Source organism: Mya arenaria, chromosome 15 (assembly GCF_026914265.1).
Source record: "Mya arenaria isolate MELC-2E11 chromosome 15, ASM2691426v1".
Taxonomy (NCBI): domain Eukaryota; kingdom Metazoa; phylum Mollusca; class Bivalvia; order Myida; family Myidae; genus Mya; species Mya arenaria.
This window is the reverse complement of record NC_069136.1, coordinates 19,743,215-19,805,053: the sequence shown is the minus strand read 5'-3', so window position 1 is coordinate 19,805,053 and position 61,839 is coordinate 19,743,215. Positions and strand designations below refer to the sequence as shown.

The 61,839-nt window shown below is 35.3% G+C and overlaps 2 protein-coding genes and 1 long non-coding RNA gene across 6 annotated transcripts in view; all 3 read right to left on the bottom strand.

Moving 5' to 3' along the window:
- Nucleotides 1–18,392: 18,392 nt before the first annotated feature.
- On the bottom strand, nucleotides 18,393–24,929 carry LOC128220616 (monocarboxylate transporter 12-B-like). Of its 2 annotated transcripts, none has more exons than XM_052929083.1 (6): nucleotides 24,486–24,929; nucleotides 24,105–24,248; nucleotides 21,757–22,719; nucleotides 21,330–21,500; nucleotides 19,446–19,571; nucleotides 18,393–19,077 (listed from the first exon to the last, which is right to left on the bottom strand). In XM_052929083.1, the coding sequence occupies exons 1-6, from the start codon at nucleotides 24,781–24,783 to the stop codon at nucleotides 18,917–18,919; spliced, it is 1,863 nt and encodes a 620-aa protein (XP_052785043.1). In that variant the 5' UTR covers nucleotides 24,784–24,929; the 3' UTR covers nucleotides 18,393–18,916. The 2 variants fall into 2 exon arrangements, with proteins under 2 accessions (XP_052785043.1, XP_052785045.1); XM_052929085.1 differs by having other exon boundaries at nucleotides 21,330–21,431.
- Nucleotides 24,930–29,869: 4,940 nt separating this feature from the next.
- Nucleotides 29,870–31,184, bottom strand: LOC128218767 (uncharacterized). The gene is made up of 2 exons (XR_008258449.1): nucleotides 31,031–31,184; nucleotides 29,870–30,348 (listed from the first exon to the last, which is right to left on the bottom strand). It is a non-coding gene; the product is annotated as an uncharacterized LOC128218767 (long non-coding RNA).
- A 10,133-nt stretch (nucleotides 31,185–41,317) lies between these two features.
- The window catches only part of LOC128220377 (cell death abnormality protein 1-like), a 67,746-nt gene continuing 47,224 nt past the window's right edge, over nucleotides 41,318–61,839 (bottom strand). For 2 of the 3 annotated variants that reach the window (XM_052928749.1, XM_052928750.1), the window contains 5 exons: nucleotides 61,366–61,491; nucleotides 60,035–60,160; nucleotides 56,960–57,082; nucleotides 48,932–48,991; nucleotides 48,018–48,151 (listed from right to left, as the gene is read on the bottom strand). In XM_052928749.1, coding sequence (XP_052784709.1) covers nucleotides 48,956–48,991; nucleotides 56,960–57,082; nucleotides 60,035–60,160; nucleotides 61,366–61,491 — 411 coding nt within the window. In that variant the 3' untranslated portion in view covers nucleotides 48,018–48,151; nucleotides 48,932–48,955. Of the gene's footprint in view, nucleotides 43,319–45,069; nucleotides 45,133–46,707; nucleotides 46,831–48,016; nucleotides 48,152–48,931; nucleotides 48,992–56,959; nucleotides 57,083–60,034; nucleotides 60,161–61,365; nucleotides 61,492–61,839 lie in introns of those variants that run through there. The other variant, XM_052928748.1, reaches the window with a different exon arrangement.

The following is a 61,839-nucleotide window of genomic DNA, read 5'->3' as shown; positions in this document are numbered from 1 at the left end:
AACTTCTACAACTGCTTGGATTTAAAAATAAATTGTCAAAGTAAACAAGTCAGTATTCAGTGTTCTTATCTTACAACTGATAATAGTTAAAGAACCACTCTGGTCTATACCGTCGCGTGTTTAAGATATTGTAGTTCAATGTTCCCATGCAGGCTAGCAGTGTTAGAAGATAATGTTTAAAGGCTGACTGGTATTGTTCGTGTTATTCATGTGACAGGTGAAATTAAGGAGTAAAGTCTCTTAATCATAAGTCTGCGAAAATAAACGTCGTTATCCTTTGGTCAAATGATGTCAGGATTGTCCAATCAGAGAACAGCAATGCAATAAACAGTCAACTGATGCATGCGCAAGGAATGAAAATTTTACTCTATTGAAAAATCTCGGGCAATGCAAATATTGCAGCGTGTGCTGTTATTATTTCACAATTTATATATTATATAAGGGCACATGTTTTCACATGTGTTGGCAATAATGAACTCGAATCGTGCCGATTGAAGCATATTTGTCCGGGTTAATAGATAGTATGCGGTTTGTGAACATTGTGAACAAAAACAAAGTATCTATGCATACGAAGCAGATAAGTAGGTGGATCTTAGCATCACTGTTGTTTAGTGAACAATCGCAGATAGGCACTCGCTCATGTTTTGTACGATCAACTGTTTGTATATGCCAAAATTTAGTGTGGCAAATCATAAGGAGTGTTAAAACTGAGACTTGAAAAGCTAGAACCTGCAGCAAATGTTGATATTAGCTCAAAAATCATCTTTAAGACCAAAAGTTTCATGCTTTGTTCTTGCGTAATTGGTTCATTGACATTATCACGTAATGTTATTAATGTGTGGTCAAGAGGTCAGAATATCAACAAGATGTATCAAAGCTCCAAGGACAAATGTTCAGGATACAACCTTTATTTTCAAGTTTTCTTGGCCTAAACGGCTTGGGTTCGCACACCAATAAAACCAACGTATTGTTTATAAAAATTACTGTATTTTGTTTGTTTTTCGATATCATAGAGTAAAATATAATAAAATAAGTGTCTCCAGATGCATTAACGGGACAACTATTTAAACCAAATACTTCTTAGTTCAAATACAAATTGTTAGTAAATAAAGCAGCATAGATATTTAGGTATTCAAAATGTCACGTGATATGCAAATTTCGTAATGATGTGCGCGCTAAATTTAGATTATACTGAGATCATACTTTTGGTTTTGTTGCATTTTGTAATTGCATTTTATCATTCTGGTCTAAATGTTAATAGAGGCCATTTGGATATACATACACAAATATTAAGTTTACATCACTAAAACTTAATGGGACTTTAAATAACATAATATAGGTTAGCTGTGTGAAGTTAGCTAAACATACGACATTGGACATTGGACATTCAAAATCGAATGTTGTGCTGGCACGACATTGGACATTGGACATTCAAAATCGAATGTTGTGCTGGCACGACATTGGACATTGGACATTCAAAAGTGAAAGTCGTGCTAGCACGACATCGGACATTGGACATTCAAAATCGAATGTTGTGCTGGCACGACATTGGACATTGGACATTCAAAAGTGACAGTCGTGCTAGCACGACATTGGACATTCAAAATCGAATGTTGTGCTGGCACGACATTGGACATTGGACATTCAAATGTGAAAGTCGTGCTAGCACGACATTGGACATTGGACATTCAAAATCGAATGTTGTGCTGGCACGACATTGGACATTGGACATTCAAAAGTGAAAGTCGTGCTAGCACGACATCGGACATTGGACATTCAAAATCGAATGTTGTGCTGGCACGACATTGGACATTGGACATTCAAAAGTGACAGTCGTGCTAGCACGACATTGGACATTCAAAATCGAATGTTGTGCTGGCACGACATTGGACATTGGACATTCAAATGTGAAAGTCGTGCTAGCACGACATTGGACATTGGACATTCAAAATCGAATGTTGTGCTGGCACGACATTGGACATTGGACATTCAAAAATGAAAGTCGCGCTAGCACGACATTGGACATTGGATATTCAATAGTGAAAGTCGTGCTAGCAGGACATTGGAAATTGGACATTCAAAATCGAATGTTGTGCTGGCACGACATTGGACATTGGACATTCAAAAGTGAAAGTCGTGCTAGCATGACATTGGACATTGGACATTCAAAATCGAATGTTGTGCTAGCACGACATTGGACATTGGACATTCATAATCGAATGTTGTGCTGGCACGACATTGGACATTGGACATTCAAAAGTGAAAGTCGTGCTAGCACGACATTGGACATTGGACATTCATAATCGAATGTTATGCTGGCACGACATTGGACATTGGACATTCAAAAGTGAAAGTCGTGCTAGCACGACATTGGACATTGGACACTCAAAATCGAATGTTGTGCTGGCACGACATTGGACATTGGACATTCAAAATCGAATGTTGAGCTGGCACGACATTGGACATTGGACATTCAAAAGTGAAAGTCGTGCTAGCACGACATTGGACATTGGACATTCAAAATCGAATGTTGTGCTGGCACGACATTGGACATTGGACATTCAAAAGTGAAAGTCGTGCTAGCACGACATTGGACATAGGACATTCAAAATCGAATGTTGTGCTGGCACGACATTGGACATTGGACATTCAAAAACGATTGTCGTGCCGGCACGACATTGGACATTGGACATTCATAACCGAATGTTGTGCTGGCACGACATTGGACATTGGACATTCAAAAGTGAAAGTCGTGCTAGCACGACATTGGACATTGGACATTCAAAATCGAATGTTGTGCTGGCACGACATTGGACATTGGACATTCATAACCGAATGTTGTGCTGGCACGACATTGGACATTGGACATTCAAAAGTGAAAGTCGTGCTAGCACGACATTGGACATTGGACATTCAAAATCGAATGTTGTGCTGGCACGACATTGGACATTGGACATTCAAAAATGAAAGTCGTGCTAGCACGACATTGGACATTGGACATTCAAAATCGAATGTTGTGCTGGCACGACATTGGACATTGGACATTCAAAAGTGAAAGTCGTGCTAGCACGACATTGGACATAGGACATTCAAAATCGAATGTTGTGCTGGCACGACATTGGACATTGGACATTCAAAAACGATTGTCGTGCCGGCACGACATTGGACATTGGACATTCATAACCGAATGTTGTGCTGGCACGACATTGGACATTGGACATTCAAAAGTGAAAGTCGTGCTAGCACGACATTGGACATTGGACATTCAAAATCGAATGTTGTGCTGGCACGACATTGGACATTGGACATTCATAACCGAATGTTGTGCTGGCACGACATTGGACATTGGACATTCAAAAACGATTGTCGTGCCGGCACGACATTGGACATTGGACATTCATAACCGAATGTTGTGCTGGCACGACATTGGACATTGGACATTCAAAAGTGAAAGTCGTGCTAGCACGACATTGGACATTGGACATTCAAAATCGAATGTTGTGCTGGCACGACATTGGACATTGGACATTCATAACCGAATGTTGTGCTGGCACGACATTGGACATTGGACATTCAAAAGTGAAAGTCGTGCTAGCACGACATTGGACATTGGACATTCAAAATCGAATGTTGTGCTGGCACGACATTGGACATTGGACATTCAAAAATGAAAGTCGTGTATCAACTTGCAGGAGTCACGATGCACAGAGAGACGCACTATTGTGCAGTACTTCAATCAGAAACCTTTGGAAATGTGTGGTATGACGGGCTGGTCGGACAGCTAGGTCCATTACCACACGACCTGCACACTTGGACACCGTCTCACGCTATTTTTTGTCAAGTGTAGAAGCATTCAAGTTTATTTTTTTTCTCAAGAATCACATGAGGTAGCCTATTAGTATCTTCCATGGCCGAGAGTGTAAGATGGGTTCAGCCCAACCCGAGCGTAGGGTCTTTTGCGGAAACGAGGTTTACCTGTTTCCGCAGAACACCCTGTGCGAGGGTTGGTATGAACCTATCTTACACGAGCGACTATGGTAGATGTGTTTCTCTCTCACCGCAGTTAAACAAAATAATGTAAAAATGTATTTTATCGCTGGAACTATTTTGTGCGTAGTGAAAATAATGTGCGCATAGATAAATGACAATTCCTGGTTGTCATAGATATTCGCGCAGTGATTCAGATTATGTTAATAGTCAAATCGTTCTTTAAATAGTTCTGGATGCAGCAAAGTGAAGGCAATAAAAAAGAGTTCCATACGGGTACTTGTTTATCTTTGCCCGTTGGGAAGATAAGAATTTCACGCATGGACAAATGTTTGAATCTACTGTTCTGAGGTGGCTAAAAAATATATATCCGAAATCTTGGACTGGTGATAAGGCTGCAATTCTAATTTGTCCATTCAAATTATTGTGTTAAATAACGACATTCAACTTGGCTTTTATTTTTTAAAATATGGTTTATAATAACGTATATCTGTCTATTCATAGTGACCAAATATTATTTAGGCATCCATTGGAAGTGGTAAATATTAAGAGAAAAAATATAATGAAACGACAACCAGTATACAAATAATAATTGTTGGACATAGGTCATTTTTACTCATTAATTATCTGTCAGGAGTACCCTTTAAAATAATACCAAAATTATATGGGATCCCCATGCAGCAAAATGTAGCATTATCGCCAATGGTTTATGCATTGACAAGTTTAGCTGTGTGTATGTTGCCTTAAGTCACATCCATTGTTATTGAGAGTTATATTAAAACAATCCTTTCGATTGATATACATACATATTCCCATGTAAATGCAGACACATTCATTAATGTAATATAATTATTCTAAAGCTCTGTAGATAAACACATACTGAAGTGCACATTTGTTGGGTTTATATAATTATTTGCGCTTTGTTTCCTTTCAACCCTTTAACCATTGTCAGTTCTGCCCAAGATGCCATTTCCAATGGCTCTGGTGTCACATTTTACATGTATAAATTGTATATTCTGTAAAACCTATAAGAACTTATGTCGTATGTGATGAAGACGTCATTTTGAATTCTTTAATGTCGATGCGATTGATTATAAAACGCTTTGTGTAATTCTGTCGACTTATAAATATCAAAAAGGTTTATCGAACACAATTATTTCATATAAACTTTACCAAATGAAGACGACGTAGCATGTTCGACTAACTGAGTCGAAAAAAGAACAAGTCGACAGGCAGGAATAGGTTGCTTTATCGACTCATTGAGAATATTTTTTTGTATTTTCGTAAAACCATATAAAAAAGATGTACGGACGATTACATTTATACTTGTAGGAATCATCAATGCATGTCTATATTTTCCATATGTCATTATATACTGTGGATATAATTATCTTCACTTCCTTTATAAATGGTACTAGATGTGTAGCAGTGGTGTGTAAACAATTAAGCTTATTAAAAATATGCCATTTTGAAAGCATTATCACTGTTTGTCTACATATAATCCACGACCATTCATAAGTATATTCATTTGAATCTTTCTCTGCATATGTGACATCTTATATATCTGAATCATGCTTAAGTTTCAAATATTTCGATGGAATCGTCATGACAATGATCTCTTGGTGCTAATAAATTTTATAATGGTTCATTGCTTTGTGATCTCTGACCGTTTTCAAATAATTTCAAGACAATATCTCAAACAAACAAAAAATCCGAATATTGCATGCCATCAAAATTAATTTAAAGTCGGTAAAAAAAAAACATTCATTTATAAAACATGTCATACATTGATTTGAATGTGCTAACTGCTAGCACGACTTTCACTTTTGAATGTCCAATGTCCAATGTCGTGCCAGCACAACATTCGATTTTGAATGTCCAATGTCCAATGTCGTGCTAGCACGACTTTCACTTTTGAATGTTCAATGTCCAATGTCGTGCCAGCACAACATTCGATTTTGAATGTCCAATGTCCAATGTCGTGCCAGCACAACATTCGATTTTGAATGTCCAATGTCCAATGTCGTGCTAGCACGACTTTCACTTTTGAATGTCCAATGTCTAATGTCGTGCCAGCACAACATTCGATTTTGAATGTCCAATGTCTAATGTCGTATGTTTAGCTAACTTCACACAGCTATATAGGTTCCCCTAATGTTATTGTGTTTAACTAATTTGACGTAAATGATCAAAACAAATCAAAACAATAAAGATAATCTATGTACACATTTAGTTATTTTCAATTAAGTAGCGATGTCGTCACGAATTATCCAGTTAAATATCATTAATACTTGTTTTGTTTTGTTTTGATCATTGAGTTAAAATGGGTGAATCATAACATTGCATTTGAATTAAAAATAATAGCAGTTTTCTTTTGCCTAGAATGTACCTATTAATATCTGACATATATGTTTGAAATTGGTCAATATTTTTTTTGTACGGAATCTCTTCATTTACTTTGGCATACACTCAGATCAGATTCGTGGCTGTGTAATTCCTCATTTTGTTTTAGAATCATTGAGACTGTATTTGATTGTTCATTTGATTAGCGGTTATGCACCAGTCAACTGTAACCACGCCCCCCCCCCCCAGGTTCGGGGAATAGCGGGGACTTTGACTTTCGGACCAGCCAACCCCGGCTAAAATCCCAGCCCTGCGGGGACGAACAGATGGTAAAATCCCCGCTAAATGCCCAAGCAACCTAGGGACCCTAGGTAAGGCCCATTCCCCGTTATATTTAAAGCGAAGACAAAACCACCGCTTTCAACCAGCATTGCGGGGTCACCTGAAAGGTGAAAACACGGCCCATTTCCCGGCTATCCCCGGTATACCCCCCGGACCTGGGGGGGGGGGGGGCGTGGTTACAATTGACTGGTGCATTATAGGTTTGTTTCCAAAATAAATCTTAAATTTATAATGAAATGGTCTTAACTTAAGATAGTAAAAGAAAATGACTTTTAGATATAACTTAAAAACGATAAACGCCACTGTTTACTCTTCCGGAGACAACAAGACAGTTCTTATCACCGCGATTGGCTGCAAATAGTCTAGTTTCGATTCGAACCAATGAAATTCGCCGCTGGGAACGTGTACATCCGGTCATAAGTATCGCCAATCGTTCAGTAACATTTTGTTTTGCTTGTTTTAAATGAGCACATTTTACAGCAAGCATTTTGACATGGTGGTGGTGTTAGTAGTTTATACTCCGGGTCCAGGGGTGAGCACATGGAAGGGTCCCAGAGTGACAGTTCGACCACCGCACACCTATCCTGGGCAGACTATCAGGCGGTTAACCAGTACTAGGTGCCTTCACTTCTGCAAGGAACTGACAACTTCTGTACATGCCAGATGCAGTGGTACAGTGCGAATGGTCGTAGAAAGGATTTCATAATCAATCACAACAGAAGTGACATGGTCCGCCCGGGAATCGAAGCCGGGTTGTCCGATTGTCCAACGCTCTACCGATTGAGCTAACCGAGCGGACTCTACATTAAGGTAGATTAAAGACTATATTATATACCGCCCGTGGATTTAACGATTTGAATGACATTTTTAATATATAGACCGCATTTTAATAATGCATTATATAAATAATTAGGCATGGATTTTGTTTGTATATTTTATGGGTAATGTTGATTGATAAACTGTTTGCTAAACATGCATTAATGCTTATATTTGTCGCCATCGTGTACTATATTCGGCAATATTGTTTAATAAATACTATGTTTTGTACGTAATTAAATTACTCAGACATATTTATTAAATAGCAACGGCAGATATAATTAACACTTGAATGTTAACTTGTGAAATAAAATAATAAAAACAAACACAATAAGCATATAACAAATCAATAAAGAAGCATAATTGTATAATAATAATTTATAATCTGATTATAAGTAGGGCTACGTCTGCATCATTATAGTATAAATTCAACGTTATATACCAAAACTTTTTTAACATCTAAACAAATGGTGTAATTCTTTGATCAAATTCATTTCAAATAATTTCAGCTGATATAACAAGAACAATTACAAAAATAAAAATAAAACATACTCGCATGACAGTACAATCCTCGTCGAAATACAAAATCCCCACGATGTAATGTTTCTCAAATATTCCATTGTATGGGACATGATATCGATTTAGCCCTGCACAAGTATTATTTCTTTCTACGCCGACAAAATAGTCTTTATGATAACATCCATCATCTATTATTAAAATAAATGATAATATCCATTTGTCCAAAGATCTGAACAGTGATCTCTTTAAAGCTTTGTTGAAAATAAGTTATTTTACTGACCTTTATGAATGAATACCAATCAGTAACTGGCAGATATTGTTTGAACATAATTTTTCAATCAACCCTAAATTGATTCAATTTCCCAAAAGCGTTTCTAACGATTAAAGGGAAAATATGGCACATTCTGCCTCAGTTTTAAATTGCTAGTAACAAAGATGAGGTTTTATCATTGAATCAAGCATTTTCTTCGCGTTTCACACGTACAGTCGAACCCCGTTGGCTCGAACTCGCTTGGCTCGATTTCTTTGTTGGCTCGTATTGGATTTAAAAGACCGTTTTCTTTATACTGATTTTAAGCATTCCTGCTTAGCTAGATTTTCCCGAGGTTCAAGGTTATATCGCTGGTCCCTAGGAGTTCGAGCCAACGGGATTCGACTGTAAAAAATGCATCTATGACTTACCGGTGTGTTCTCATTTCCCTAACCGCTAAGTTTTCCTACATATTTTGAGTTGGGGTTGGTATTGTTTGTTGTCAGATAAAGTTGGTGTGAGATAGTTAGCAAAAATTACTGTACTGTGCTGCAAAGTTGTGTTATTTAATTTCATAAATCAACATGCACCACCACTGCCGCTCTAAAGGCAATTTCAGAGGGCAGGTCGATGGCACTCACAGACTTCCACAGATATATTCCCATCAATCTTGTCAACGTCCACAATCTGTATTAAATACAGTGATTTAAACTTTCTGGATCTGGCTGTTTTCCGCTGTGACTCCTTTTAACTTAGTCGACATAAACGATGAATATTTAAAATCTTGTTTAATGGAAATTGTGATTCAGCATTGTAATCAGTTATTGTATTATTCTACCAGGCTACTCAATTACTCTTCATGTCCGTCTAGTGTAAAGATTCATCGGTTATAAAATACTTAAACGAAAGGCAAGACTGCGTGCAGGCAATTCTGATCTCGGCCTAAAAATACGCTGAATTTATCTGGCAGGGCTACTGGGAATGTCCCTTGATTATAAACAAGTAAAATATGAAGTAGAATATGTTTTAACTTTTTGCTAAACGGAATAGTTCCCCAACGCTACCTGTTTGTGTGTGTGTTTGTGTGTGTGTGTGTGGGGGGGTCTCCATGCACGGCCTCTTTCTGGCATATCGTAAGGTATTTTGGCGGGCGTTCCGGTATCCCATTACGGCCCTTAGATAAGATACTGTCTGGTGAATGGTGATTCTCAGTTTTAATGTGTTTGTGACATTGTAATCGGCCGAGTACTTTGAGAACATTCGCTATCTGTGACATTCGTGACTTTGTGAGCATTCCTGATAGGGAATGACATGTATAACCAAGTAACGTCCCCCTCTCCAGCTGTCTTAAAAACATGCATTCTTCACACACAAATTAAGATAAATAATATGCATATATATTAGACATGCAAACGGATTTTCAAATATTCGATCGAACGTTTGGTATTCGAATTTCAAAGTCGGTATTTGAATGTTCGGTGTTTTGGTTGAATAAATAAAATAATAAACATTTGCCTACATCTGTGTTATTATGTTTAAAATTCGTTTGTCTTTCTTTTACAACCATTTGTCCCTAATATAAGAGGCATAAGAGGCGTGAAGTGATGACAATACGGCCATATACTAGTATGCATTATATTTTTTGTAGCGAATTAATGTGTGTTGTTTTTTTAACGTTACGAGAAGATATTGTGATGTTAAGTCTATATTATATATACATACTCTGTTGCAACATATTTTAGCGTCTACATAACTAATTTAAAGTCGTTGATTTAAATCATATATCTAGGGCCTTTAACAGTCCGTCGAAAGTTTTCTAATAGGCACGATGTATCGTAATCCTCATCTCACAGTTGAAATCTGGGATAGAGTGAACATTTGCATAGAAAAGGCACACGATTTATGTAAGAATATAGTTATTTTTGGCGATATAAACGAAGACCAGCTTAACCAATCAAATCGTAAATTTCGATATAGTATGACAATTAATAATTTGCGAAATGTTAAAAACACCCCAACTAGGTATCCTTATCATAAATTGTACACCACGCTCAACGCGGACCATGATAGACCCAATTGCCGTTTCACAGCACATAAACGTACTAAATTCTGGTGTATTTGAAACTCCTCAACATATAAGTGATCATTATTGTGTTCATGCTTATATCAAAAGCAGTTTTTTTGTCAAGCTCTACCATAATGAGAAAGGTATGGAACTACATAAATAATAACAAAATTGATCGAACTAATTAGAAATACCAATTGGAACCGCTTAAATGAAGGAGATATCGACCAAGCGACCAATATTTTTACAAGAAAATTTATCGAGGTAACCGAAAAGTGTATCCCTACTTACTATTCATCTATTCGCTATTCTGATAAGCCATGGTATAAGCTCTGAAATTAGAAAATCATCTAACAAACGCGACAAACTAAAAATCAAAGTGACACGATCTGGCAATTTGTGTGATTGGATTGAATATAAAAAAAGTAAGAAATAAAGTATCAAATATGACTAAACATGCAAAGGGACTATTTTTTAGTAACCTAGAGGACAAAATAATTGAGCTTAATTCATCCAATACTCGGCTATATTGGAAAACTGTTCGAATGCTTGTGAAACAGAACAGCAACAAGAGCAATGCAATAACTCCATTGCAAAATTTTGATAATTCTTACTCTTTTACTGATACAGAGAAGGCGAATTCCCTGAATGACTATTTCGTTTCAATTTCGAGTATCGACGATGATAATGTACCTTTACCAGACTTAAACATGAAGACAAATAGTGAACTAAGCCACATTAACATAATTGAAACCGAAGTAAAAGACATCCTTGATAATCTTGATATTAATAAAGCTAGTGGACCTGACGAAATTAGTCATAAAATGCTAAAGAATACCTCATCTTCCGTTTTTATTCCACTCTGTATTCTTTTAAATAGATCGACTCGAGAATGTATATATCCTACAAAATGGAAACTCGCAAATGTAATGCCATTGCATAAAAAGAGTGATCGGACATCCTTGTCCAACTATTGACCGATATCTTTGATAAGTTGTGTTGGAAAGGTTGTGGAACCCATTATTTTCAAACACATTTACAATTATATGCATCAGAACAATCTTATTTATAAGCACCAGTCGGGTTTTATCCCCGGACACTCAACTGTTCACCAACTAATAGATTTATATTACCAAATCTGTAAATCTTTCAACGACAAACAATCTACACGTATTGGATTTTGCGATATATCGAAGGCTTTTTACAGGGTTTGGCACAGAGGCATTGTTTTTAAACTCAGATAATATGGAATTTCAGGCTATGTTCTAAGATGGCTGTCACATTATCTTCTGAATAGGTCTCAAAGATTGTTCATAGGTACATCCTTCTCGAATTTTAAGCCTGTCACAGCTGGGGTCCCACAAGGCTCTGTTCTAGGTCCACTTCTCTTTCTTCTTTACATGAACGATATATCTGATACCCCTGAGAGCACAACTGGACTTTTTGCGGATGACAGCTGTCTCGCCGTTTCATCTTCTAACACAGTTGACATAGAAACTACAATTAATACCGATCTACAGAAAATCTCCGACTGGTCTAGACAATGGCTGGTACTATTCAACCCTTTAAAAACAGAAGCTATGCTTTGTTCACTTAATAACCAGCAATGACCATCTCTCTACGCCGCTAATACTTTGTGATCATCACAAACATTTAGGAGTGACGTTGAGTCCTTATGGTACATGGCACTATCATATAGATTCAATCGTTAGTTCTGCCCGGAAAATTCTTGGTTCTATGCAAGCCCTAAAATATAAACTTCATCATAAAACTCTTCATCAAATTTATATATCATACTTAAGAACAATTCTAGAGTACGCCTCAGTCGTCTGGGATAGTTGTACAATTTATGATTAGGATACCTTGGAAAAACTGCAATACGAAGCAGCAAGAATTGTTACTGGTCTCACACGTTCAGTTTCAATCGCTAGATTAATTAAGGAAATCGGCTGGATTTCATTGTCGGATAGAAGAAAAATGCAAAAGTTAATTTTAGTTTACAAACATATCCACGGTGAACTGCCGTCGTATCAATCAGCACACTTTCCAAAAACAGTCAATGATTCTAATCCTTATAATCTGAGAAACAATGAAAATTTTAATACAATGAACAGACGCCTAGAAATATATAATCGTTCAACGATACCGTCATCCTTGTCATTGTGGAATTCACTAGATATAGAAACAAGACACTCACCAACTGTCTCTATGTTTAAGCGTCAATTACAAGATCAATTTAAACAACCCCCCATCCCATCTTATTATACTTGTGGCGACAACGGTTCGAACCCGTCTCCGAATCGATTTTTTTTGGATTTTTTTTAACAATTATGATATCAAAGAGTAAAACATATTATTAAATAAGTGTCCTGAGATTTGTTAAAGAAAAAAACTTTTTTGGTGCCGATCTGGTGTACAGTCCCTTTAAAATGTAGACTTTAATCAAAGATAACTTTTCTTTTACTACACCATTTTGAATAAAACAAAGGGCAGTCGATGTCGCTTAAAAAGCCCCACTTTCGTTTTATTACCGAAGTCTGATAATGTGATTAGTTTCATCAAACACTTCGACAAACCTGTTTCCAAAATAGTGTTTTGACAGTGCTCAGACGGCCGTATTGTAAAACGTTTTGTCGAAGTGTTTTAAGAAACTAAACTCTGATCAAAGACCGAAGGCGGGGCTCCGTAGACTGCTCTTGGTTTCATTTAAAATGGTGAAGAAGGGTGATGTAATATTTGCTTCAAGTTTTCATTCAAAGCAAAATATTGACTTCCGATATAGCATGTATGACCCAATTTATCACGTGGTATACACACACTGATCACGTCTAGCGATACATAAAAATGGAAAAATGTACAATTACAAAGAATTGAGTTAAAACTGTAATATATAAATATTTAGTACAAATGAGATCTGATCCAGCAAAAACTGAACGAATTACTTTAAGAGGCTCTTTTGTTGTATTTATCGGTTTTTGTGAATCATTCTGGTTCAAACGACACGACCAGTCTGTTATTTTGAGACAATGAAACAATGGACAACCCCAGTAGCTTAAATTTAACCAATATCTTCTGAAAAGGAACACATTGATATGCAACGTTTAACAGAATTATCATATTTGTTTGAATGAGACAACAATTGAATTGCAAATGTGTTATAATTTTTACATTTTACTTCTACTCATTTTGCATATACCTGATTAAAATTATACTAATTCAAAAATGAAATTGTGTGTTACACCACAACCAACCAACGAACCAACAAACAAACCAGCCAACCAACCAACTGTGAAATATGACATAGAGTTTCTGATACCACACCCCAGTGATATATTAACTTGATAGGTGTACGTACTAAGATTGCATTGTCCGTCAGGTACTTGCATAACCTGTCTAGTGCGGAGTGGTATATAGGTATATAAAAGGCGGGTTGACTGCTAGCCAGGGACTAATTTCTTTTATAATATTAATAGTATTAACGATTATAGTGTTTTGACGGGTGTTACATGTATCTCTAAGCCTTAAGAGTATTATTGCACATATAATCATGATTCCCAAGAGAAAAGGTTATTTAAAAATTTGCGAAATTGAATTTCCACGCGATCTACTTGCAGCGTAGTTAAATGTGAAGATTTCTGACACTGTAAACCGTCAATATATACATCCGAGGTTGTTTTCTAAGGAAAATGGCCGAGTTGTTCCGAATAGACACTCCGATTAGTCAAACAATAACAATGACTCAACATCTATCAAAGCATAACAGGCATTCAAAGAGACGCAGAAAGTCACAAACATATGACACGTAAAATTAAATATATTAAATGATAAATGTTGAGGTTATCGCCGTAGAACGGTCAATAAAATAGAATTTCACTGGGGTACGGGTTGCTCGAAGTTTAATTTGACTGCCAGGCTTATCTTCGTTATTGACGAATACGATTGTCCATTTCACTATACTATAATTGGAAGATGCATATGGTCGTAAATTCAATCGATACAGCGTAATAAAATGTCAATCTAATGTTTATCACTTTAATAAATTAAACAATAATCTGAACAGTAGGAAAATATACGCAAGACACTTCTAGTTTGCTTATTTGGGCTCGATGAGATACAACAAGATAGTTTTTTGTCATTTTATCCACCTTGATTTCACAGTTAGGTCTGAACGGACTACCCGTGTCGGTTAACCTCCAAGACTACTGTAAACATCTTATTCAGAGATTACAAATAACAGAAATCAGGTAAAGAATTTTTTGATTGCATTTACTTTTTAAACGTTTCGGCATATTAATCCATGCCGTATAAAAACGTCATGTTAGCATAGAGTTGTCATGCATGTTTTTTCTTTTCTTATTATCACATAAATTGAATCATCGCTCAAGCTGAACGGCTTGAGCGATGATTCACTTTATGTGATAATAAGAAAAAAAAACTTGTCAAAACACCCGCCCATCAATTCACTCACCCACCACTCAATACCAACTCACAACCCAACCCACCCCCAATACTTATTCGGTGTATTCCATTAGCTGTAGAATAAAACTGGCATCATAGCAAAATATTATATTCAGATTCAACTAGATTCGCCTAAACGTTTATACAAGTGTGTTATTCTATTATGCCTATCAACTACAATTTTAAGAGAATGTGAACACAATTGTAGTTTAGAAAAAACTATTTCAATTCAGATCACAGCTTAAAAGAGAGTATAACAAATTATTTGCAAATGTACATATTTTAACCAGCCCTATATGGAAATAATAATCATTAGAATGTTCAGAAGTGTATGACTTACACGCGCAAGGCTAGATATTGTTTGAACTTACACACAAAAACATACATGTACAGAGGAAAATGTTCCAGCTTACCAAGAAGTTGGAGTATGAACACCAATATACGTCTGCAAAATCTGAATTATATGTTAATTAATACTCTAAAGGATAAATGTTCTTCCATCTTACCGTGATACAATGCTACTTGGTATATTTAGCTTGATTCACTTCTAGAACAGTGCATGAAGAAGGGAGAAACACGCACTGAATTAATTATGGATTGTATATCTGAGTGTCCTCCCCTGTAGTATCTTATTTAGAATTATTATGCAATACAGTTACAATTAGCTCAACACCAGACCTTTAAGTAGTTTTTCAGTTTATGGGAGTTTTCCCATTCATCCGTGTGTATATGTATGTTTAACTGTAAATATACGCAAAATAACATACTCGTACATGAACTTATTTTGTAAATAAAACATTATTTCAGGTATGTTTCAGAGATTTTCATTGAAATTTGGTACTTTCGAGTATGATTTTCAACTCCACATGGACTCAGTTGATTATTTGTGATCTATTACAAAAGCCTAGAAACGTCATTGGAAAGGAGGTACATGCTTGCATACAAAAAGTATATTCACATACCCGTCATTCGTCTACACAAATTGGAGAATTAAAAGTTGAAACGTGAACTCAAAATGTTTTCTTTTCAGCTCTTGTGTTTGATGGTGGAATGTGCATAACTTTGCAGCCTTTTTTGTTATGCTAATTTTTGTTAGCACCTTTTTACAAATAAAATTGGTTTACGTTATGGTCACAGAAAACAGTGTATTTATTATATTCCCACTTCACACACAGGTGGGGATTATTTAGGAATCGCTCGCGTTATCACGTCTGTCGGTACGATAGTCGGTCCCTCCGTCCCGTTTTTGTCGATTCTATATCTTTCTTATTCATGTCCTGATTTTTTGGCAGAAGTGGACGCCATAGTATGAGGATGTGTCGCGCTCAGTGCCCCTAACTTCAAAATCAAGGTCACAGCAACCTTCTAAACTAAGAATGTGTCCGTCAGTCTGTCTCGTTTTTGTCAAGTCCGTATTTTGATGGTCGGATTTGGAAAACAAAATGCTTGGCAGAAGTTACCAGCATAGTATGAGAAAGTGTCGCCATTAAAACCCTTCCTTTGATGCCAAGGTCACAGCAACCGTCTGAACTTAGTATTCTTTGCTATAAAAGCCTTACTGATACGCTGTATTAGGCACTGATAATGCTTAATGACGGCTGCACATGAGCTTGTTTGGGCTTAAATGGGCATTGTGGTTGCCATTATTCGGTCAATGTAGCACTGAGTAGGCTTTAACTAGAGCTACACATGCGTTTGTTTGGCTCTGAATGTGCTTTATTGTAGGCATAATGAAAATAATAGAGAGCTGGACTGGCTTACGTTAAGACCCTCTGAAGTTTGTTTATCAATGAATATCCTTGACTGTATCCACAAAAGGAATCGTCAGACCCTGGAAGGGTTCGTGTTGAAGCCTTCTGTGGTTAAGAATACCGATTGTTATGCTGTAAAAGCTGTTGTATGTTTGACACTGGATAAACTTCATTGCAGTAGAATTTAATTGACTTGATTTCTTTACACTAAATGGTCTCAAGTACTAGTATTACAAAACTATTGTCAGTTGGGCACCCAATATATAGAGCTTTATAGAGGCCCTTTATTGTTTGTGTGGCCCACAACGTTTATTGGACACACAGTGGACTTGAGAACATTCTGTCTGTGGTGACTGTTTGGCAGATTTTGGTTGATGTTAGCCATAATGAGGTTGAATGAGCTCTGGCTTAACTTTTTAGAGCCCGTCTGGGGCTTGTTTGATCATGAGTCGGCTTGTCTGTGACCACAATAAGGATGCCGAGGGCCGCTGGAGACCTTTTTTGTCTACAATACACAATTTGAAATTGTGTCCTAATGGGGTTTGAGGAGATCAGTGGACTTATAGAAACACGGTTTGGCTTTCTAAATACTGTTTCGACCTGGGTAAATACATGTATGTTTATTGGGTTGTTGGGTACAATAATATAAACACATTAGGTTGGAAAAACACTAAATGGACTTAAAAGGTGTTGACCTACATTTTCAAATGCGCGGTATTGTATGTCCGTATGAAGTACATTATCATACAGTTATATCATCTAATCATTATGATATGTTGCGTTTTATATTTTAAGTATGCAAATTTGCACCTGTGGTATTTTTGGAAGCGTTTATAAGGTAATTGATAACATTGACTTTTTTAATAAAATGCCATTAGTTTGTGTTGAAAGTACATTATACATAATGATGAAGCTAATTTTATTCACGTAAGACATTTATTACAACTCTTATTAACTAAGCGATATTATGTTGCAGTAACTTAGGAGAAATAAAAATGGTATCCTGTCAGCAATCATTTAAACTGCAAGTCTTCACGATTTTTTTTCATTCGTAAAATAATAAAAATCAAGAATGTGTTAACTTCAAAAGTATCAGCTGAAATAAGAGTGGAATAGCTTTTCTTAATAATTAAATGTATTTGAATTTTTAGCAATCCATGTTTATAGCATATGGGTCTCAAAGAAAGTACAAATAGATAAATTAACTTATAAAGAAGAAAAGAATATTGAAAAAATGGGGTACTTTTCATACTCTGGCCTTGAAATGATCAGTCCATGTTCCTTGACGTGTTCAATGTTGTATGTAAATTTTAATAGTCTAATAAAAAAGAAATGCAATAAAATTAATTTTTCCACAGAAAGATTCAAAGTATACTAAATCGGTTCGGACATGTTCTGAACGACAAAAACAAGTGAAAATACGATGTACAGCTCAGTTCTCAGAAACATTATGACAGAGGTGTTAATAAACACTGACCCTGGTTTATCGAAATGATAAGTTTGGAGGGCAAAAACTCTGGACTGATTTTATGAGACTATAGTAGATCACACAGTAAATCTTTTAACATCCATCAATAATTTAATATTTTTGCGCTTTCTGATGTTAAATACACGGTTACAATTTTGTTATCAGAAATTATATTTTTCCATAAATGCATTATTGTGTAAGTAGTTAAAGGTGTGTTTGTCAAAATTAATGTTTGTTATATATGTGTATGTATTGATTTTGAATAAGAGTGTCACTTTAACACAGAAAATGTTCTTATTTCCACGAATATACATATTTGGAATACCTCACACTACTTATGGCAAGAGCACATGCACAAAGAGGTGCGATATGAAATTATGACGAATTCCATAGGACATTTTCTTTTTTTATTTTACAATGATTGTGAAACAAGTTATAACAACATTATATTGATCACTCTCGTTGGCACGATGCGACGCGCTGGAGGAATCCCACTTGTCCGGCTTAAAGACCACAAACCATAGGATGCGATCAAGTGTCGCTTTGCATGATTTTCCCTAACGATAAAACATTTCTAAATATTGTTTTCAGCACTATTGTCATGATTCACTTTAAAAAGAAGGATATTTAAGATATGTATCAAGTTAAAATTGTCCCGAGTCAGTAATTGAGCCCCTCGTTCGATGCCGCAATATGTACCGAATACTTTTCTTTGCTTACTCGATCTTGAACAAATAATATTATCATACGCTTTTGAAAGTCTTACTTTAAACGAGCTTGGGACTTTGCGCACCTAAAAAAGAGTTTCTGTCTGCCACTTACATCCGGTGTGAGGGCTGAATACACATTTAAACCTTCTGAAAGACCGCCTTCCAAAATATAGTGTTATAGCCCCAAACAACATTCAATCAAGCATTTCAATCTTTCTCAGTACTGTCATCGAATGATTCATTTTTGTCAACACGCTGACAGGATCCTGTGCACAGAACGAAAAAGTTTATAACTCCAGCAACAAGAAAGATAACTCCTGTCGCTAGGAAACTACTTTGATAAGAGCCCGTCGCATCGAAGATCAAACCTGAAAAATATAATCAAATGTCCAACAATTGTGTATGTAATCCGCAATAAAACATTTTTCACTATGTATTTCATGCTTATCAAGTATCTAAAACTAAGCGCTTTGGAACTTGGATGAAAGTGTCGAAGTTGGCTGCTGCCTAAATTACATCGCATTTCTAAAGCCAACCAAAGGTACATATTTCCTGTGGCCCGCTATATTTTTCGTTATTTCGGTTCATATTTGTGTATTTAACTGAAGTGTTACATTTGTTTAGAACTAAGTCATGGAAATAGAGACTTAGTTGGCCCGGGCTGATATTTGAAGTTTTGAACCAAAAATACAATCAACCACTATATATAGCACGAAACTATTGATAACCACTATACCTGCCATTGGGGCCCCAATAAAAGAGGCAACTCCGTACCACAACATGCATGAGCCCAGGAGCTCGGCGATATACTCTTCTCCGAAATATTCAAAGAAAACAATAGGCTGAACAGTGTACACGGCTCCTGAAAATGATTTGCTTGAAAGGGACTTGTTCACATTTTTTTCACGATTTGTTTTAACTTTGATTAAATTGCTTGACATCACTTTCTTGTACGGACAAACACAAAACAGCAACTTAATATTACAATTTTTTACAATAATTGTATTTTCAAGCCTTAAATTTCTAATTTTTTTACAAAAATGCATGAAAAATTTTCCGTTCACATTTTAATACACCTATAAACAATGCAGTTCTAGCTTCTCCGACGTCAGTACCTGGAAGCTGCTTATTTACATACAATATATAACGAAGAATATAAATTACCTCGAAGGTATTATTACCATAGCATTATTATAAATGATTATTGCATTTGCAGATATTATGTGATGCAAATAGTGTCTCAAATAACTGGTACATATTGTATTTTCCGACTGAACAAATCGTGACATAATCCATATTTTTACGATGCCTAAATATTTGTGTGTGTTATCATTGCAGTTCCAGTTTTATTCCGTAAGGTTAATGGCTACTTGATTAGTAATAATTCCTTACCAAACAAAAACCTGTTTTCACTCACTATATAAGTAACACGTTTAAATTAACCATCAGTTATTGGGAACTTTTTGTAGATGAATGTAGCAATATTAAAGATGCTTACTCCTAAATAAGATTTATCACAATTAATACTATTGTTTGAATATTATAAAAAAGATGAATAAATGTCGAAAAAAAATCTTATGAAGGATAACCGAGTTTAATTTGAACAAAATGTGCATTAAACACGGTATTTCTACCTTAAGAGACTATCGTAAACCACAGTAAATCTTTTAGCATTCATCAGTCATTTAATAACCATGCGTTTTCAGCTATATAATACTCGGTTACAAACTTGTTACCAGTATTTAATATTGCCCCTAAATAAATTAGTAGTAAAAGGTTGATCAGTTAAATTTCGGTTTGATATACATGTGTATGAAATAAGAGTGTCACTTTAAAAGCATCATTTATTAGTCGGGCCAAATGCATCATTGCAATATTACATCACGTTCGCTTGTTTATATACAGTGTCGTATTATATTTCCTTGGTTTTATGAATGACTTACGATTAATATAATATAACCTAGACACATAACATTCCTTTGGATGTGGATATTGATTGTAATGATTCAATGGAAGAAACAGGGACGAGCCCATACCCCAAACAGCGGTTACTTCCCTTTGCTAAACAGTAATTACTGCCCACATGAATATCACGTGATGATGATCAAGCCACGTGATGCCATTTAAAAAAAATCATTACATGAACAAACGGCTGTTTTTAATTTAAAACAACGTACGGTTATGATAGTTATAGAAATGAAATATATATGTTTATATAAATGAATAGATAGTAAATTACGTTTTAAAAATAATTTCTAACCCCAAGTTTCTACAAGGATAAAGCTCAGCTTCTGATTTTGTTTTCGTATGATTTGTGTAATAATAACATTATAATGCTGTTGTGTTTTTTTAATTAAAAGAGACATAATCTAAATGATAATTACAAAAATAATGTAATTTCAATATAGAAAAAAATGCAAAAATTGGCTTCTTTTGGACATTTAGGCAAGCTTATATTTGTAGGTGGTGGCAGAGCTCTTCTCAGGAAGTCAAGGGAGAACACTGCGTAGAAGATCTGGACAAGCCCATTAGCAAACACGTATAAGGAACGAAGACGCTGTTAACGAGCATAGACATACGTTTGCATTATTTTTACAAGGTGCCAACGATTGTTTCTTACCAAAGAATATGCCGTAGAAAGCTGCGTAAATGACTAGCGGTACGAACGAGGTCATAAATGCTGCTATTGTTGTTGTAACTCCGATCACAAGGAAGCATACACCTAGGAGTGTAAGAGAGTGGACACAGTTCATATCGCACAACCATCCCCCTGCAACTCTGCCTAAAACCCCTGCAATCAATTGTTAAACATATACAATTTTGACCAATACTTATGTTATCGTTCTTTTTACATTGTTTTATTTTTTTATCTCTTTTAAATGCAATTGATAGGAAAATTCACGTTGACCTAATACTCAGAATATATATGCAAGGAAATAGCAGAATTGTGCGTACATTTCGAGACAGTAAAAAAGAAATGATGCGTCTTTTATCTTTCTACATAGCAACAAAACGCCTGCATTGCAGTAAATTCATAGAATACATACCTCCTATGCCAATGACAGAGAGAGGCCATGCACTTTGAGCGGGGGTACTGCCTACGGACAGGGCAAAGTCTGGCAGCATACTGAACGGAACAAACGACCCTGTGCCAGCGACTAAACAGACTGCCATCATAATCATAAAATTAAGGTTTTTCATAAGAACCTTTGGAAACATAGCTTCAATAAATGGGTAGGTGAATTTATCATTGTCTTTTGTGACGTTTTCTATTGCCTTCTCGTTATGGTTTAGAAAAATGCTGTGCTGCTGTGTCAATGGATGCGAAACATTTAAACTTGATGTTCGACTGCGCGTGCGTTTTTCGAATATGTATTCAAACGATGCATTACTTCCTAGTATACTTTGGCTTAGAATTGGCATATTAATACTTCTGAAAGACCCTTGACCAAGGCTACGATGAGAACCTTGATTATTGAGGCCGGGGTTAACGCTTCTGTATGATCCATGAGATGTATGCTTGTATGCATTCAATTGCTCCATGCGTAACTCCGCAAATGTTCTTGTTGGAAGTGGACTGCCTTTCACACTACGACCTGGAAGCATTTTGTTTTTCAAAAATGTTGATATGGAGTCTTTACCATTTATTTCGACGGTACATATTGATCCGTTTCTAGCCGTATGGTCACTTAAAATACTGCCGTTATCATTGCCGACGTCTTGAACTGCTACTAGCTCAAGATCAACTCTATCTGCGTCAAATATATCATCTAGTTTCCTTGGGACTAGGAGCATTGCACATAAACAACAATTAAGGGCCATTCCAGACATTATAAGCATTGATCCTCTCCATGCGTATGTATCAAGCAAGTATCTGACAAGTGGTACAAACACAAATGTTCCTACTCCAGCACCACAAAGGCCAATCCCCATGGCCATTGCTCGTTTCCGGAAGAAGTAGCGACCTACTGCCACTGTTCCAGATAAGAAAACCAGACCGAATCCAAAACCTGGAAACAAAAAAAATAATAGAACATATTGTATTTGACTTGGTCTTGATGTGCAATTGTCTACCATCAAAGGTTATCATTACGTCTTGATATTAAGTATGTGGACTGTATGTGGTGTTTGTAATTGTGTATGTGGTGTTATATGTGTTGGTCTGTAGTGCACGGTCGTTTTGGCTATTAAACAGGGGTTATCTGTTAATTTTCGCTTACTGGGCATTCCCTATAGTTTCCATTATATTATTGAGGTGTTTTCCATATCGCGTTTAATTTTGAATACTCTTTCTGCATTAAAGTGCAAGCTGTTTTATTGCTCTATTGTATCGCCTATCATCATTTTAGATCCTGTCGTTTACAAGTATGCTTTCACGTAAGCATCATTTTAAATAGTCGTCCGCCCCACCCTCTTAACCTACTAATTCCATTGCAGCTAGCTTGAGAGGGTTGACACAATGCGTACAGGAATTATGGAAAAGTTTGACATATCAGATTTGAAAATGTGATTGATAACTAATGAATAGTTGGAATACCATTTCAAAGGATGGAACATTTCTCAAGCAAATTCAGTCCAAATAATATGACATATGTATTAATATGTATTAAGTTTAGGATTAGAAAGGTCTATTGGTACATGTGTCCGTCTTTATCCCAAGAACATGTGGGTTTGATCTCGACGAAGGGATTTTAAAATGGCCGCCCAAACAAAATAAAAACTGAAATAACTTCATCTGTGATGTGTTGTTGGTCAATTATTTTACATATTGGTAGTCAGCAAATACTACCGCATTTAAAGGCGTTCACCAGGCATCATATTTCACCATATTTGCAATGGTTCTATTCAATGACCAACTTATCGTAGCACCGGATATGTTAAGCGGCATTCCTCCTTAAGAACTTAGAATGTATAATAACAGAATTGTAATTATAAGGAAATAAACAAATGAACCCTGTTAAGAAGCACAAGGAAATGGCCCAAACAATACAAACCTATAAACATCACATACGAAAATACAACCAACACACGCTTGAAAGCAGCTTTACAGAAACATGATAGGATTACCGCCTTCGACGGTCGGTGAAACAAGCGTTTACTGGAGCACGGGTCTGCCGTGGGCTTATACAAATTTGGAAGGCCATAATCACAAACTTGTCCCACCCGTTATCAACAATTACAAAATTATTATTATAAACCTCATCAGAGCTAGCATCAACTTGATAACAATGAAAAATGAATTAAACAAATGACGTTTTAACAGATAAAATAATTTCTAAGTACTCAAGTACCTGAGACCAACATCACATGCAAACGAATTAAATAAGTCACATTTGATTATCCCGATGACATTAATACAAAGAAAACTACATTTTGAAGTATAATTAAGCTTTACCTGTACAAACACCATAGGAGAAGTAAAGAAAGTAGACGCTTGGTGCAAAGAAACTTGCAGCGTATCCAATCGTTGCGATTAGTCCACCAATGAAAGCACTTATTCGGAATCCAAACTTGTTGACAATAAATGCAAAAAGCGGTCCTGTAATATATCAATGATGTTTTTGATTGAATTATCATGCTTCAAGCAGAGTATATAAATATATTTCGGTTTCGTCTTTTTTTTAAAGATTAGTTAAAAAGGACAATTTTAGACATGCATTTTTCATTTTTTATTTTTTTTGGAAATGAAAATATCCAAATAATGTCCTTCCGATTTGCAAGCATTAATACGGTAAGGAAAAACAGTTTTTATAAAGGATTTCATACTACGTTGTACCTGCTAAATTATAGACACCAATCATTAGAGATCCAATCATTGCTGTTTCGCCTTTTCCAGTTTCGAACTCGCTCACAAATTCCACGAAATAGATACCGTAGGAGAATCTGCAACCGTCCACAAGCACTTCAATGAAAAAGAAGGCCAACACAATTACCCAGCCATAACCACCGTCTTTGTTCGAATTGTTTTGGTCTACTTCCTTTGCTAAAGCACTTATATCATCACCATCTGCAAAATCCCTGTTTTCCTTTGACATATCTGAATCTTCCACATTTGTTTCATTATTTTTCTCCATTTCCCTTAATTCTAGTTTTGCTATGACCAATCAATATGGGTTCCGATGAATCGTGTGACAAGGTGGTATCCGGCAGTCATTTTAACTGCAAGTATGATTACCTTTTGAATAACGTGATCCACTCAACATCTCCTCTGAAATATATAGTTCACTGTTTAAAACGTAATTAGTAATAGAACGTTATATTTATTGAACGCACTTAATAATGCTACGCTGAAATGTATGAACGTATGTATAAAATTCGGTTCACATTACAAACGCTTTATGCTTAACTTACGAAACAAGTAAATAAGGTCGAGATTATATCACTTGTATGATCATATCTATTAGGTTGTTAACTCATGCCACATTATAAAGGGACAGTTTAATTCAAAAGCCAAATGTATTGTCCTGAAATGAGATCAGCAAATAAGCAGAAGGTATATAGTTTATACAGCAGAACTATAGGTCTTGAAAAGAGATAGCGAATTAAGCAGACGGTAAATAGTAAAAATAGCAGAACTCTATGGCTCGGAATACGCTCGGAAAATAAGCAGAAGTCATTTGATGCATCAAGCAGAACTCTTTGTCTTTAAAGAGATCGGGAAAAAGTAGAGGGAGCAGTATTTAAAGGGAGATTGAGAAATACGCAGACGGAACATGGTAAAAACAGCAGAACTCTGTATATTCAAATACGATCGGGAAATTAGCAGTACGCATAAGACGTGCTGTATTCAGCTACTAAGAAATGTTTAATTAATTATATATTCAAATACGATCGGGAAATTAGAAGTACGCATAAGACGTGCTGTATTCAGCTACTAAGAAATGTTTAATTAATGGTTAATCAAGACACGGAATCACTTACAATTCTAGTTATACATGTGAGAGGTACCCGCGAAATGTAATATAACCAACTTTAAGCAGTCTTTCTCACGTCGCCCTTTAAATGACATAGTTAAAGGACACCTTGTTCGCTCCAAACTCATGATGGGATCATGAATACCTCGGTTGCTAACGAATCCTGATAGACCTTAGATGCTCCTTTGGATACCTGAGTACACCACATCACTTACGAGTTTAAAACGTTTAAACGGGCTTGATCGACAATGCTAGTTAGCGTTTTAAAAATCTTAACAGAATTTTATTTGATAGTGTATTTTTGCAGATTAAACTTTGAGTTGTTTTTATCCAATATGGTTTTGAAGTGTCACATTATCAAATGAAACTCAAAAAATTGTTTGAATTTAAAAGTAAAAGGTCGAACTAAATGGCTGGGATTCAGTGTGCTAATCTTACAACTGATAATAGTTAAAGAATCGCCTTGGTAAAAACAACATCGCATGTTTAAGATCATCGAGTTTAACGCATACATGTAGGCTGTTAGAAAATATTCAGGGATTGAATGGTATATTTCGTGTTATTTACGTGACAGGTGAAATCAAGGAGAAAAGTTTCTTATCGGCATTGAGAGTCCATGAAAGTAAACGTCGTTTACCATTGGTCGAATGATATCAGGCTAGTCCAATCAGAGTATGGCAATGGAGTTGACAGTCAACTAACGCATGAACAATGAATGAACATGTTATTCTATTGGAAATATTAGGGCAATGCAACTATTATTGTGTGTGTAGTTATATATAGGCACATGTTTTCGCATGTGTTGTCAGTAATGTGCTTGAATCAGGTTTGTCCGTGTTAATAGCCATTATGCGATTTGTGAACGTTGTGACCAAACACAATATCAATGTATACATCGTTATCGGTTTTGTTAAGTAACATTATACAGGCTTCCCAAAGAAATTATGATTTGCTTCGCTGTAACAGCTGTTTCTAGTAATGGGTAAGACTTCAGCAGTTTTTAAGGGACGCTATAAAGCTTGGAGCAAAATGTAATGTTATTTCGTTTCACTCATGTGACTTTAATGATTAAAACAAAACAAAAAGAATATTATATATGTGCAAATTATTTTAATTAAAAGCAACGTGGCCACAAATTCTCCAGTTAAAAAAGCACCGTAATTTCACTAATCATATTTTTTTTATTTGTACACAATTTTATATGCTTTTTTGCTTTGTTTTCATCATTGAATTCAAATGAGTGAATTATAAAAACGCATTTGAGTTTAAAAAAAAATGAAATTTTTGCATAAACTTTTATTGTACCCCTGTAATATGTGACATACATCTTTATTATACCTCAATTCTATAGAACATATAGTAAAAACGCCAGGGCAATATTTTCGACTATCACCCCGCACTATCACCCTCTGACGTCATGAAATTGAAAATATGCAACAAATACGCCGCCATGTTGGATTTGTATGTGAAAAATTATGATTAATATAAAACTGGCATTGTAACCTTAAAATGCACTAATTATAAAACCTCACTTCTATAGAACATATGAAATTGGCAATACGGTACGAATACGGGATTTACTGATAGTATTTTACTTAAAGTCTGTATCACCTGAGCGCTTTGTTTACCAGCCGACAATTCTTGCCAAAATGGCAGCAAGATTCGCAGTTGTCAGTGAAAATGGTATTTTTAGTCTTTAAAATACTACAGTGTTTGGTATAATAAAATAGATATTGACTGCCTTATTATATCTTATTCGCCTCGGTCGACAGTATTTACCTCAGGTTGACAATATGCACTGTCACCCTCAAGGCAGTCAATATTTATATAATAATTCACGAACGCTGTCGCATTGTAATAATTGTTAATCCGAAATATCGCTATTTCGAGAATTTTCATCTGAGTCCCCGAATTTCAGATTAACGATGTTTAAATGTATATGTTTGCAATTGGTCACCCTTTGTAATAAATTTATTCTTACGGGAGCCCATGTGTTTCACTTGTTAAAATCTCTAATTCAAGTAATTCGTGGCTATTTAATACCTCATTCTGTTGAGATTCTTTGAGAGAATATTTATTTTCTAATTTGGTGCTTTTTTCGCTATGATTTGAACGTACGGATTTGTTCCCAATATATATCCTCAAATCTAACACCAAAGTGTCTGCTTTAAGATAGTAAAAACCGAGAGTATGGCTTTAAGACATAACTTAAAATCGGCATCGGTCCCTGTTTATTCGTCTGGAGATAACAAGTTATCGCCATTCTCGACTTTCCAATAGACCATAATCCTTTGCGGCATGGTGACTTCCGGTTTATTTCCGGGTTATGTCGAAGTACAATAACAGCGATAAATACGGACAAATTATCATTCCAGGTTTGTTATAATTTATTTATTTTTATTAGATTTGTCATTTTAATGAGTTTATATTACATTATTGTGATATTATTTGAATGTCATGAGCTATAAATCGCTTGACTGTTTACTTGGACAGTTAGTTCTGGTGGGTGGGGTAGATGGTTCAGAAAAGACTGCAGTTACTATTCTTATTGGAGTATTATAAACAACAAATTCTCATCTATTCTGAAACATTTGTTTTGAAAATTAACACAAATAATACATTAGTCTGTTTTACTATCTGACAGTCACAATCTAATGAGGAATCTGTATGTACATTACCAGGTATAACTAATATAGTCTTATGAATGAACATAAATAAATCATCATCAATATAAATTAGGATATTTATACTGCTGTGTGTATTTTATTACTATGTAATAAACATTTTACTTAGAGTAATTATGTCATGCTGTCACCTGTGTAGTCTTCTGAATGATTTGTTATTTTCAAATATTATGATGGCCACCGGACTAGTCGCATACCCCCAGGCCTGGAATTAAATCGGGTTCCAGATTGTCTTAAAACTCATTCATAAATAAGTCTGAGAGTAACTTACTTTTTTATAAAAATATGCTTTTTATGTTCCATTCCTTTCTTTACAGATATGATTCAAATATGCTGATGTTACCTTCTGAGATCATTACTTTCAATGAAGAACATCACTACAATTGGTTGGGCTGCTAGATTGGTAGCAACGTGATGGACAGCTAGTACCTGACATGCTATTGTTGCTTTGGCATCTATTGCTTACTGGGCCGCTATATTGGATGGACCATACGTGTTGGTTGAACAATTATAAATGGTTGGACTGGAAGTGTTGGTTGGACCACCAGTGTTGTTTGGACTGCTTGTTGGACAGAATGTGTGATAGACATCTAGTGTTATTTGAATCACTGTTGGGTCATATTGGTTTGATTCCCATTGCTAGTACTTGTTGGATCTCTTTTGTTGGTTGAACTGTTGTTTTTTGACTGTTATTATTGATATTCATACATGTATAATATGTTAAGTGCTTAGTATTCAACACTTATTATTATTATTGTTATCATAAGAAATATTATTATTCAAAAATCATATAAATATATAAAATTAAATACTTGTTTATGTCCTTGTACTTTAGTTATGTTTTACCTTTAAAACTGCAATCTTACAGATTAACTGATTTTGATATCATTGCCTTTAATTCAGTCAGTCATATAAGATGATTCACAAAATAACAGATCTCAGTTGTTTGAAACACTGTCAAAAGACTCCATTTTCTTAAAGCGTTAGAAACGCTTTTTAACCATAAATATATCCATTTTCAAACAAAGATACGTACAAATGTTATCTGATCTTCTATCAGCAATCTTTTATCACTGGTTTTCAGACATTTTTTTGTCAAAATGGTCAGTCTGAGAATGCAGCTTTAAACTTGAGCACTGTATTTACAATGATGAACAATTTTAGTTATGAAAATTAAAATACATAGGAGCAGATGTATTGAATCATTCAAGTCTTGAAATATTATGTATGATCTTGCTGGACATGAGCCTATGGTTTCTGGAAATTTGCATGTGTACCAAGTTTCATTTAAATCTCAAGGCTGTTTGAATTTGGGCCAAGAAAATATTCGGCCTACAGTACTGCGCTAACGACACCTAGGCTTATTGACTATATCAATACTAAAGTAACGTGATAGGAAAAAGCTCGAACCAAGGGCTGCCAGAAAAAGCACGGTGCTCCTACAAACTAAGTTGACCTGGTGGCTAGTTATTGCCCACAAACGTTAACTCGATTTTATGTCTTTTTAATATTAACCATGGGAGTTTACACAGTCATTGGAATAAAAAGATCATAGACAATCATATTAATAACAACGGTATTTTTTACAATTTAATAATAACATTAAACATGATATAATTCAATAACAATAAATTGTCCTTGGTATGCAATAATCCCTTTAAAGGTTCATTTGCCAAAGGTTAAAAAACCACATCTTGCTTCTTTTTGAAAAATCTCTTGTTCGACTGTTATCGGCTATAAAGTGTTGTTTCACATCCTGTGTCATAATTTTAAGTTCTAAATGTCTACTTTTTGTACCAAACATTTAAATTTATGTCACTTGTGTGCATTTCTTTAGTCCTTGTAGTCAAGGAAAGTTTTCATTCATATTGACACACTTCATTTATTTTATCTCTGTTCTTGAACCGATTCCGTCTCTTGTGTTTTGCACAATTTTTTTCTTGTAAAACTGATATAGCAGGTGCTATCAGATCAGTGGTATCAACTGCCTACTCCTGTTGAGCATCAGCTTGGCGGAATCAAACATCCAGAATGGACATCTCTGAAATAAAATAGTTTTATCATCATCCAACTTAGCCAGAAAAAATTAAAATATAAAAGACTCTTAACTGTTAAAGCTGCACTCTCACAGATATACCGTTTTGACAACTTTTTTTATTTGTTGTCTTGGAAAGAGGCAATTTCTGCGTAAATATCTGCAAACCAGTGATATAAGCCTGCTGACAAAAAAAATCGGATCACCGATTTTCATATCTCCATTTAAAAATTATTATTTTATGGCTAATTTTAAAAGCGTTACTAACGGTTTAAGAAAAATGCATTAAAAATTATTTTATTTACTTAAAAATGAAAATCTGCGATCCCATGTTTTGTCAGCAGTCTTATATCACTGGTTTTCTTGCACGTTTGCATAAATTGGCAGTCGAAGACAAAAAAAAACAGTTGTCAAAATGTTTAATCTGTGAGAGTGCAGCTTTAATATCAGTCAGATATTTAAATAGTTACAATTTACTAGTACAATATTAATAAGCTGTTATTTTAAGACCTGCATATTTGTTTGCATACAGCACAGCAGTCAGTATTTAAATGCCCTTCTTAATCACATTTAAGCTTCATTTACTTGACTGTTTTGAAGTTGCAGATTTTAACAATTTCACACTAATTGCAACATATCATTCATTTAATTTAATAACAAACTCAACAAACCACAATTGAATGCATACTTTATAACAACCAATATGTATTTGAAGTCTTTGAGAACTACTATGAAAGTCTTTATTATATTTGTTATTTTACCCCACCCACTTAAATGTGTATTGAAGTTGGGTATAAACGTCAAAAACTTCATTGACATTTACAAAAAACGGTAGATATTTATAGAAGAATGTATAACCTGATGTTCCTAACATGTTTTACTCACCTATCGATCTATTTTACCAAGTATGCTCTTCCTTTCACTCGTATCGATAACTAGGAAATTGAATGCGGAAATAAACCGGAAGTCATCTTTGTCGCAAAGCATTATGGGCTTCTGGAATAAGGCGAATTAATGGATACGAAAACCGCCGCTATAGAAACGTATACATCCGGGCATGAGTATAACGTGCCGTTTAGTAACAATCGATTTGGGTTGTTGAAAGTGACAGTCTTAGTCAAAATCAATACAAACGCATGTATAACAAACACATTTTTTGAGTGAATAACCTTTCACAACTTACTTTATATTGCATTTATGGAAAATATTAATCACTGATAACAATATTGTAACTGTGTATTTAATATTTGTAAGCGCAAAAAATTAAATGATTGGTGAATGCTAAAAGATTAACTGTGATCTTCTATCGCGTCATAAGGTAAAAATACCGTGTTGTCTGCACCTTTTCAAAATAAACACGTTATCCTTCATGAGCACCATTGTGTTCCACATGTATTTATCCTTTTTAGTAAGTTAAAATAATTGTTTTAATTGTGGTAAAAGACTTATTTAGGGGTAAGAGTCCACCTTTAAAATAAACTGTCATAACATGTCAGCATTCTGACATTAGATACTAGACTATATTGGATACCAACCAGCGATTTAAAGATTTGAATGATATTTTTCAAAATATATACCTAATATGCATGCAATATATCAATTACCATGCATGTATTTTGCTTGTATATTTTTTGTACTTTTGATTGATAAACCATTTATTATACATGCATGCATGTTTCTATTTGTTGGATTCTTTTTAATAGATGTTCTGTTCTGTTCTGTTTTGTTCGTGATTTAATGAACTTAGCAATAACTCGGCACAATTATGAAATCGCAACGACAGATATAACTAACACTAGATTGTTTACTTGTGAAATTAAAAAAACAAAACAAAAAAAAAACAAGTATATAAAGCAATACAATTGGAACATAAAATTACTTTGTCTTAACAATTAGACAATGAAATAACAACGCCAATTTTAATCAACACCAAAACGTCAACTTGTAAAATAAAAAGGTAAAAAAGTAAAACCATTATAACACAAGTGTATAGTACAATTTGAAATCTGACAAGTTTAAAGCTTTTGGACTACATTTACTTCTTACTATAGATTCAACGTTATTTGCCAAAACACAATTAAAACCTAAACCAATGGTTTATCTACTGAAGTCAAATTAATGTTCAAACAATATCAACATATATCTAAAGTAATAGTACAAGAAAACGAAAGAAAACATACCCGCATGCAGTACAATCCCCATCAAAAGACAAAACTCCCAACAATGTGAGGTTTCTCCAATATTCCATTGTTTGCGGAAGTGATATCGATTTAGCAAAGCACATTTAGGCCAGAGTTTTTATATCTTTAGATTAACGGGAGCGCCGTACCTAAATATTGCAAAACCCAAATAAAAATAAAATTAATTTTCGTAGTTTTATTTTTTCCGACGAACGTTGCTCCAATGTTAAGAAAAAAAACGGGCATAGCTGGAATTTGAAGGATATTTTTCAGGACTAATTCTAAAATCAGTTCTTAGACCTGGTTTTTTGAAACATATAACACTTGTAAAATTTATCTTAATGCTCCCAAATTTTCTTTGGTGAAGTACATAAATGTAGATTTTGACTGTCTGTGTATCCGTAAGCCCTGTCAAACTTTGAAGTGAAGAGGAAGAGGAATTTCCATCAGGGCTTCTACTTCTTTGGTTATATTTTCAGTCATTAAAAGGATCTTTTAATTATGCTTTTGAAACTTTTATGGTGATCTATCACCCTTTTTCAGCCTATGAAATAGCTGACACAAGTAAGGTGTGTTTTGTCTTCATGATATAAGAAGATTTAAAAAATCAAAAAAATCGGAGAAAATCCGTTTTATTTTTATTTATTTCTCCTTTGGGACATTTTATGCATTTTATTTTTATTTTAATTTCCTTCTCCTTACCCAACTTTTTGAAAAAATCTCCCGTAAATCTAAAGATAAAAATCTCTGGCCTAAGTATCGCTTCCTTCGCTGACAAAATAGTCTTTTATGATGTCCAAATTTATAGGAACTCGTTAGCAGACGTTAGCGCCGATTTATTTGTAAGCTTTGTTGAAATCGAGCTATTTAACTGACGTTTATTAATAATTACAGAACAACAAATGACTGATATTAGTTTCTACATAATTTTGCAAATACCCTGAAATGATTAAATTTTACCATAACCGTTACTAGCTAACGCTTAACGGCAAAATAGATCATTTTTTTAATAGTTCTTATTAACAATTAAGCTATTTTTTGAATTTTTGGTGTCGTTTTATCGTGGTAAATTTGGCATTTTTCCGGGTTTCAAACGTAATTCATTGATTTGATGTCTGATCTTCTATAACTTGAACGAGATCCTTTAACAGACAGATTGTGTTACATTTATCGTTTTTTGTGACACACTGGTACAAACACAGGAGCCTAAATTTAACCAACATCTTGCTAAATGACACATATTGACGATATTTAATATGACAAAGACAATACTAGTTGTTCTAAAGACAAACATTTAGAGACTATGTGAGAACATATAATGAACAGGTTGTAAAATGGAATATATTTGTGTGGTTTATCTCCTACACATTCTTACGTGTGAAACCTTTTTTTTAAATTATTCTAAAATAATTTTGGATCACCAGTTTAAAAAATGAGATTATTGGACTTAGCGGGCATCCTATAAACAAGGGTACCACGAGCGTGTCCAGGGGATGGGGCGCCCCCCTCCCCCCAAAACAACACGCCCAAATTGCACCATTTCGGACTAGATATTGAGAGTTAAGACCAGTGAATATTATAGGCAGTGTACCCACAAACCAGCCCCCCCCCCAACCCCCAACACATATACGAAATAGATTTCCGTTAGAGGGAGGGGCGCACGTCAAAAGTTTGCGTCATTTTGTTACACCCCATCTAACGAAAAATCTTGGATCCGCCCCTGGGTAAGCCAACATATCTATAATCGTACGATCACAAAATCCAATCACGTTCAAATCGTGTGTCAAAAGTCAAATGAAAAATTGCACAAACATACACTAACGTTTTTGAAAGCTCAATACAAAAGACCGAAAGTGGTGGTCATGTTACCCCTTTTTACTTGATATCATATTTCCCGAAAAAAATGTCCATTCGATAAAATTACGATCCATGAATAAACTCTTGGTATAATGATCAGAACAATCCTGAATCGTAAACGCGTGAAATATGAAAATTAATTATGAATTAATTAATGCACCTTTTTCGTACACAATTCCTAATTTCACAATTAAGGATTGCAAGGAACGAAATCAACACCGGCATTTCGTACGTGTTAAATATGAGTTTGATGCTATATTTGTCCCGAGATAAAACTGTAAAACATATAGTTCCTTAAAGGGACTGTACACCAGATTGGCACCAAAAAAGTTTTTTTTCTGTAACGAATCTCAGAAAAAATAACTAAAAGAATGTGTTACGCTTTGATATCATAATTGTTAAACAGTACCAAAATGTAAAAACAAAATGTGTCGGAGACCGGGTTCGAGCCCGTGTCACCAAAATTGCAGTCCAGTGTTGTATCCAATGTGCTACGAAGGCTTACACCAAACGAGTGGTATATTTAAGCTATATACCTAACTTGGTATTATCATGTGATAACATCGACTATCCAATCACGCATTAGGAATGAATTCTACTAGGTAAACATACCCAGTAATCTGTTTTAATTGAAATATACGAAATAACTGCTAAACCTAAATAGATTGTAAACTAAGTGGTTCTTCAGTTAGTAAGTTTCAATGCATTGTATACATTAATACCAAGTTTATATCAGTTTTCGACAATTTTCTTTTCTTCATGCAAACTGATCATCTGGTGCACAGTTGCTTTAAATGCTTTCAAATTTACAATGCCTGTGTGTGATATGAATGTATTTATCGCAGCAGTTTAATTAAGTATTAAAACTGAAAGGTCTTCACGTCTTTGGTTCATACGAATTTTTTGTCAAAATGCTTTCCAAAAGGTATAATGTAAATACTCATGTTTTGAATAAAGTAAATAACAAAACAAAATATGATTATAGTGGAATGTATGGCGAAGTTCAGCCTTAGTTTATTTTCAACTGATTTTACCCCGGACTTTTCACACTGTAGTTGAACAATTATAACATAGTACCCAATTTCTCATTATTGATGTTAATGAACGTTAATTTACCATTTCTTACAACATTTTAATTGTGGCAGACAGTCTTGTTGGTGGATTATCAGCTACGGAGTGTTGGGCATAAAATAGAAACGTTATTGATGTATCTGTATCTTCTTTATCTTTACGGTGTAGGACATTTTGAGGTTTCTACACCGGGATCGGTGCTATAATAAATTGGAGGGCAGAATTGAAGCCCTCATCTGTCTCTGCGTTGACCACGCTTTCTTCCAGTTTAGTCCACCCTCTTAAGTATTTAAAGAAGGCTTGAATGTTTCAGTTGCTCGGATTTTAAATGTATTGTTTGGAAGCCCCTAGAGTTGTTTATAACTTTGTGTTGGATGAAATTTGATGTTCTACAATCACTAAATGATTTAGCCTTAATATGCCCCTTTTTCTATGCTGGTGGCGATACTCTGTCGTTGGTAGTGCTGGCACTAGACCATCGACCACACTGTAGAGGAATACCAGCCGTGTTGCTATCCGACGTTCTTGGAGGCTTATTCTTCTTCGCAGGTCTTATAAAGTCCCGTCTAACAGGATTCAGCTAAGCTCACTATTTTTGTTCTTCAATAATTTGCATAAATTTTACCTCTTTAAGAGTTTTTATACTTTTGAAAGGAGTTGTGTTTATGATAATCTCAATTAATCATTTTTCATTTATAAAAAACTTCAATTTCAGTATGTATTTTATCTGATATAAATGAGCTACTTTTGCCTGTTAAGCTTAAAACGCTTTGAGAAAATGGGGGCCTGCCAAGGGGCCGTTTCAATACAGATCCTAGTCGATTTTAGTCGTAAATTGGAATAATCCATAGTTTCCCTTTTTCGCTGCCTATTTGTGTGTATTACATTTAGCCAATTTTGAAAATAAACATAAAGTTAAGGAAATAAATAAACACGATGCATTGCTGTTTAAAACGACTATACAGATTTAAGCTAATTGAAGTTACGATTGAAACCCCTTACTGAAACAGACACCAGTAATGGTTCTTGCCTCTTGTCGTTGAACACGTTCTAGTGTGTTGATGTATACTTGTCCTAGTACGGGTATACCACGTGATAAATTTCGTCATAAATGCTACGTCGGAAGGCAATATTTGCTTCGAATGAAGGCTTTATAATTAAACAAAGATAACTTCACCATTTTAAATAAAACATAGCGCAGTCTACGCCGCTTACGGAGCCCCGCTTTGGGTCTTTTACCGGATTTTGATTGAGAGTTTACTTTCTTATAACACTTCGATAAACCTTTTCACAAAACGATCGTCTGACGGACCACTGTCAAAACGTTATTTTGGAAACAGGTTTGTCGACGTGTTTGATGAAAATAATCACCTTCTCAAACTCCGGAAAAAACGAAGGCGGGGCTCTTTAAGCGGCATAGACGGTCCTTCGTTCTATTTAAAATGGTGTAGTAAAAAAGTTATATTTGATTTAAGTCTTAATTTTAAGCAAAATGTTGCTTTCCGACGTAGCATATATGACGTAATTTATCACGTGTTATACACACACTGTGTCTATATAAAGGCTCATAAATGATTCAACCGTAATATCGGTAGAGCGTTGGACTCTGAATCGAACAACCCGGGTTCGATTCCCGGGCGGACTAGGTCACTTCTGTTGTGATTGGTTGCGAAATCCTTTCTAAGATCATTCGCACTGTACCACTGCATCTGGCATGTACAGAAGTAGTCAGTTCCTTGTAGAGGTGAAGGCACCTAGTACTGGTTAACCGCCTGATAGTCTGCCCAGGATAGATGTGCGGTGGTCGAACTGTCACTCTGGGACCCTTCAATGTTCTCACCCCGGGACCCGGAGTATTAACTACTAATACCACCTCAACCGTAATCTTTAGGATTCACTTTGGGATGTGACGGGGTCAAGCCATAATGCAGCCATTATAGGGCGCGGACAGACCTTTATAAACTCAACAACACCGAACAACAATCAACCGTAATCAAGATTTGACCAAACCAGTGCCAGGTACCCTGTCTTTCGACATTAAGCTGGGCAGTGGCGAAGATACCTACGTAGGAAAGCCATAGTGGAGTTTGATTTCTTACAAAATTTGTTAATGTGCTGTGTCCATATCAGATCTTCAGATAAAGTACTTGCATAATGTTTCACTGATCGGTGTTCTCAGTCTATGTTTAAACAGTTACAATTTATTCCAAGAGTTTTTTTCAGTCACCACATTGCAATTACCTTCCTCGTTGAAGGCTGTCGTCTGTAGCATCATGGAAAACTTGTCTTGTGGCAATATTTAGAACGCTAATTAATTATTTTTCGCTTCAAATGTCACCATAAAACAGTTTTCACACACCTTTCAAGAAATAATGCTTCACACTCCTTAGAACTATTTAAAGACCGATTTAACTATTAACATAATCTGAATCACTGCGCGCATATCCGTGACAACCACGACTTATCGTATGTCCATACACAATTATTTTCACTCAGCACAAAAGAGTTCCAGCAAAAAATACATTTTTATTTAATATTGTTTAACTTAGGTGGGAGAAAAAGTATTTACTATAGCCGCTCTTGTAAGATAGGTTCATCTTAACCATCGCGCATGATGTTCTGCGGAAACTCCGTAAACCTCGTTTCCGCAATACACCCTACGCTCCGGTTAGGATGAACCTATGGTACACTCTCGGCCATGGAAGATCTCGGTAGATTACCAACGCCAACTTTGGATCTTTGAATTTCCTCTGTTCCGAAGGCTGATCTTGTGCAAGGGACTAACTCTGTGGAGGACTCCTCTGTGTTTTGTCTGTGGTGTTGTGTGTCTTTTTTCTGAGGTATTTTATGAGTGATCTTTTGTGTATGGTGTTTTAAGTATGGTAATTTTATATGGCATGTCTGTGGTGTTCTTTGTGTGATATGTATGTGGTGTTTTGTGTATAGTATGTCCTCGATGTTTTGTGGTTGCTGTTTTGTATGTGTTATGTCTGTAGTGTTTTGTATGGATATATCCGTAATGTTTTGTATGTGATATGTGTTTTTGTATGTTGTGTCTGTGATGTTTTATGTGTGGTATGCCTGTGGTGTTTATGGTGGGTATGTCTGTGGTATTTTGTGGTATATGTGTGGTGTTTTGTGTGTGGTACTTAGTGTGTGGTGTTTTGTGTGTGGCATGTCTTAGGTGTTTTGTGTTTGGAGTTTTGTGATTGGAATTTCTGAGGTGTTATGTGTTTGGTGTTTTGTATGTAGGGTTTTTATGCGGTGTTTTGTGTGTTGTGTATCTAATGAGTGTGCTGTGTGGTATGTCTGTAGTGTTTTCCTGTGATCTTTTGTGTTCGGTGTTTTGTTTTTGGTGTTTTTTTATATACGAGCGTATGTGTTGTTTTGTGTGCCTTGTTTGGTGTTGGGTATTTCTGTGGTGTTTTGTGGGTGGTATGTCTGTTGTGTCCTTTGTGTGGTATTTCTGTGGTGGTCTGTCTGTGGTGTGCCTGTGGTGTTTTGTGTATGCTGTTTTGTGTATAGTGTGTTGTGTATGTCATGTATGTCGTGTTGTGTGTGTTGTGTGCGTGGTATGTATGTGGTGTTTTGTTTGTGTATGGTGCTTGAGTGTGGTGTTTTGTGTATGGTGTTTCGTCTGTGGTATGTCTAAGATGTAATATATGTAATAAAGCTGTGTTGCTTTGTGTGTGTGTTATGTTTGTTTTGTTTTGTTCATTCTGTTTCTTTGTTGAATTCTGTTTGGATTCACCCTGTGACTTCAAAAATGCTTATCAATAATTGTTTGGGTGATTGGCCTCTTCTCTCCAGTTTTAAAGGCCTAGTTAAAGGATGTTTGGCATGCATAACAATCCCCTGCTGTGTATCTCCTGCTAATGCACTAATGTCACAGTAGGAACCAATTTCTTTTTTATTTCTTTATTGGCTAAGAGTCATTTAGGGTCCATTTCTATAATAAAACCTCATCAATACGCAGACATTGTGTACAATACATACTTTTCGTTGTTGTTTTTGTGTTATAGATTTTGTGGGGGGGGGGGGGGGAGTTGTAAAAGGACTTAAGGACTTAACTAGGCCTTTAAGAACGCTTGCAGATGCGATATTGTCGGCAATTGATTGTTGTTCACTTTTGAAACGAAATAAATATTTTACCGTTATTTAGAATATAAAAGTTCTCATTTCCATTCTTAGAGTTCACTATATTTACCGATTTGAGTTCAAATACAATGTTTTGGCCAGTAATTAAAGTGACGCAGAAATAAATTTTTAACAGACTTTTATTAAGTTGCTTTTATAAATCCTGTTAATAATTGTAATAATTTTAAATCCTTATTGTAAAGTGTTCCCTAAGTTGCTGTGTGAACATTATCGCCGGCAAGCCTTGAGACCTTTATTTTAATTACACTTTATATATTGGGGAAAAAAACATGACAAAATATCGTGTATATGTTTATGCATGATACAGGAGAGACAAGCCTTCTTCCATTTAAATCGCTTGTTACAATGCGATAAACTTCAATACACCAATGCTGTTAGTTGTCTCCGCAGGCGAGTGGTCTAACTGCCTCTTTTAAAACTGTTTCTTGATCAGGCGGACCGATTTCAACTCGAGTTTCGCCTGAGCACATTTTCTACGAAATGAAATTAGTCTCTGTAACTGTGCCTCAGTGAGAGTCAGGTCTCCGGAGAGGTTTCTTTGCAGGACCAATGGAAATGACGCATGTTTTTTCATAGGCAAATGGCTAGGTAAAATTCAGCATCTTTGTTAAACGGCAAAGTGGTTATCTTTTAATTTTTAGTGCTCTGGAAGTTTAACAAATATAATTGTGATATGCAGTATGTATACCAAGATTTGAAACAACTATTTAAGCTGTTTTTGTTTTATTCAAATATTTGAGCATACTCAGATATTTCAAATTCAAAGTTAAAGTTAAGAACGATGTCGTTAAAAATATACCACCGCGCACACTATTCGATGCATATGGGCAACAAATGCAGTGAAAACAATAAAAAGAAAATCAAATTGATCAAGGATGTTCAGCTTGTCTTTAAAATCGCAAAACATTCAGCTTTAAACCCGATAATAGTTAATGAAGCCAATAGTCTGATATACACACTTGACTATCAATCCAGGGGTCGCAGGTTCAATTCCCCACCACACCATTAAAATATAGTAACCGTCTTCCAAGAGGGGCGCTGTTGTCCCGAGCGATAGTGCTATACAGTGATACACGTTAAAGAACCAGGGTAGGTCTGACCAAGGTTACATTCTGCCTGTCTTATACGCTCAAAAAATAGAACTAAAATGACTAACAAACACCCTTATCGGTGACCTCGCCGAATGGGGACGACCTGAGTGCGAGTATAAAAAAGCTTACACACACACACATACCGAACTTTACGACCACCAAAATGTAAATCGGACAACTCGGGTTCGATTCCCGGGCGGACCAGGTCACTTCTGTTGTGACTGGTTATGAAATCCTTTCTAAGACCATCCACACTGTACCACTGTCCCTGGCATGTACAGAAGTTGTCAGTTACTTGCAGGGGTGAAGGCACCTAGTACTGGTTAACCGCCTGATAGTCTGCCCAGGATAGGTGTGCGGTGGCTGGACTGTCACTCTGGGACCCTTCAATGTGCTTACGTCGGGACCCAGAGTATAAACTGCAAACACCACCACCACCCAAATTTAAAGCCTTCCCGCATGCAGATGAAAGACCAGTTTCACACTTTGTTGCATTACTTTCATGACATGTCGCGTGCCTGGATTAATGTATGTCGGGATTACAGCTCAGACTGTGTGGGCGTGTCGGTACCGACACGGTAAGGCCCTCGGGGTGATGCTGGTTAAAATGCAACTGACTACAGATCGTGAATTTTATTACATCTTAAAGCACATTCATTCAAAAGCAAGAACAAAAGTATGGAATATATGTATGAAGATTACAATTTGAAGGCATTAAGTTCAAAGCTTAAAGAAATTAAAAGTTCTCAATGTCATATACATGCAAAAAGTTTTAAATTTTAGATATGCATTTCAAAGCTTGAATCATATACATAAATATACCAATTTAAAATAAACCTTTCAGAAAACTGGACAGAAACTACTTTTAACAAAATATTTTTAACTGCTGACTCTGCATGGAAAACTTTCTATCGAAACTATTTTTTAAATCATTGTTTGTCAAGTTTACAATTTTGCAATATACTCTACATTAAAATAAAAGTTTAAAGGCCTAGTTTAAGGAATGTTTGGTATTATGATCCCCTGCTGTGCATCTCCTGCTATTTGTACTGGTGTCACAGTAGGGGCCAATTTCCTGTGTATTCGTGTATTGCCTCAGGTCTATTTAGGGACCATTTTTATGATAAAACATCCAAAACTGCACAGCAGGATACTCAGATCGGAGATCTGATAGAACAATTAGGCAATAAGATTAAGATCATTAATAAAGGATGTGTACAAATATATGAATATATGTTTTTGTTTTTGTTTTTTTTGGTGTGTGTTTTTTTGTTGTTGTTTTTTTGGGGGGAGGGTAACTTATAGAAGGCTTTAACTAAACCTTTATAAATCTTGTATTTCTATACACATTTCAAAAGCTAAAAGAATACAAAAAAGAAGTATATACATACTGCAAAAGGATAAGGATTACGATTTCATTTACACTGCATTAAACAGTAAACAAATTTTGCATCTTCCATTGTTTAGCTGTAGACAAATTAATTTTTAGACTTACTTGGATTTAAAAAACTGTTATATAGCCCATGTACCGAAACGTTTTAGTGCTAATTTATGACCCCGACCGGAAGAAAATTTGACAAAACAAACTGCTAAATAATGGAAGTGAACTGTTTTCATACATTCAAGTAACACCGCCTACAAACTCATAAGTCCATTCGAAAGTCCATTCGAAATTACATTCAGAGCTCCTCGGTCATTTTTCTCGAAAACAAGCTCGGATGTATATGGACGGTTTAAATACTCAGAAATCGGTATGTTTAAGTCCGCTATAAGTAAATCGCGTAGTAATTTAATTTAGCAGTTAAACTTAATGACTTCACTCTTGGGAATTTTAATTGTGTTTAGAATAATACACTTGACTGGGCAATCAATTTAAACTTATATCAATAAATACAACTCTAAAACACTACATTTTATTCATGATATAATTCACAAAATTTACAAACTGATGTACCGGAATGCATCCGATTTTTTTTTCGAGAAATAAAACGTCCGAGGAGCTCCGAGAGACGAAATTAATTTTATGTTTAACTTCGAACAAATACTCATTTGAAAACGTTTTAATATATTTCAACAACTTGTCTTTAATTATAAAAAACACGCTTAATTAGCTTTACAAAAGACAATAGCCGAATCATGTTGTTATTTAACTAGCACGAGATGTATGTAATAGATAATAGTATCTAACATAATCAATATACACTGTTACACAAGTTATTTTCATTTTATTTTTTTTTTGGCTCAAAATGACACTGAGAGGTAAATTCTAAAATAGAATCTATTTTTATTTAACACAGAAGAACAAAGACGAAAATATTAGTAAAACATTATTTTATGACAAGTTAACTGAAATGGAATGAAAGTCAGGATACAGGTAAAGTAGGTCAGCGTTCATCGGCTAAATGTTTTAAGGTGTACTTCCACATTTTTTATCGTAGTTTTGACAGGTATTGTCACAAATACACTCCTCATCAACGGTCTTATAACATTCAACTTCATCACAACGGCATACTTTCTCGTTGCAGTTTGAATCATCGCTGCACGATGGATTATTTTTGCACACGAGTCCCAGTGGTCTATTACAGGAAGGCGTTGACCTGCACGTGTCACCGAATCCAACTGAAAGTTCAAAATAAAGCCTTTAAATGCCTAATTTAAGGAAAGTTTGGCATGATACTCCCCTGCTGTGCATCTCCTGTTATTGCACTGGTGTCACAGTAGGGGCCTATTTTCTGTGTATTCGTTTAATGGCTCGGGGCCATTTAGGGTCCATTTGTTTACTAAAAATACTACAAAACTGTACCGCAGGATACTCAGATTGGAGTCAATTAGGCAATAAGATTAAGATCAATTAACAGAGGTCGTGTACAAATACGTTTTTTTTTTTGTTGTTGTTGTTTTTTTTGTTTTTTTTTGGGGGGGGGGTCACTTATAGAAGGCTTAAATTTTCGACAGTTTGTCAAACATTAAAGTAATTTCTTCGTGAATAAGTAACTTAAGGAAGAGGAACGCAGCGAAGCGATCATGGTTTTCTATTCACGCAGAAATGACTTAATGAATTCTAACCGACTAAGTGTTTGCCCCTCCCACATGGTATCAGCTTTAAAATTAATCATGCTCCTGTCAAAAAGATATGTAAATCACTGCAAGATATTGTGACGTCATTTCAATCAGCGTTGACTCTTACATCGAGCTTTGCAGATGCAAACAGTAGGCGTGTTATATGCGCATGCGCAGTTACAGCAATTTCCTTATTCATGAAAAGTTGTCTTCAACAATAAATAACGAATCTTCACAATAAGAAACAGAACATTTTAAAAATCTAGCGCCCCTGATTGGCTGATTGTAAGGCAAAAACTAATGACAAATAGGGGACCACACGTGAGTAGCCACCAATGGCCACGAATGTGAGATTTCTTTTAATAATAAATTCTAATGTGCCATTGTACAGCGCTAAATACATCACACGTGGCTAAAAGGCGAGGCTTTTTTCAAAGTTATTTCATATATATATATGACGAAATTACATTCTTTTTGGATAGTTATTGCACTATTTATATATACAAATAAATAAAATACAAAATATATAATGAGATCATCTTATAATGGCGACGTCATTTATGATATCATATACAGTTATTTACTCATAAGTTGTGAATTATGCTGTCACATTGACCAAATAAATATTATTGACAAGGCGAGAGCCAAAGTCAATAATGATTTTGCGGTCAATATGAACTGCATATTTTACAGCTTAAAGGTAAATAACTGTTTTATTACATGATATAGAATGGTACATTATGACGTCATATGATGAACTGTTTCCGGTCAATAAATAATTATGAACGGTATATTTATAAATAATGCAAGAAAGACATTTAGTAGTTGGTTATTATTTGAATTTCAATTGAAGCTGTTAGGCAAATAGTGGTGTGTGTTTTTTGAAACCAACATAAGATGGGGTTACTTAAAGCTGCACTCTCACAGATTCACCATTTTAACAACTTTTTTATGTTCTGTCTTGGAGAGAGCATTTTTTTGCATAAATATCTGTAAACCAATGATAATTATAAGATTGCTGACAGAAAGTCATATCAGTGATTTTCATATTTTCCGTTCGAAAATTAATGTTTTATGGTTTAAACCGTTACTAACGGTTCAAGAAAAATGCAAAAAACATCAATTTTTGAACTTTAATATAAACATCTGCGATCTTAGTTTTTTTGTCAGCAGTTTTATATAACTGGTTTGCATGGATTTTCGCAAAAATTGGCTTGTTCCAAGAAAAAAAAGGTTGTCAAAACGTTTAATCTGCGAGAGTGCAGCTATAACAAGGGAAGAACATGTTTGAAATTAAAAATAAAACTTACGGAAACCACACTCAAGTTGCCCGTTGTTTTCGACACAAACTTCGTCACCAGAACATTCAGGACCTGCAAAGTAAGAATAGTTATAAACATGGCCTTATACCTATCCATTTATTTGTATTAATAATACAAACCGGGGCCACCTTATCAACGATCGAGCGATAACATATCGTAAACAAAAAATAGATTACTAAGGCCTAAAAAAAATATGTATGTTTCGGGTAACCCGACCCTACCTATAAAAATGCGCCGACCCTAACTATTTTTTTCCGTTTCTGAGCCAAAAAAATAATTTAGTCAGAATTATTGTTTATATGATAAAACAAAGTCAGGCAATGACAGTAATGTAGGAAAGACTGCCATGTGCAAGAAAACACTCTGAACTTACGACAGATTGTGAAATCAATAATAAAAAAATCAAAAAAAATCCAGACCTACCCTACCTTGAAATTTTGGGAGGTTACCCTAAACAAACAATTTTTTTGGCCTATGTTTAATACGTGAAAACTTCCATATAAATACTTTGCCTAATCTGAACAATAAAGGTCTCGTTTTCGAAACCTATATGAATAAATATAGCTTTGAGAAAGTTATGGTACGGCGTGATTGCCCCTATGTACTGTTATAAGACTTCCTCAAGTCAATGCATACTTTGATAAGATTTACCATTTACGTTTTTACCCGTTTCGAGATTGGTGGGATTAGTGTGAGGATGGCACAAAAATGATTACCTCCCCCCCCCCCCCCCCCCCCCCGTAATTTAAGTTCTGACTATTAGGCGTGCCCCTGTAGTTGTATTCATATTAATACTATCGTTATCGTTACCCATTTTAAGGAGGGGAGAGTTAGAACTCCAATTAAATCATATGGTCTCGTAAACAGTACATTAATGAGTAGTATTTACTACGAAGTCACAAATGTAGGTCAATATTACAAAATATGTGTATGCATTGTTATGGTGGCATATTTCTGCCACCAGATAACCATATAACTAACTAGTCAATTGAGAGGTTAACTAGTTACGTAACTAGTTAACCTCTTAATTAACTGGTTAGATATGTGGTTATCTGGTGGCAGAAGTATGCCACCATACATTGTCTAGGTTAAGAATGTCAAGTCATATGTTGAACATGAAACCGGTAGATGCAAAAACTCAACGCAAGCCATCCCCACTCCGGAACAAGGAGTGTCTTTTAGTATATGATAAATAAATGTTCTGCAAACCTTATATTTTTACAAACTTTGTCACGACCCTTCTTTTATTTTTGAGACCGTTACCATAAACTACCGAATATGTTTAAGTTTTAGTTGATTATTGAGTCTCATCTGTTGTTAATAAAAAAAATGGCTATGTACATTTGTATGTGTATAAAGCGTTTGCATTACGAGAAATGCATATGTATTATTAGTCGAAAACATATCCTCTGTTTCCTGTTTAATAGAAAACATCCTGTCTTGCGACTTATGACTTATATGTTGGCAATGTATTTTTATAATGTGTATACTCATAGACATATTGTCTGATGTATTAAAAGTAATAAACTGTAACCCGATTTTTAAAGTAGCTGCCACTATCTGATTGATATTCAGCAATAATAAGTGAAACACTGTCAAAAAAATAATGAAAATCCTGCAACTTACAACATTGTCCGTTCTTTGAGCCATATTGACAGTAGCAATCACCCGCGTTTGCTGTGGTGAAGTCATCAGTGGCCGTGCAAGTCGGCTCTGTACAGCAAATCTCACCAGTCCCGCATTCAGGACCTTTATAGAATGAGAATTGCAAATATCGATATAAATATTCATATATCATAAATGTGCTGTTAGATTCATCAATTATCAGTTACCAAAATGTAAAGATTGTATCAGTCGAACCCCGTTGGCTCGAACTCGTTTGGCTCGCATTCCTCGTTGGCTCGAACAAGATGTAACGGGTCGATTTCTTAGAACTGAGGGTAATCAATCCCGCTTGGCTCAAATGTTCCGAGGCTCGAGGGATTTTCGCCGGTCCCTGGGAGCTCGACCCAACGGGTATCGACTGTATAATAATCCTATCTCAACTACCTGGGATATACTTTTTACGCTTAAAGGTTCATTGTATGATAAAATACAAAATCCCGCGTAACGAAAGGGTTGACTAATGCATTCGATTATTTAACATTCCTGAAATAATTACCATGAATAATATTTGGTTAATGATATTTTAAGTTCAAAGTGACATTTAGAATAATCGGATAACGGTTGCTTGGAGTTTACGACATATATATACATATTATATATATATTACATATATATATATATATTAACCATTATAACTATCTACGGCAATAAAAATTGATCTTAAAGCTGCACTCTCACAGATTCACCGATTTGACAACTTCTTCATTTTTTGTCTTAGAATCAGCTGGTTTTGGCATCAGTGCTTCAGTTTAGTAATATATGATAACTTATAAAAGATCAGATCTTTACTGTTTGGAAAACGGCCGAAATACTCATTTTTCTTAAAGCGCTAGTAACGCCTTAAGCTTAAAAAAATCAATTTTCGAGCGAAACCATGAGTGAAAAAATGCGATTTGATAGGTTGTCAGCAGTCATATATCACTGGTTTCCGGACATTTACGCAAAAATTGGCTCATTCCAAAACCAAAAAAATAAAACAAAAGTTGTCAAAACGGCCAATTTGTGAGAGTGCAGCTTTAACGGTAAATACAAGAGAAAATGCGTACTAACATGCCTTTTTTGATAGTCAATCAGATCATATCAATTGTTCCAACAAAATTCCAACAAAATCAACAAGATAAAAAGATCTCTCAAATCGGCAAAAACCTATTGGATCATCAAGCAGTTTATTTTATTGAATCTACTTAAAAATCGTTCAAGATATCAAAATGAATACAAAATTTAATAAAATGCATAAACGGTAAAAGGCATGCATCCATATTACACTTACAGCAGCTTCCAGCCCCTCCTCCGTATCGGCAATAACATTCATTGATCGACACTGCGACACCATTAGGTCCCGGGCTACAGCCTGCATCAATCTCACAACACTCGGAGTTGGACGTTAATGTTTCGCAGTCAGGACCTTAGGTATAAGCCAATTAAAACAAAATTAGACACTGTACAATTATGTTTGGAAGCGCATCGTTAACATTGCCATATCTTATAACTTTTAATCGCCATTTTATCCAAACTGGACGTTAAAGTGTTATAATACACATGTAACTATAAATAGTAACATTTTACTGAAGAAATTTGTTCCCGCAATAATGATTATCGTCTCCGTCCGTGAGATTCTTACGGGGCGTCAGGGCGATTATGGCATAATTGTCCGACGAAGATGAGAACGTGCACACTGACGTGATTTTATCGAAAATAAAAATGGTAGGCAAACATTTAAACATTAAAAGCTTTAAATGGATTAAAATGAAACTATCGGTGCAAGAAAAGTAAAATTAATTTTACCAATTATGACACCTTCCGTGGTTCAGTAATGAGTACTACCCAAAACCGTACCGGATGTTTACATTCGGTAAAGGTCATAAAATAGTATGGCAAGGAAATGATTTGTTGAAACGTTTTGTTTTACTTTTTTCGCTGAGAAACGTTATTATTCCAGCTAAAGGGCAATTATTCCTTCCACTGGGGCAATTATCAACCAAACGCCATGGCCAACCATTTATTATTCTATAAATAGTTGAGTTGGAAGCCAATCGGATCACCCCTGAAAGCTTAATGATCACGTTAATGTCTTCCAATTATTTTTCTTCGTAAGTACTCAAACATAAATATCCATATTTATACCGTTATTTATTATATTCTCTTTTGTTGTAGTTAAATCAAACTCAATGTATCTTTAACTTACAGTTTACGCATGTAAGGGTGCCACCTACGTCACTGCATTTACCATCGGGGCAATATGGGCCTGAAACACAAAAACGTTTAGCTGTCAGAACACCCAGAATGCACTAGATTGCAAAATATTGCAAGGGCGTATGACCCCGGACCACATCTGCACAATAATGAATCCACATGGATAGAGAGCTTGCAACGCCCTCGGCTGTTGGAAGAAAATTCGACATTTAAACACGATATTAATTTTGTAACCCTATATCCTATCTAGATATCTACAAAAAAGTGTTTAATAGTATTAAAGGCCTTGTTTAAGCCTTCTATAAGTGACCCCCCCCCCCCAACCCCTCCCCCAAAAAAAAGAAAAAGAAAAAAAAAAATAATAAATAAATAAAAATTCGGGGTATAGTACACAACCTCTGTGTATTGATCTTAATCTACTTGCCTTGATCTATTATCAAATCTCCAATCTGAGAACCCTGCAGGGCAGTTTTGGAGGTTTCATTATAATATTGGACCATAAATGGCACTAAGCCAATAAACCAATAGACAAATGTACAGGAAATTGTCCACTACTGTGACACCAGTGCAATTAGCAGAAGATGCAAAGCAGGGGATTATCATGCCAAACATTACTTAAACTAGACCTTTAAGTGATCAGATCGGGCTTTTGCTAGACACAGAACAAAATGTTTGAAAGGTTGCTTTAAAGTGGCGTTGTTATTTCTCATACAGCTTCGTACAGACCTTCAGTTATGGATATCAACATTGCTGTTACTTCCTTCAGACCGTCAGTTATGGAGACAGGCTGTCAACACCACTGTGTAACTTCTTATTTCCTACCTACATTTAATTATGGAGACACCACTGTGACGTTTTATTTCCTAAAGGGCTTCAGTTATGGAGACAAACCATCAACATTGTTGTGACTTCCTGTTGCATTCAGACCTTCAATTATAGATCCAAACTATCAACACCGATTTATAACGTCTTTCCTATAGACCTTCAAGTATTTGTCCAAACTATTAACATCGTTCATGGCGGCCTTCAGTTATAGAGACAAACACTTAACATTGTTGTTACTTCTTATTTTCCTCAAACCTTCAGTTATGGAAAAAAACTGTCAACACTGTTGTTACTTCTTATTTATCTCAGGCCTTCAGTTATGGAGGCAAACTATCAACATTGTTGTTACTTCTTATTTTCCTCAGGCCTTCAGCTATGGAGACAGACTATCAACATTGTTGTTACTTCTTATTTATCTCAGGCCTTCAGTTATGGAGACAAACTATCAACATTGTTGTTACTTCTTATTTTCCTCAGGCCTTCAGTTATGGAGACAAACTATCAACATTGTTGTTACTTCTTATTTATCTCAGGCCTTCAGTTATGGAGGCAAACAATCAACATTGTTGTTACTTCTTATTTATCTCAGGCCTTCAGTTATGGAGGCAAACTATCAACATTGTTGTTACTTCTTATTTATCTCAGGCCTTCAGTCATGGAGGCAAACTATCAACATTGTTGTTACTTCTTATTTATCTCAGGCCTTCAGTTATGGAGACAAACTATCAACATTGTTGTTACTTCTTATTTATCTCAGGCCTTCAGTTATGGAGGCAAACTATCAACACTGTTGTTACTTCTTATTTATCTCAGGCCTTCAGTTATGGAGACAAACTATCAACATTGTTGTTACTTTTTATTTTCCTCAGAACTTCAGTTATGGAGACAAACTATCAACATTGTTGTTACTTCTTATTTATCTCAGGCCTTCAGTTATGGAGACAAACTATCAACATTGTTGTTATTTCTTATTTATCTCAGGCCTTCAGTTATGGAGGCAAACTATCAACTTTGTTGTTACTTCTTATTTTCCTCAGGCCTTCAGTTATGGAGACAAACTATCAACTTTGTTGTTACTTTTTATTTATCTCAGGCCTTCAGTTATGGAGACAAACTATCAACACTGTTGTTACTTCTTATTTTCCTCAGGCCTTCAGTTATGGAGACAAACTATCAACATTGTTGTTACTTCTTATTTATCTCAGGCCTTCAGTTATGGAGGCAAACTATCAACATTGTTGTTACTTCTTATTTTCCTCAGAACTTCAGTTATGGAGACAAACTATCAACATTGTTGTTACTTCTTATTTTCCGTAGGCCTTTAGTTATGGAGGCAAACTATCAACATTGTTGTTACTTTTTATTTTCCTCAGGCCTTCAGTTATGGAGACAAACTATCAACACTGTTGTTACTTCTTATTTTCCTCAGGCCTTCAGCTATGGAGACAGACTATCAACATTGTTGTTACTTCTTATTTATCTCAGGCCTTCAGTTATGGAGACAAACTATCAACATTGTTGTTACTTCTTATTTTCCTCAGGCCTTCAGTTATGGAGACAAACTATCAACATTGTTGTTACTTCTTATTTATCTCAGGCCTTCAGTTATGGAGGCAAACAATCAACATTGTTGTTACTTCTTATTTATCTCAGGCCTTCAGTTATGGAGGCAAACTATCAACATTGTTGTTACTTCTTATTTATCTCAGGCCTTCAGTCATGGAGGCAAACTATCAACATTGTTGTTACTTCTTATTTATCTCAGGCCTTCAGTTATGGAGACAAACTATCAACATTGTTGTTACTTCTTATTTATCTCAGGCCTTCAGTTATGGAGGCAAACTATCAACACTGTTGTTACTTCTTATTTATCTCAGGCCTTCAGTTATGGAGACAAACTATCAACATTGTTGTTACTTTTTATTTTCCTCAGAACTTCAGTTATGGAGACAAACTATCAACTTTGTTGTTACTTCTTATTTTCCTCAGGCCTTCAGTTATGGAGACAAACTATCAACATTGTTGTTATTTCTTATTTATCTCAGGCCTTCAGTTATGGAGGCAAACTATCAACTTTGTTGTTACTTCTTATTTTCCTCAGGCCTTCAGTTATGGAGACAAACTATCAACTTTGTTGTTACTTTTTATTTATCTCAGGCCTTCAGTTATGGAGACAAACTATCAATACTGTTGTTACTTCTTATTTTCCTCAGGCCTTCAGTTATGGAGACAAACTATCAACATTGTTGTTACTTCTTATTTATCTCAGGCCTTCAGTTATGGAGGCAAACTATCAACATTGTTGTTACTTCTTATTTTCCTCAGAACTTCAGTTATGGAGACAAACTATCAACATTGTTGTTACTTCTTATTTTCCGTAGGCCTTTAGTTATGGAGGCAAACTATCAACATTGTTGTTACTTTTTATTTTCCTCAGGCCTTCAGTTATGGAGACAAACTATCAACACTGTTGTTACTTCTTATTTTCCTCAGGCCTTCAGTTATGGAGACAAACTATCAACATTGTTGTTACTTCTTATTTTCCTCAGGCCTTCAGTTATGGAGACAAACTATCAACATTGTTGTAACTTTTTTTTTTCCTCAGGCCTTCAGTTATGGAGACAAACTATCAACTTTGTTGTTACTTTTTATTTATCTCAGGCCTTCAGTTATGGAGACAAACTATCAACACTGTTGTTACTTCTTATTTTCCTCAGGCCTTCAGTTATGGAGACAAACTATCAACACTGTTGTTACTTCTTATTTTCCTCAGGCCTTCAGTTATGGAGACAAACTATAAACTTTGTTGTTACTTTTTATTTTCCTCAGGCCTTCAGTTATGGAGGCAAACTATCAACACTGTTGTTACTTCTTATTTATCTCAGGCCTTCAGTCATGGAGGCAAACTATCAACATTGTTGTTACTTCTTATTTATCTCAGGCCTTCAGTTATGGAGACAAACTATCAACACTGTTGTTACTTCTTATTTTCCTCAGGCCTTCAGTTATGGAGACAAACTATCAACATTGTTGTTACTTCTTATTTATCTCAGGCCTTCAGTTATGGAGGCAAACTATCAACATTGTTGTTACTTCTTATTTTCCTCAGAACTTCAGTTATGGAGACAAACTATCAACATTGTTGTTACTTCTTATTTATCTCAGGCCTTCAGTTATGGAGACAAACTATCAACATTGTTGTTACTTCTTATTTATCTCAGGCCTTCAGTTATGGAGGCAAACTATCAACATTGTTGTTACTTCTTATTTATCTCAGGTTTGTTACTTTTTATTTATCTCAGGCCTTCAGTTATGGAGACAAACTATCAACATTGTTGTTACTTCTTATTTATCTCAGGCCTTCAGTCATGGAGGCAAACTATCAATATTGTTGTTACTTCTTATTTATCTCAGGCCTTCAGTTATGGAGGCAAACTATCAACATTGTTGTTACTTCTTATTTATCTCAGGCCTTCAGTCATGGAGGCAAACTATCAACATTGTTGTTACTTCTTATTTATCTCAGGCCTTCCGTTATGGAGGCAAACTATCAACAGGGTTGTTACTTCTTATTTATCTCAGGCCTTCAGTTATGGAGGCAAACTATCAACACTGTTGTTACTTCTTATTTATCTCAGGCCTTCAGTCATGGAGGCAAACTATCAACATTGTTGTTACTTCTTATTTATCTCAGGCCTTCAGTTATGGAGACAAACTATCAACATTGTTGTTACTTCTTATTTATCTCAGGCCTTCAGTTATGGAGACAAACTATCAACATTGTTGTTACTTCTTATTTATCTCAGGCCTTCAGTTATGGAGGCAAACTATCAACACTGTTGTTACTTCTTATTTATCTCAGGCCTTCAGTTATGGAGACAAACTATCAACACTGTTGTTACTTCTTAATTATCTCAGGCCTTCAGTTATGGAGACAAACTATCAACATTGTTGTTACTTCTTATTTATCTCAGGCCTTCAGTTATGGAGGCAAACTATCAACACTGTTGTTACTTCTTATTTATCTCAGGCCTTCAGTTATGGAGACAAACTATCAACATTGTTGTTACTTCTTATTTATCTCAGGCCTTCAGTTATGGAGACAAACTATCAACATTGTTGTTACTTCTTATTTATCTCAGGCCTTCAGTTATGGAGGCAAACTATCAACACTGTTGTTACTTCTTATTTATCTCAGGCCTTCAGTTATGGAGACAAACTATCAACACTGTTGTTACTTCTTATTTTCCTCAGGCCTTCAGTTATGGAGACAAACTATCAACATTGTTGTTACTTCTTATTTATCTCAAGCCTTCAGTTATGGAGACAAACTATCAACATTGTTGTTACTTCTTATTTATCTCAGGCCTTCAGTTATGGAGACAAACTATCAACACTGTTGTTACTTCTTATTAATCTCAGGCCTTCAGTTATGGAGACAAACTATCAACATTGTTGTTACTTCTTATCTATCTCAAGCCTTCAGTTATGGAGGCAAACTATCAACATTGTTGTTACTTCTTATTTATCTCAGGCCTTCAGTTATGGAGACAAACTATCAACATTGTTGTTACTTCTTATTTTTCTCAAGCCTTCAGTTATGGAGGCAAACTATCAACATTGTTGTTACTTCTTATTTTCCCCAAGCCTTCAGTTATGGAGACAAACTATCAACATTGTTGTTACTTCTTATTTTCCTCAGGCCTTCAGTTATGGAGACAAACTATCAACATTGTTGTTACTTCTTATTTTCCTCAGGCCTTCAGTTATGGAGACAAACTATCAACTTTGTTGTTACTTCTTATTTATCTCAGGCCTTCAGTTATGGAGACAAACTATCAACACTGTTGTTACTTCTTATTTTCCTCAGGCCTTCAGTTATGGAGACAAACTATCAACACTGTTGTTACTTCTTATTTTCCTCAGGCCTTCAGTTATGGAGACAAACTATCAACACTGTTGTTACTTCTTATTTATCTCAGGCCTTCAGTTATGGAGGCAAACTATCAACATTGTTGTTACTTCTTATTTATCTCAGGCCTTCAGTTATGGAGGCAAACTATCAACATTGTTGTTACTTCTTATTTATCTCAGGCCTTCAGTTATGGAGGCAAACTATCAACATTGTTGTTACTTCTTATTTATCTCAGGCCTTCAGTTATGGAGGCAAACTATCAACATTGTTGTTACTTCTTATTTATCTCAGGCCTTCAGTTATGGAGACAAACTATCAACATTGTTGTTACTTCTTATTTATCTCAGGCCTTCAGTTATGGAGGCAAACTATCAACATTGTTGTTACTTCTTATTTATCTCAAGCCTTCAGTTATGGAGGCAAACTATCAACATTGTTGTTACTTCTTATTTATCTCAAGCCTTCAGTTATGGAGGCAAACTATCAACATTGTTGTTACTTCTTATTTTCCTCAAGCCTTCAGTTATGGAGACAAACTATCAACATTGTTGTTACTTCTTATTTTCTTCAGGCCTTCAGTTATGGAGACAAACTATCAACACTGTTGTTACTTCTTATTTATCTCAGGCCTTCAGTTATGGAGACAAACTATCAACAATGTTGTTACTTCTTATTTTCCTCAGGCCTTCAGTTATGGAGACAAACTATCAACAATGTTGTTACTTTTTATTTATCTCAGGCCTTCAGTTATGGAGACAAACTATCAACTTTGTTGTTACTTCTTATTTATCTCAGGCCTTCAGTTATGGAGACAAACTATCAACACTGTTGTTACTTCTTATTTATCTCAGGCATTCAGTTATGGAGACAAACTCTGACACGGTGAATATTTGAAGTTCTGACTATAAGTCGTGTCCCTGTAGTTGTATTCATATTAATGCTATCGTTATCTTTACCCATTTTAAGGAGGAGAGAGTCAGAACTCCAATTAAATCATGGTTTCGTAAACAGTACATGAATGAGTAGAATTTAGTACGAAGTCACAAACATAGGTCAATATTATAAATATATGTATGCATTGTTATGGTGGCATATTTCTGCCACCAGATAACCATATAACTAATTAGTTAATTAAGAGGTTAACTAGTTACGTAACTAGTTAACCTCTTAATTAACTAGTTAGATATATGGTTATCTGGTGGCAGAAGTATGCTACCATACATTGTCTAGGTTAAGAATGTCAAGTCATATGTTGAGCATGAAACCGGTAGATGCAAAAACTCAACGCAACCCCCTTCAGTGTGTGTATACCACGTGATAGATTACGTCATCAATGCGACGTCGGAAGGCAATTTTTTGCTTCAAATGAAGACTTTAAACAAAGTTAACTATACCTATTTATTTATCGATTTGAATGAAACATAGCGCTGGCTTATGCGCTTACGGTGCGCCAGCATTGGTCTTTTACTTGAGTTTGATTGAGAATTTATTTCCTTAGAACTCTTCGGCAAACCTATTCACAATACGGCCGTTTGATGGAGCACACATTATTTTAGAAACAGGTTTGTCGAAGTGTTTAATGAACTTAGTCATCTTATTTAACTCCTGAAATAAAAGGTAGACGGGGCTCCTTAAGCGGCATATTCTGCCCATTGCTTCATTTAAAATTGTGTAGTAAAAGAAAAGTCTTTGTTTTAAGTCTTTATTTTAAGCAAAATATTGCCTTCCGACGTAGGATGTATAACATTATTTATCACGTGATATATACACACTGCCCCATAATGAAAGAAATGTCTTTAAGAATTGTTTATGTGTTTAAGGCAACCTGAGATACCTAGCATCCCCACTCCGGAATATTTTTCGAGAAATTATGTGCCAAAAAAATGATACAAACTTTGTCACGACCCTTCTTTTATTTTTGAGACCGTTACCATAAACGACCGAATATGTTTATTGAGTTGATTATTGAGTCTCATTTGTTGTAAATAGAAAATTGGCTATGTACATTTGTATGTGTATAAAGCGTTTGCATTACGAGAAATGCATATGTATTATTAGTCGAAAACATATCCTCTGTTTCCTGTTTAATAGAAAAACATCATGTCTTGCGACTTATGATTTATTTGTTGGCAATGTACCTTTATAATGTGTATACTCATAGACATATTGTCTGATGTATTAATAGAACCCGATTTTTAAAGTAGCTGCCACGTTCTGATTGAAACTCAGCAATAATTAGTGGAACATTGTCAAAATAGTAATAAAAATCCTGCAACTTACAACATTTTCCGTTCTTTGAGCCATATTGACAGTAGCAATCACCCGCGTTTGCTGTGGTGACGTCATCAGTGGCCGTGCAAGTCGCCTCTCTACAGCAAATCTCACCAGTCCCACATGAAGGACCTTAGAATAAAGAGAATTGCAAATATCGATATAAAGCTTCATATATCCATAATATGCTGTTCTATTCATCGTTTATCAGTTACCAAAATGTAAAGAGTGTATTCAGTGTGTGTATACCACGTGATAAATTGCGTCATAAATGCTACGTCGGAAGGCAATATTTTACTTCGAATGGAGACTTTAAACAAAGATAACTTTCCTATTTCTTGATTATTTTAAATGAAAAAAAAACATAGGGCCGTCTACGCCGCTTACGGAGTCCCGCCTTCGCTCTTTCACCCGAGTTTCATTGAGAGTGTAATTTCTAAGACATTTCGACAAACCTTTTTACATCATACGGCCGTCTGACGAAGCACTGTCAAAACATTATTTTGGAAACAAATCAAGTGTTTGATGAAGCTAATCACCTTATCAAACTCCGGTAATACAACGAAGGCGGGGCTCTTTAAGCTGCATTGACTGCCGTTTGTTTCATTTAATATGATGTAGTAAAAGAAAAGTTATCTTTGATTTAAGTCTTCATTTTAGACAAGATGTTGCCTTCTGACGTAGCATATATGACGTAATTTATCACGTGTTATACATATACTGGTATTGGAGTTTGTAAAGTATAATATTCCTATCTCAACTATCAGGTATATACGTTTACACGCTTAACGGTACTCTCATTTCGACAAACCTTTTTTACATCATACGGCCGTCTGACAAAGCACTGTCAAAACATTATTTTGGAAGAAAATTCGCCGAAGTGCTTGATGAAGCTAATCACCTTATCAAACTCCGGTAATACAACGAAGGCGGGGCTCTTTAAGCGGCATAGACTGCCGTTTGTTTCATTTGAAATGATGAAGTAAAAGAAAAGTTATCTTTCATTTAAGTTTTAGACAATATTTTGCCTTTTGACGTAGCATATATGACGTAATTTATCACGTGGTATACACATACTGGTATTGGGGTTTATAATGTATAATAATCCTATATCAATTACCAGGTATATACGTTTATACGCTTAAAGGTACTTTGTATTATATAATACAAAATTCCGCGTACCGAAAGAGTTGAATAATATATTCGATAATTTAAAATTCCCGAAATAATAACCATGAAGAATATTTGGTTAATAATATTTAATGTTTCAAGTGACATTTTGAAAAAGCGGATGACGGTTGCTTGGAGTGTATGACATATTACATATATTTTATAATAATTATAACTATTAACGGTCATCATATCATAAATGTGCCGTCAGATTCATCATTGATCAGTTACAACAATTAATTTAAACTTAGATCAATAAATACAACTCTAAAAAACTACACTTAATTACTGATACCCTGATGTACCGGCATACCCCGAGGTTGATTTTGATAAAAATGGCCGAGGAGCTACGAATGACATTAATGCTGCTCGTATACAGATGCTTTATCAATGAGATAAAACACTTTTTTAAGCTTCGATGACAGTTGTCCGAAACTGAATAACCGTTTGACCTTTCCATTCATTGCAAGACTGGCGTAATAATCCATAGTCTATATATGGTTTAAAAGAGTATCACGCAGACCGTTCAAGATAAATGTACGTATTGAAACTGATGACTGCCAGTCACTAAAAACAATAATGTAGAATGTTAATTGAATGCTTGACATTCTTCTATAAGAAGTTACTTGTCAAACAAATATAGGTTCTATTCTAAATTCTAAACGAACCAGTCCAGTAGGTGATCAGCACTATACTTATGACAATGAACACGTCATTGATATCACTAACATAAAATCAGTTCAAAATAACTGATCATTTCTGAAGTACATTATTGCAAGTATGCAAAATAACTGATATTTAATGTACACTTTTTTCAAATAGAACGCATTCCTTTAAAACACAGTCTTAAATATAATTTTATATAGTATCTTACCACTAAAATAATTTTAAACACGCTTATAATTGTACTTATGGTTACTGGGTTCCACCTTCAGTTCATATTGTATTTTTACACTGACAACAGTTTGAGCGATTATGCAATTAAAACCACTCAAAGTAGCGGTTATGGCTACTCCCGCTCCCCTCCCCTTCAGTTCATATTGTATTTTTACACTAACAACAGTTCGAGGGATTACGCATTTGAAACCACTCAAAGTAACGGTTAAGGCTACCCCTCCCCCCACCCATCCAGCTCCACCCCCTCCTCTTCAGTTCAAATTGTATTTTTACACTAACAACAGTTCGGGCGATTGCGCATTTAAAACCGCTCAAAGTAACGGTTATGGCTACTCCCCTCACCTCCCTTTAGGTTCATATTGTATGTTCTGGCGTGAACTAAAACTTATGGCTAATAAGCTTACACTTTATATTTTATGTTTATTTGAAGTACACAACAATTTTAATAAAATGCATATTAGTTCAAATATACAGTTTATAAGAAAGTAAAACATCGAACAATAGTCATGACGAAACTCAGAGATCAACATATTTGAAATATTTTCGTATGCATTGATTACCGTTTAACAATGAAAAGCTACCTAGACTCATTTTATATGAAACACTTACAGCTACCAGGCATTCCGTTTAGTTTCCATGTATGTTTGTACTTACAACAGTTCGGCATTTTGACCTTTAAAACAGCTCAAATTAACGCTCATGGCTACTGGGCTCATTTATGTAGCTTCTATTGAATATATACACTTACAACAGTATCGCCATTTCACATTTAAACCACCTCATAGTAGCACTTATAATTACTAGGCTCCTCCTTAAGTTTTTATTATTTACTAATGTTTAAAACAGATTGGCCATTTCGCTTTTAAACCAGCTCATGAAAACACCAATTACTAGTAGGCTCCCATTAAGATTCTATAATATGTTCATTTGTACAACATATTGGCCCTTTGAACAAGCTCATAGTAACACTTATTAATACTAGACTCCCCTTTCGTTTCTATGTATGTTTATACTTACAACAGTTGCCACCTCCTCCACCATAAGGACAGTGACATTCTCCCTCTTGCACTGAAGTGCCTTGTGGACCAGTTGGACATGTCGCTTGATCGCAGCATACAGAATTGTCGGGACAAGAGGCGGGACCTACACATATAGTTAACACAAACATTTTATATGAAAAAGGCACAAAATACATTCTCCGCTATATTATTGATAGACATATTTAGAGTATAGATATTGCATATGGAAAATCCTTGTGTTGTATTGTGCGTTTCTTGCTGTTCATCTGTTGAATCGTTTTGCTTTTTCACAGCTGCTGAGCCTAAAGGGTCACGATAATGGTAAATGCTAAAATGAAATGGTTATGTTTAAACATGATTGTGTGGCCCTTTTGACGATTACAAGCGACAACAAGATATCATTACAATTCTCATATCTCGTGGCTTTTTTGCGCAAAGTAAACAGTTTTGCTCGTATACAGATGTTTTATCAATGCGATGGAACTCTTTCTTAATTAAATGACGGTTGTTAACCGTTTGACCATTACACTCACTGCAAGACTGTCGTTATAATACATAGTCTATAAATGATAAAGAGTATCACGCAGACCGTTTGAGATGAATATAAGAATTGAGACTGATGACTGCCAGTCACCAAAAACAATAATGTAGAATGCTAATTGAATGCTTGACTTTCTTCTGTAACAAGTAAACTGTCTAATAAATAGAGTTTCGATTCTAAATTATAATCGAACCAATCCATTAGGTGATCAATACTATACCTAACACTTTAAGTATCTATCATATGTTACCGGTACGGATAGATAAATCTGACCCGAGGGCTAGCGCGTGAGCCGATCACGACGCTTACCGAGTTACCGGTCACGCAGCGTTCCCCAGGGTCGTTTTTTTATCCAGACCGGAATAACATGATTGACATTTTTTCTTGCATACCTAAAATTATGATTTTTTTGAAAAATTGACGTAGAAAACGCACTTTTGTACATTTCACCAAAAAACGCGTGCGACGTTGTGTACTGACGTCATAAAGCGCAGTAATTTTAAATCATTATCGACGTCAAAAAGTTTCTTTAAAAATCGCGCTTTCACGATAATTTTTTTTCAATTTTAATCAAATGTATTGTATATATATATATATATATATATATTATATTTTTGATTCCACTTTCTTGAAATTGCATAATATACTTTTCATAAACCATACAATCAAAGAAATAAGAAGTGGCGTGTTGTTGCGCGTTACTCATCTTACATGGGGGTGTAAGATGAGTTTTCCAGCACCGGTTAATACTAGACTCCCCTTTCGTTTCTATGTATGTTTATACTTACAACAGTTGCCACCTCCTCCACCATAAGGACAGTGACATTCTCCCTCTTGCACTGAAGTGCCTTGTGGACCAGTTGGACATGTCGCTTGATCGCAGCATACAGAATTGTCGGGACAAGAGGCGGGACCTACACATATAGTTAACATAAACATTTTATATGAAAAAGGCACAAAATACATTCTCCCCTATATTATTGATATACATATTTAGAGTATAGATATTGCATATGGAAAATCCTTGTGTTGTATTGTGCGTTTCTTGCTGTTCATCTGTTGAATCGTTTTGCTTTTTCACAGCTGCTGAGCCTAAAGGGTCACGATAATGGTAAATGCTAAAATGAAATGGTTATGTTTAAACATGATTGTGTGGCCCTTTTGACGATTACAAGCGACAACAAGATATCATTACAATTCTCATAACTCGTGGCTTTTTTGCGCAAAGTAAACAGTTTTCCTCGTATACAGATGTTTTATCA

Bases quoted from the DNA above. Each gene is read 5' to 3' on its own strand.
- LOC128220616 (XM_052929083.1), bottom strand. From the start codon at position 24,783: ATGGAGAAAAATAATGAAACAAATGTGGAAGATTCAGATATGTCAAAG. The intron at 24,249-24,485 runs GTACAACGTAGT...GATATATTACAG, and splicing joins TGGTGTCTATAATTTAGCAG to GACCGCTTTTTGCATTTATT. The intron at 21,501-21,756 runs GTATGTATTCTA...AATTGATTGCAG, and splicing joins CTCTGTCATTGGCATAGGAG to GGGTTTTAGGCAGAGTTGCA.